This window comes from Zingiber officinale, unplaced genomic scaffold (genome assembly GCF_018446385.1).
Source record: "Zingiber officinale cultivar Zhangliang unplaced genomic scaffold, Zo_v1.1 ctg229, whole genome shotgun sequence".
NCBI lineage: Eukaryota > Viridiplantae > Streptophyta > Magnoliopsida > Zingiberales > Zingiberaceae > Zingiber > Zingiber officinale.
The window spans coordinates 133,945-203,863 of NW_024589904.1; the positions used below are offsets into that span (position 1 = coordinate 133,945).

The window sequence follows — 69,919 nt, forward strand, 5'->3', positions numbered from 1 at the left end:
TTTCATTGCACTATTATGATTCATCTCTATGCCTATTAAAGTACTATTGTGATATTATTTTGGTCTATTTACAAAAATACTCATTTGACAACATTAAAAAAAATGTCAAGAAAATCTTTTATATCCACATAAATAATATCTACTAGTGGTATGCATTTTTTTTTTTTTTTTTTTTTTGACTAAATTGAATATCATGGCAATCAAAAGAATAACTTACTACATCTCAATCGAAAGTTGAAAATAAACACAAAACTATAATAATATAATGTCTAAGTTCACTTAACTTATCTTGTACATTGTAAATCAACACTTTCATACCCCCAGACACAGATGGGAAAAATATTTTATTTTATTCGAAAACTTATGAGAAATCAAGAACCTTTCCAAATGAAATTCTTACCTCTATCCCTATCAACAATGATCTACTATATATATATAAATCATGTTCATGAGTGTTGTACCTGCAACTACCATAATTCTTGTTATATCTATAACTATATCATAATTGCTATATATCAAGTATATATACTTACTCGATAGCATTAACGTCAACATGACATGTTTTTTGCTACTGTAATATTAACACGTTTGATCCTATTCAAAAGTTAAACGTGTAACATGAACGTGTTTGATCCTATTCAAAAGTTAAAGAGACAGAAAGTTGATGTTCTCATGTGAACTCCGCTCAAATTTATAATACAAACTACGTCAGTATCGAATCAGGAAAGGAGTCCCCGGTGTTGGTCCTTCGACGCTCAAATCATTCACTGGCGATGAAGTGGAAAGCGGAGTAACAAGAAGATTGTAGCGCAAACAGTGAATATCGTTTACCTACGTCGATACTTGGACCGTCCTTTATATATAATGGTAGTGCGCGTGCACGCTTCTCAAGATGAGTATATTTTTCAAAGCTTTCCCTGAAAAGATTTGTCAGTAAAATGTCTCTGATACAATACCTTAACGAGTCGAGCATATCTCTAAAGTGATAGCGGTAGTCCATGCTTGGTGTCGGTGGCACCAACTCCCAAAAGGATGTTGATGGATATCAATGTACTGTATCGCTAGGCCAAGTGGGTTAGCCGTTCGGCCGGAAATCTGCCACTCCGGTGCCTCGTCCGGTTGACACGAACCTCGATACTTTTTTGTTTGCTTGACTGAAGTTCCACTCCGTTGCTGTCGAGACCTTCTGTCAGGCTGAGCGGGATAGTCGCTCGGTCGAAGTTGAGCTTTATCGATGTCAGGCTCTGTTGTCTGGCCGAGCGGGGTAGCTGCTCGGCTCGGCTTCTACACGTCATTCTCCCTTGAGCGTCGGTTGTTTGATTGCTCCCCGTGTCGAAGGTGACAACGGATCAGAGCCTTTTTCCCGATCGGAGCATGTTTCGTCCGACCGACCTATACCATCTATACATTGATCGTCTTGACTTTAACCTCTACCATGATAATAAAATGGGGTCTTTCATCATCACCAGCGTTCAATTCTTTGAACATGTTTATTTGTATAGATTAAAAAAAATAAATGATCCTGTCCGAACCAGGAGTCAACGGACGCTGGGGATGTGGCGCTCTCTGCTGGATCCTCGAATGCTCCGTCGAACCTGCACAGAAGTCGGGCCGGGGAGATCCCGACGACGACCCTCCGACGTTCAAGTCAGGCAAGGGAATAGGCGAAGAAGGTGGCTGCAGGATGAAGACTCGCGTACCTTCAGTTGAAGAAGTGGAGGCCTTATATAGACCTCTCGAAGGAGCCTGGGCACATCAATCGAAGCAATCACCTGCTTTCGACCATGCCCAGGTGTGGGCCTGTCAGAAGGGCATCCATAAGACCATACTGTTGATACAATCACCTGCTCTCGACCATGCCTAGGTGTGGGCCTGTCAGAAGGGCATCCATAAGGTCATACCACTACTGTATCAACCTTTCCGTGACGTGATGGTGGGGCCTTTAATAGTGCAATCTTGCGTACAGTCTAATCATCATGCCTTTGCTGGCATACCATATCCCAAGCCGAGCGAATAGGCCGCTCGGCTAACCACTGTTCCCTTGCCACGATTCCGGCCGAGCGGACACCTCCGTTCGGCCATTCTGTCCTCGGCCGAGTGGACACCTCCGCTCGGCCACTCGGCTCCGGTTCTCCTTTGGCGTCGGAAACCCAAACCTTTGGCTGGGTAATCTCGGGTTCCGCTCGGACGGGACCCCATCTGTGGGTCCCCCATTCTTACCGCAGGATCAATAAAAAAAAATAACATGCTGCCATTAACGCATGAATGCGGATGTTCTGTCCCCTTGGGGTGGTGCGATGGTTAAGACATAGGGTGTTGCCACATGAGGTCTTGGGGTCGAAACTCGACGTGACCGAGCATAACCTCCCCCATGTCTTGGCCATTTGCACTAATGGGTAGTAACCACCCGTGATTTACCTCCTCCGTATTGACCTAGGGACGGATTAATAGGGATATTGGGGTGAACGAATCATCTTTTACCACATGAATGCGGATGTTCTAATACAATCATGAAATTATGCGCCTGAATTCGATGCAAAATTAGCCTTTTCAACGACCAAAAATATTTTCTTAATTTGACCTGTGCTTTGACTTCTAGATGCGGACAAGGGGATGGGGGGATGCACCGATATATAAAAATTCTAACGGCACGTAATTTTTAGGGTTATTGAGCCGGGCGGCCCGGTCCAATTTAAGCTTGACCCGTTGTTGTGGACCCAATCCGGGTCGGGTCGAAGCGAAAGCAAAATAGTAGTTTTGCATGTCACGCCCATGCAGGCACTTACGAGTTGACACGTGTTTTTAGCCGCCTCTGCGGCGGCGCGCGCGCGCGCACGCACGCCAGCCGCCAATTAAACTCCCAAATCTATATAAATGAATCGCGATCCTCCCTTCCTGCCACGACGGCTTCCACGATCGCCTCTCTTTCTTCCTCCATGGGAGACGCCGCCGCGAACAACGAGCGACCGGCGGCGACGCCCCGGTCGACGCCCGTCCGCATCATCCGGCTGCCATTGGAGAAGCCGTGGCGGCGGCCCCAGCCGCCGCCGCCGCGCATTTACCAGGTGGATCCCGACGGCTTCCGCGGGCTGGTCCAAACCCTTACCGGCGCTTCGGGGCCGTCTACGCCGCCGCTCGGGCTGGGGCAATGGGGGCACCTCCACCCTACGACGTCTCAGCCTCTTCCTCCTCGACGACCGGCATTCTTCGGTTCTGCGATGAACTCGCCGTCGCCGGCGTACTCCGATTCGAGCACTTCCGAGCTGTTCCGAATGCAGTACAAAGCGAAATAAGACACGGAGAAAAGTTCATCAGCAGCTTTTTATATATAGGGACGAAATTATATGCAAAAACTTTAAATATCCTTTACCAACTTTTTTCTAAAAAAAGATTTTTAAGATTTAAATAATTAAATAAAAAACAAAGGGAATATTGGTTTTATACTTGTTTGTCTCTCATAGTATTTGCTCGACTAAGAATGCTAATTACAATCACAAAGACTCAATCCATACAGTTCCAAATACCACATAAACATGTAAGAAAGTAAGTAAAATTGTCAAATATCTTCAACATAATGCAGACCAGTAAAATTTAGAGAAGGTTCTGAAATGAATCCATATGAAATTCTTCTCTCGTATTTGATCACACGACAAAACAGATGGTTAAAAGGTTACGGTGATAACATATTTCAACTTTGTATGTCTTTGTGACTTGATCAGTTAGATATATCCCATCGCACGAGCCATCAGGATGGAATCTATACACTCTCCATGATTTAAGCACCTATAGTAAGTATTTGTCTAACCAAGGGCGGAGCCACGCTTTAAGCTTCTCGGGCTGTAGCCCGGGTAGCCGATGACAGTCAAGAAGAAAATTTTTTGAAGTTTACCTTGATAAAAAGAAAAAAAAAACACAAGAGAAGAAGGGAACAACCAGGATGACAGAGTCGACGTAGCCCACAGCCAGGGTAGATCACCCAGGTTGGCTCCGCCAGTGTGACTAACTAAGCTCTAAGCCACTTGTGCAATTAAATATACATCAAACCTATAGTCCCCGGGGCGTAACATAGTTGGGAGCGCATTGTTTCATGGCTGAGAGGTCCAGGGTTCGATCATCGAGGTGTCATTACCTGAGATTAGCATCCCGAACATGTGTTTTCAGTTGTGTACTTGTATTTACCTCCCTCCATATCCATAAGACCGGTTCTATAGAGCCACTGATATGACGATTTCATATTTTATATATCAAACCTATATATACAACATTTTCAAATCTCTTATGTTTAGTTTGTTTGTTTTTGAAATAGACTTACATCATTCTTTGAAACTTAAATATCAAGACATATTTTGTTGAAAGTTATTGTTGATAACTTAAAGTTATATTATTTAATCTTCTTTGATTCAAACAATGAGTGATTTAAAGGAAATGGAGCATGCTCACCATGCCAGTAAATATGAAATATAACTCAGAATATGATTAATTTGGAGGTGTAAGGTTTTATGTATGATTTTGGGTTTAAATTCTTTTCTTTCCCAAAATGAGTATTTCAAAGGTTGAACCAAATAATATTAGATTATGTTTTATTAGTTATTATCTATAATCTTAATTATGCGATTACTTGATAATCACATAACTAAGGTTATACATGATAATTCAGTGTTAACATACTAAGAGCCTTCTAAACAAATAAAAAAGACATCTTCTTGGACAAAAGATAATAATAATAATAATAATAATAATAATATTATTATTATTATTATGTTACTTAACGCTCTTATAATATCGGTCTCATAAATATAGAGGAAGATATATATATATATATATATATATATATATATATATATATATATATATATATATATATATATATATATAGAGGTATATATATATATATAGAGGTATATATATAATGAAGAATTAAATACTTATAAGAATAAGAAGAAAATCAGAGTGTCGAATTCTAAATTTGATGAATATATTAAAAGTTGGGCAAATTAGGTAGAAGACTGAATTATTTAAAAACAACACAATTGAATAAGATTTGGCTGGAGATGAGCTACCAATTTATTCATTGCATATCCAAATCTGACAAGACAAACTGGCACCGACATCTGCTGGTGTTTCTTCATCACGAATCCAAGGAATAATTACCAGTTTGATATCTCCAGGCACATTCTAATTAAAACCCCATGCAATAATCTTGCTTGTCACTCATGTAACCTGTTCAAAACAACTTCTGACAGCTCCTTGGAATTGTACAAAGCCTGGTTTTTTTTAACAAGTCTTCTTCATTACTCTTATAACACATCTATCTTTGTGTGTGTGTGTTTTTAAATTCAAAATATTACCACTTAGCTCATTTATTGTGCTTACCTGCCCAAACCTCATCAGCCATGGCTGCTTAGATGAGCAGAGCTGATGGATCAAAGATAGTACATAAGTTGACTATGTTCCAGGCATCCAATTCCAAGCAAGCTCACTCAGGCTTTAAAAGAGTAAAAGGACAAGAAGGATCGCAAAAGGATCATAAGATTCCACATGTTTCAGATAAAGTTAAGTGTGGTTGTGGCTGACAGTTGGAAAAATGAGTGTAGAAATGGCTGGCACTGTGTCAGTAGAAGATTACTACTCCTGCAAAGCTTGGTGTGGATTGAGGAAGAGAAGTACTCTGCCTTTTGTCAGACAAAAAACATTTAAAATAACAATGGGGGGAACACTTTGAGTCACATAGTGCGTAAATTAGATTAGACAAGGCACTTTTGGAAAAGCATAAATTACTAGAGTAGTTGGCAGTGGTTAACCACCACCCTTCTTTAACCAAAGCCATCACCTCTCCCTTTTAACTCCTCACCTCATGGCTTCTGGCTTACCTGAAACTATTTCATGTTCATCTCCATAATCCCTTATTAATGCATCCTTTGTAGCTTGAACTGACAGTGAGAGAGGAACTGGTGGTTGGGAGAGTTTTTACTGATACTCAAAACAGGTAATTTTCTCTTGTGACCTTTCACAGACCTGCTTAATTAGCTATTCAGATCTGCTCTTGCTCCTTTCTGCCATGTTGGGTGCTTCAGTGTTCTTCAATTGCTCCAAAAGAGAAGTGATCTTCAATAATCTTCAATTGCATTCCTCCAACTGTTTGCCCAAAGAAAAAGTTAAACTGTGTTTCCCACAAATGACTGCCTTCTTATTAAGCTTGCGCACTTCAATTGCAAGGCCTTCTTTGTTTGGCAGTTGCTGATGCGAATTGCCATTGTTCACAGATGCATTCCACTCTACAATCCAAGGGAGTTGTTGGCACATCACTTTCGGCTGGGATAGTCACTGAGGACTGCTTGGGGAACACTTGGGATCCCCTCACTGTGGTTGAAAGTATGAACTTTACTGAGGCAAATAGAGTCTCTTCCTACAGCGACCATGAACTTCAGAATGTGAAGATTGAAGAGCAGCATGATGCTACACAGAAGAATGAGCTGAGCCCAGGAAGCAGCAACCATAGCCCAAGCAACAAAAATAGCAAAGGCTCTGATGCTTCAAAAGATGACTACCTTCATGTACGGGCCAGGAGAGGCCAGGCCACCAACAGTCACAGCCTTGCAGAAAGAGTAGGTTTTTCTACACTTCACTCTTATGCATCATGCTCAGAGTTTCTAACGTGCAGGTTAGAAGGGGAAAGATTAGTGAAAGAATGAAACTCCTTCAAGATCTTGTTCCAGGATGCAACAAGGTAGTAGCTTCTGGTATAGAATCCTCTACTGCTTCACACAATCGTGTCTTTCGATATGTTCTTTTCGGCTTTGCAGATCAATGGCAAGGCTATGATGCTTGATGAGATAATCAACTATGTACAGTCGTTGCAGTGCCAAGTTGAGGTAGTTGGTCGAGCTTCTTAACTAGAACATGATTCAACATTGTCTTTTGGAGCTAAGAAATCAAACTGCTATTACTGAAATGTGCAGTTCCTTTCGATGAAGCTTGTGGCTGCCGATCCGGAAATGAGCTTTGATCCTCAGAGAATTGTTCCTAAAGATGTGAGATCATATCCTTTGTGTTTCAGAGAATGATATGAAGACTTTTGGTATCTGATGTTTTTGGAACTTCATCCATTTAGGTACTCCAACCGTTCTACGGAGGAACGGCATGGAATGCCTACAACTTTCAAAGAATCACTCAGCATGGAATGCCTTGCATTCCTCCTACCTCAAGGGACTTGCAACAAGCTTCCTTGTTACATGTCCCACAATTAGATCAGGTAAATCTTAATCCACATCTCTCCACATCTTGCTTCTTCATCTGAACTCATCCTCTCTTGTAACTTGATGCTTGACAGCATTTGAGTCCATGGCAGAATGAACTCCTCAGCATGAATCCGGCTGCTAGTGAAGTTGCAACAGATCATACTGGAGGCTTTTTACTGGCACAGACTCCATGAAGGTCCTGCATCACTTGTTTCCCTAACTAATCCACATGAGAATGTAATGAATCTGAGTTCTGGACCATTAAAAAATTGTGTGCATATAATCACACTTCTGACCAATTTTTTGGTTGCATATGTCAAATGATACACGGAGGATGGTGTGTTGTTCATCTTTTTTGTTTCTGCTTCATTAGTTCATAATATTTTTCTGGGTTTGTGTTGGTGATTTGTGAGAATTGACATGGAATTATTTGATTATGTTAAAGGATGAGTTGAATGTTGAATGATGCTCAGTAAATATTGATCTCAAAGAGCATAATCACTGTCTTCAAGACTTAAATATGGTGCCTGATGAACTTCCTCTAAAGTATGACAAGATTGATATCTTTCTGCAGTTAAGAAAGTTTTGTGGAGATTGTTGCAACATTAGATGCGCGAGACAATACTAACTGTCCATAGACATGAGAGAGCTGAGAACTAGATAATGCTACTGGTACAAAAACATGAGTGCTTACAAGTGCTAGTGTGTCTAGCAACTCCATGGAGATTAGCTCAAATTTTACGTTTCCTCTTGGTGCTTCTCTTGACACCAGCCTCAGCCTCTGATTTATCATCTGATGGAGAATGGAGTAACTTGGCGCGAACTGCTGAGCTCCACAAAGCTCTCTCAACATCCACGGGAGTAAAACAATTCCCTTCAACGCTCAACTCCTGCCAAGTTTTTTTCCCGGCAAATGTAGAGAAGTTAAAACAACGAATTTAAGGCAAAACAAAGTAATTTCTTAATTCAAGCAGAAATTTTCATCATATTGCTTTTTCACTTTTGTATAAGCTTTAACAAGCTTTATGAACAAGTTGAAAATTTAAGAATCCTTACCTTTGCTCTCTACAAAAGTGCACCATTAACTGTGATATTATATAAACACCAGTATAGCTTAATCTATAGTGTTAAATAATAATAGGTACAAATTACTAGTAGTATACAGTTAAACTTCAGATTCAAACTATTGCAAACAGCATTGTTATAGTAAAGACAAGCTTCAAAAATTAAAGACGCTACTGAAGTAGAGTTGAGATATTTTGGGAAGGGATAGATGATGGATTTTGTGTGACTCCCACAAAAGATGACATTGTACCTTGAAGATTAGCTGGCAAAACCATTTACAGGGAACATAATCTAAACTAAATGAAGCACCACAATTAGGAGCAAATGAAAACAACTTTTAAAGGATAATCACTAGTAAGTAGTTAATAGGCCAATGTAAATTCATTTGTGGTCTATCTCCTAGTCTTTGCCAGAATTAATGGTAGGATTTGAGACAGAAATATATTGATGAAAATTGATACTACAATTTTAATGTCAAGATATAGGAAGAATGCTTGACATGGGCAAAAAGTTCCATAGAAGAGTCAAACAAATGAAAAATCTTAAAGAGAAAATATTGTGATTTAATGCTTCAGTTACAATCAGGGGGAAATGTCAAATGAACAACAACAAATATATATATATATATATATATATATATATATATATATATATATATATATGATCAAATCATTGAGAAGGCATGAACAAGGGCACAAGAATGAAAAAGGATTAAGAAAGTTAGAATTATAGGAATAATTGCCTCGTTTATCACATATAATAGCAAAACAGGAGAAATGAATGTATTGACACTGTTAGAGATGTGCTTGTAGAGCAGAACCACATGATATTTACACAACTCTGAGTTCCTGGAAAAGACAGAATTAAGTATTATGAAGATGACAGCTTAGCAAGTTGGTAAGGCATTGGAAGTTACTCTAAAGGTCCTAGGTTCAAAATTTGCCTTCAATGAAATAGGACAACTTGCTTCCATATACATTGTGAAAAAATGACCTCAGTAATATTCAGCTCACCTGTAAAATCCATTAGTATTTCATTAAAATACATTTCAATATTATAGCACAAATCCTTAAATGCCCATGCCAAGGTTACCAAGAATCCTATTTGTGTGCCTCTAAATTTCTATGAACGAGCTTAAAAGTAGCTAAGATGATTCACAATCATATAGATGAGTTTTCTGATACAATCTTATAAACTTTTCACAAACATATGATAAGCTAAACCCAAGTTTTACTCTTGAACTGTTATAGCATTATTTGCTTGTGATTGAGACTAAAAGTGATAGTGAAAATTCATTCATCAAAGAATAGATCCAAGCTTGAAAAAGCCATTATTGAGAACTCCAGCCGCTCTCCAGAATTCAAACTTGTATGCAGACATACACATTTGAGAAATGAGGTGAGGCGATGGTCCTATTTTGCAGTGCCAACCAGTTTATAGACTCATTCCTAGATCTATGAGATTTCAACTACTGATCCATGCATATCAACCTAAAAGGTCAATCAACTAGATGTTTTTATCTCTTCATAAATATTTAACAAATTAGTTCCCTCTCGTCCCAATTTGGTCAGCAACTAAAAAATAACTGTAAATGGTCACGCCACATCAGTAGCAGGAAAAACATGATAAAATACTTCATGTATGTTGAATACTATATTACACAACTTGTGTCTCTAAGTTGATTGACATATGATAGGCATGCTGCTGCATGTCATGTAGATGTAGCATGTACCATACAATACTCATTCAACTATCAAGACAACGAATCAAGCAATGTGTTAGAGCAAGAAGATAGTAGCATGTGGATGGCTTTAGAGCATGTTCTAGCCCAAGAATACTGGGGAAGTATTTCGAGTAACTTTGAATGTGGATCCCATATGCAAAGATAATGGATCCTGGTCATCCATCTTAGACAACAAACATAAATTGCCACACTCCAGTATACTAGGAGAAATATCAAACTGAAGTCTACTACTCTCCTTTCCCAAAGGATGCTACACAAGTAACACAATGTTTGTTTCATTGAGTTGCAGTTAGATAGCTAACTCAATCCCTTGTTTGCCAACCTATTGAATAGGACAGCGAATTAAAATGACCACAGCATTTCGTTTCCAATACCTCACAGGCAATGATGTGTTGCATACCTTTGCCTTCATCTGCAACTTCTCAGCAAACGCGAGATATTGCTTCAATGTATAGTCTTTCACGTTCCCCATAGACGCAATCATAGCCTGCGCAAAACCATTATCAGTAGTAACAAAGAAAATAAACTTTTTTTTTAAAAAAAAAAACAACGAAAATGTCAAGTATCACCTCATCGGACATGAACGGCGCGACATCCGGCGCATAGGCTGCTAAAACAGCGGAAGCAGTCGCCGGTCCGACTCCCTTCAGAACCGTTAGCTCGGATACGGCTTGGGAGAGGTCCGGAAGTGCCGTGAATGCCTTTCGAGAAGCGGATTCCACCAAGTGCTCCTCCAGCGAGGAAATGAAATTCAGTAGCCGAGGCCTAAACCCCAAAAGCCTCTGATGATTCTAGATCTAGATCGATAAGAGAAAAGGAAAAGAATGGTAAGGACCTCCATTTGCCTCGGGTGAGCTTCCATTGCATGAGGCGGTGGAGCTCGGGCTTGGTGAGGAAAGGGCGGGGGTCCCGTCGGAGGAGGAGGAGGGGGAGCTCAGTCCGGTAGAAGGCGTCGAGCGGGAGCAGATCGGGCTTCCGGAGGAGGGAGAGGCCGACGTCGTAGGCTAAGAGCGCCTCCCTCCACGCTCCCACGTCGCAGCTAGCGAACTCCATCGAAAGAGGGGTTTGCTGACACGATCCATGTATGACGGACGAGTGTGACGTCATAATGCCACGATCCACCGATTCGTCCATAAACGAATAATTAATGGGAAATAAAATCTGAAAGGATTAAAATCTTAAAGATAATGGTTAATTTTAACTTTTTTATTAAAAAAATACCAAATTAATGGCCAAGTGTCTACTATTATCATTATTTTCCATCTAAATTCTCAAATTGATGTGCATTTAAAAATAATAAAAAATAATAAACTCAGTTGGTATCATTGACTATCTTTAAAGTAATCGATTCGATCCTATAAATTTTTTTTATTGAATCATTAGGATAAATCAAGAAGTACGTGTCACGATTAGCCCAGAAGCCTAGCGTCCTTTGATTGTGCTCCATATTTAGAGATTTTTTTTTTTTTTTATAAATACATCATTGTTGAGGATCAAATCATGGATATCTAGATATCCCATTGTGATACCATAACCCTGGGGACTACTTGATGCGCATTATAATAACTACGAACTCATAATAGTTATGGCTCGTAGTTGTTATAAAATTGTAACAGCTACGAGCAACTGAGTTACGACACATTTATAATAGTTACAATTTTCATAGTTGTTATAATATTAATATTAAATAATTTTAAAAGATTATAACTTTTGATTTGAATTAAATTATAAGATATATAATATATTAAATCGAAACTCATTTATAAATTTATATTTGATACGGTAGCGTAGTCAAGATTTTCAATCAAGAGGAAGATTTTTAAAATTTTTAAATATTAGTGCAGGTCAATTTCCGACAATGAACAATGATGAATAAGTTGACGAAAGTGGTGGAGAGGGCTTTCTAAACATATAGTATTAGTTTTTTTAAAAAAAAATTAAGGGGAGGTTGTACCCTTCATCCCCACACGACTATGTCATTATTTATTATTTATTATTGAGTGTAATTCGTAATCGTCCCGTCTTAATTTTAAAAAATATTATTTATTAAGATTTTTTTAGTGGCTAGAACTATAAACTATAATTTTTATAGAGGTCAGATCTTCTGATCTAGAATTTTCTGGACCAGAAGAGGCCCTATTCATTCATTAGATGGGTAGACTGAACCCTATCTATTAAACATGTGAGATCCAGCTCATCCAACTAGTGAATGAGCAAGGGACCAGGACTGATCCATGGATTCAGGACCAAAGGATCCCTGTCCATTTTTATAGTTATAGTAGTTAAAAAAATGAAACGACTATAACAACAATAACAACAACAACCAAGCCTTTTCCTACTAGGTGGGGTCGAGTGTATGAATCCTTTTACTCCATTAAGCTCTATATCCTATTATATCATCATCTATATTTAAATAAATTTTATCTTATTTTATTGTTGCTAACCAAGTCTTTTTTGGTCTTCCTCTTCCTCATTTTATATGCATGTTTATCATAGTTTCACATCGTCTAACTGGAGCATTTATTGGTCGTCTAAGTACATGTCCATACCATCTTAAACGTGTCTCTCTGAGTTTTTCCTCAATAGATGCAACTCCTACTTTCTCTCTAATACTCTCATTTCTTATTTTGTCCATCCTCGTATGTCCACACATCCACCTTAACATCCTCATCTCTGCAACTCTCATCTTCTGCTCATGTGCTCGAGTTATAGCCCAACATTCAGCTCCATATAACATAGCAGGTCTAACTACGATTTTATAGAACTTACCTTTAAGTATAAATATAAATATAATTATTATAGTTGTAGTCGTTATAAAATTATAATTATTATAGTATAAGTGACAATTACGATTTTATAGATAGACACATAAATTCATGATTCATTATTTTATTTGGTTGGATCTTATATTTTTATGTATCTATTCTTAAATTATTTTATGAATTTTTTTGAGCATATCATTTTTTTTTTTTTAAAAAACACGTGCGCTCCTGCTTTAGCATTTGTTCTGAGAAAGTGCCTTATTCTACGCCGACTGCCACGTTGGACGTCACTAACTCTGGCAAAGTTCGCCGAACCTATCCATTATTTACTCGTCTAATCTCCATTAAAACTTAATTAATCTCCTAAATCCTACAGCCGTCAATTGTTGGATCTCTCGCTCTCAGGCCCACCCACGTGTCCCTTGTCTTCTTTTCGCACGCATCTTGACTGATCCCCGCCGCGGCCTCGCCTCCAGATTGGTGCTCCTCGTCGATGGACGGCTCGATCCCTCCCACGGAGCTGCCGTCCCAATCTCGAATCCAGCTCACGGGAAGACCGAAATCTCCAGCTCGTATGGCGTCGAGTGGGCCTGCGGAACACACAGTTCCGTCTTTCGTAATGAAACCAAAAAGAGCTATGGTTTAGGTTTAGGTCTGATTATCGGTTCGGTTCGGATGAAGCGGACGGTGAAACGACCACCGCGGAGGACGGGAACCTTCACGTCATTCATCGCTATTTAGAGCAGGCCGGAGCGTGGAGATCGCGAGAAAGAGGCGGAGGTCGAGAGGGCTTTCTCCGGCGGGGGAGATGACGGGGCATTCTCTCTTGGCGGTCATCGGAAGCTCGATTTTGGCTTTGCTTTTTATCGCCGGAATCCGGGTACGGAAGACCCGGAGGAGGGAGAAGGTCGACGCCGGAGATCCATTTGTCACCAGAAAGGTGCAAAACGGCTGGGAGAGCGACGGGGGTGGAGGCCCAGACGTCATCGTCGTCGGGGCTGGGGTCGCTGGGTCTGCCCTAGCCTACACGCTCGGGAAGGTGATGATGCTTTTCCCTGTTGATCGTCCGATAACTTGGTTGGTTCGTTGATGTTGATTCGGGGATTTTGGATTTCTTGCTTTTGATTATTGGTTGTAGTGGTTGATTGAGAGGTATCGGGACATTTCTCTCGGTTTTCTTGCAGTGGTGATATAATTTTTTTCATGGCTAGCATGTGGGTGATATTGCCCACGGCGCATCTTAATTCGTACATTTAAGTAATTTTTTTTTTCAAATATGAAATCATGGTTGAGAATCAAATTACAAGATAGTGCCAGATGCTTTCTATTTCTTTTTGGGTGGAGAATTCTCTCCTTTGGCCCTTGCTGACCCGTGATCGGTCGTGATGTTATGAACTGAGTGGTAAAAAGGTGATTTCTTACGGGAATCACTTTCAGAGTATATTTGTTGAGCCTGGATGGGGAGCCCAGTGCCGCATGCAAACAGGTATACACTTGTGTGGGGGGAGGGGACCGCTGTACCATGGGCGTGGGCGTGGCCCAAAAGCTAATGCCACTATCAGAACCTTTTTTTGAAAGCGTTTTGGAATTTATTGTGGTGGTGACGGCTATTGTCATGATTTCATCTCTAGAAGTGTGCTATAATAGTAATAGTTGCAGCATGCAAAGGTTTTGGGAGATTATTGAGCTTCAAAGAGGAGAATTTTCTTCTTGAAAGAAATTTTTAGTCTCAAGATAGCACAGTACTTGTTCCGTTGATGTTAAAGAAATGTTCATCAATGATTAAGAGGATGATGTTAATGATTTGGGAAACAATTTGCCCAAATTTATTTTTTTCCCCTTTCATATCATACAAATTTGCATTCTCCATGGAGTAAGAGAGTTTGTCATATTGTGTTTGAGGAGGTTTTTTTTTTTTTTTTACTACACTCAATCTTCTATGTATTTCCTCTACTAAGGGAGATAAAAAAAATGACAATTAAATTGCATGCCTTTGTGGCGTAGGCACAGGTGATTGAGGTAGCTAAGTTGGGCACTTGCCTTGTTTAGGTCAATTCTACCAGCAGTGCTTTGGTAGCTTGAATACCCAAAATTGAGGCTAGAGTGTCGTTAACCCAATAGGCGAAGTCACAAATTGAAGGAATGATGCATCTAGAGAGCTTCACAGTAAGCGAAGTTATTAACCATCAAACGTCAAAAAGGGTTTTGTGTTTTGACTCTCTCTCTCTCCACACACGTTCATCTGGAATGCACCAATCCAATAGAGAAAAATAACAAAGAAGGTACAGGAAGGATAAGTGCATTTCCCATGCAGTCAATCATCTTTTCAATAGATGTAGTTTTTTTTTTGAATCCAGAAACAAAGAGTACATAGGAAACTAAGGGAAGCATGGATCAATTCCATTTTTTGATTAGCCATCAAGGTAAGGCTAAATTGACTGCAAGAGGGGTTGTTGTGGTGGCATAGCTTACTGCAGGTGCATTGGTGATGTATGTCATATTCTAACAAAGTGCACAACTATCTCTTTTATGCTTGCTGATGGTGTAATTACTCCTCTTTTATTACTAAATTTTGCCCTTAATCAATAGTTTGATTATTTTGATAACTTCTGTTGGATGCTTGTGTTTGGCAGTAACTAAGCCTCATGAATGACATTTCTTCTAATTTATATTGATTGTAGGATGGAAGACGTGTACACATCGTAGAGAGAGATTTAACAGAACCTGACAGAATTGTCGGCGAACTTTTGCAACCCGGAGGCTACCTGAAGTTGGTTGAGTTGGGCCTTGAGGGTAACTAATAAAAAACAACTGTCTTTGCTCTGTATTTTATATGATTCAGATAAGGGGCAGATGGGTGCATGAAGCTCCCGCCAATGTGGGGTCCTAGGAAAGGGTTGGATCACATTGGGTCTTATTTTATATGATTCAGATATCAGGAAGAAATTTGTCTGTCTTATGTTCATGTTGCAATTTCAACTTGGAGCAAACTTTTAATTTATTCTTTCCTGATTATATATATTCTGATTGTTATTTAGGAGATCTTCATCTGATAAGCTTTTTTTGTCACTTCACCAGATTGTGTTGAAGAAATTGATGCTCAACGGGTGCTTGGTTATGCTCTTTTTAAAGATGGGAGAAATACTAAACTGGCTTATCCTTTGGAAAAGTTTCATTCTGATGTTGCAGGGAGGAGCTTTCATCATGGGAGGTTCATACAAAGGATGCGTGAGAAGGCTGCATCTTTGCCCAAGTAATCATTTTTCTACTACCATGTCACAACATTAATATGAAAAATAGATCATGCGAGTTGTTCCAACCACCAAAGAATACTATCCTGCTTCATCATATAGATTTAAAATACTACAGGCCACAAGTTTCTCCTTGTGTCAGACTTCTCAAACTTATGAAACAAAATTCTTTGTAACTGATTTTTTTCTAACTTCTTAATGTAATCTAAATTGAGTAAATTAATTTGGATCTATTGGTGCAGAAGCTTGGCATGTAGCATTGATAATAATACATTTGAGTTGATGACATGTTTAGTTCTCTACAATATTGCTATGCTTAGTTAGGCAACAAATAAATTGCTTACTCTTTTTTGATGCTTAATTTTGTCTTATTTCATCACTGTGGGTTATCAAGAGAAAATTCATCAGATCCAAAAAAATTTTCAGTGTGCAGTTGGAACAGGGCACTGTGACATCATTACTTGAAGAGAATGGAACAGTGAAGGGGGTAGTCTACAAGAATAAAGCTGGTGACGAATTTAAAGCTTTTGCACCTCTTACAATTGTATGTGATGGCTGCTTTTCAAATTTGCGGAAGTCCCTTTGCTCTCCTAAGGTAAAATAAGATAATTATACTACAACCTTTGTGATGTCTGCAACTAGCAGCACAACTTTGGTTATCTATAACTTATGTCTAAAGGCTATGATTTTGTAAGTTTTCTGAATTTGTCAATTGCCATATTGATATTGGTGCTATATCGTGAGTTACACTACCAACAAATATCTTATATCTCGATACCATCTGTTGCAAGCAGAAACCTTTGAGATGCACATAAAGATGCATTGACATTTTCTTTTTGCAAATACCGTGTATGCTTAAGTTTGAAGAACAGAAGAACTATCAGGCAATAACTTCAACTTGGGAGGTATTACAACTTGTGTACCTTAAATTGCCCAAGTGAGCCTCCTCTAGTGTGGGAAAAGTTACAATGTGTTTCTGGTCCAAAAGAACACTCAAGCAATTATAAATAAATGATTCTGGTCAATATAGATGGCATGAGTGGCTCCTTATATGAGAGTTTGAGTTAGACTGCTCAGGTCCAAAGAGATAAGACAATAGGGTGTGGGAAAAGTTACAATGTGTTACTGGTCCAAAAGAACACTAGCAATTATGAATAAATGATACTGGTCAATATAGATGGCATGGGTGGTTCCTTAAATGAAAGTCTGAGTTAGACTGTTCAGGTCCAAAGAGAATAGGACAATAGGTTGACTGCTTATTGGTCCCTTCTTCCTGAGTTTCATAATCAAGGATTCTGTAGGTTTCTCGGGTTATGCTCTCAGAAAAGTTCTCCATGCCTTTGTGGTTGCGATGCTTGGCTCATAAGATAACAGTGCAAACACTTGGTCTCTCTGCTTCAGTAGTCGCGTTTGCCTTTTATCTGTCTCTTCTTTGTAAGATTTACTGAACAAAGTTTCCAAGAACTTACTGAACAAAGTTTACAAGAACTTACTGCAGTGATTTGATAGCATCTTTTTGCAGGTCGATATACCCTCTTCTTTCGTTGGTTTAATTCTAGAGAATTGCCAACTTCCATTCCCGAACCATGGGCATGTTATCTTGGCTGATCCTTCACCCATTTTGTTCTATCCAATCAGTAGCTCAGAGGTCCGCTGTTTGGTCGACGTGCCAGGTCAGAAGGTACCTTCTTTAGCAAATGGTGAAATGGCCAGCTATTTGAAGACGCTAGTTGCACCTCAGGTAGTTTCAAAAAACCTTGTTTAATGCTTCCGTTGCTTTTAGTCATGGAGTGTGTTCTGTGTGGATGGTATGCACCCTCTTAATACGAATATATAGACTGAGGCTAACGCAATGTGCATTGAATAGCTTCCCGAGCAACTGCAAGATGCTTTTTTAAAGGCTATTGACAAAGGAAATATCAGAACTATGGCAAATAGGAGCATGCCAGCAGTCCCACACCCCACACCCGGAGCACTGTTAATGGGAGATGCTTTCAATATGCGCCATCCTCTAACTGGTGGAGGAATGACTGTGGCCTTGTCTGATATTGCCGTGTTGAATAATCTTCTTAGGCCTCTTCGTGATCTCCATGATGCACCATCTCTCTGTAAATATTTGGAATCTTTTTACACCTTACGGAAGGTAGGTAAACACAACATCTTTTAGTAGTCAGTTTGAATCCAATATGTTGTATGTGAAACCATATTCTTTGTTTACTTTCACACTAGTATTCTTGGGATGGTGATTACCTCTTTATTCCTGCAGCCAGTTGCTTCTACAATCAATACTTTGGCTGGTGCGCTCTATAAGGTTTTTAGTGCGTCACCTGATCAAGCCAGGAATGAAATGCGCCAAGCATGTTTCGACTATCTAAGTCTAGGTGGTGTTTTCTCAAATGGGCCTGTTTCGTTACTCTCAGGCCTTAATCCCAGGCCATTGAGTTTGGTCGCACACTTCTTTGCTGTTGCTATATATGGCGTTGGGCGTCTATTGTTGCCATTTCCGTCTCTGAAGCGAATGTGGATTGGAGCTAGACTGATTTCTGTAAGTAGTATGCTAACCTTGTGCATCCTTTCTGAACTGAAATCTCTCTCTCCTAAATTCAAAATAGATTATCCTCATTGCTGAGCCATAGTCTACTACTAAAACCATTCACATAGGTAGTCTTCTGCCTTTGCAGGGTGCATCAGCTATCATTCTCCCCATCATCAAGGCTGAAGGGGTTCGGCAAATGTTCTTCCCGGTGACTGTTCCCGCATATTATAGGACTCCTCCCCTCAATTGATGCCTGTGTGGACGAGAGGTGGGGGCATTGAATCTCAAGTGCCATTTTTTGTTTGTCAAAATTTATGTTGTAAACATGTCTCTTGAACTTGTTCTGATTGAATGAAGCTTGTGGCATTGAGCTTGGACTCCACAAACATTATTCACTCTAATATTGTGAAATGAGATTTTGACAACCTTGATTTATCTTTTCTTGGGGAATTTGGGGATGAAATCGTAGCAGTAATTGTATATATTGATGGGAATGGCTTCCTATCTATTTACTGATCTAGTTAGATTCCTGTCTTTTTATTTCCTCGTGAGTGCAAGAATTAAGTGTTTTGTTCTGACCTAGCCATCCATGGGTGTTATAAACATGATTTTATTAAGACAACACAAACTTAATACGAACACCTATTCATCTAAACCATCATCCCATGATTCGTTCTAAAATTTTTGCTGCTCAGTGGCATTTTAAGTCACTGCATGAGTTTTTCGATATCTTCAAACAGCATTAGACATTTCACAAAGTGATTTTCCTAGTGGAAACAACTTGAAGTAGCCACATAATTGCTAGTACAATTGCAAATCAACAGCAGGAAGCTAGAAATGCTGACAAATTCAACTAAAATGAACTCAAGAATGGTAGAGGAAGGTATTATGATTATCCTAAGAACTTATGCAATAAATAAAAATGAAAACAACCATTATTCAAATGATAATTTTCCCATAAAAATTGTACTGTCAGATGGGCATCAGTTATACGTAACAGCTCACTTTACAGTAAATGATACTCATACAGTATCAACTAGAACATGAATTTTAGCAGAAATAGCAGAATATAACAGTTTGCAGCCACTATAAATATTTAGGGAAAGCAAGTTTCCAGAGGGAAGAAAAAACAATTGCTGACGCTCAACACTTCCAAGGAAATGAACTTGAGTTGCTATTTTCACTGTGAAGAACACCATGGAAGGTCAATGCTCCTGTGCTCAAACCGTTTCAGCGTTCCCCAGCTTGCTTTGTTTTTTTTTTTTTTTTTCTGTTTGCGAAGCAAATGCATTCCTGAATATATTTATTTATTCTGAAATGACCAATATCTACACACATGAGTGTATATATATATCAGCACTTTTGATTTTCCCTCTCCAATTTTATAGCTTCATAGGAAATCATAATTTCTTTAAATTTTGCTTCCGCCGCCACTGCAACAAGAGGAATGATATGCTTTCCATCATCAAATATATTGTAACCAACAAATTCCAGACACGATATAGATATATTGTGCTTTACAAAGAAGATGAGAAACAGGTTCTACCTCTATTCTCTTGGTTTTGATCAGGATGGTGCTCCATTGCTTTTGTGCGGAAAGCAGACTGCAATGCATAGATGAACATCAAGTCAGCAGACAATATGGAAAGAAAACAAGAAATTTATAAAGCTGATGCCTGTGAGCCTAAACATTCAGGTGAAGTCAGGCAATAATAACACAGGATTGTTCCTCATCCAATCTACTGCATCAATTTTAATTTATTTGTTTAAGATACTTTGGAAGACATAACCTAGTCTAGTTGATGAGCTCAAATTAGAAGGAAAAAAACTATCTAAACAAGAACAACAGATGTAAACAATTAATAAAATATTGCTTTTAGTGAACTATATTAATATGGCAACAGTTCAAAATTCCTTGTCAATTTTCTAGTTAAACAGCTTCTCCATTTTTGTATGACCACAATTACTACTTCCCAATTTTCAAAAATATATACAAAATCTCTAACAATTTCCTAAACATTTATATATTATCTTAGCTAAAATTGAAACAACATTTAGATAAGAAGAAGAGATCGGATGATGGAAAGGTGTACCTTTACCTCAGCATCAGTATACGGCTCTGCTCTTGTCCTATGGGAAGAAGCATAAAACTGATTAGCTTAGGAGAACATAAATCCTAGAACATACATTATCGTATTATGTTTTTACTCGAGTCCCTCCAATCTAAATAGAGACAAATTATGAGAATACAATGTTAATGCAAATATCAAAAGAATCAAGGGAATACTATTTCCTGCTATATGAGGTTGGTTACATATATCTTATTGCTCCATGAACTCTGTGCAAGCCTAAATTGCTAGTAATATTTTGATCAATTAAACAATGTTCATAGCATTTCGCCTGCCCCTTACATTTCACGAAATTGATTCAACTCATCTAGTCATCATAGAATAATTAATCACCATTGTTCAAATTTATACCATCTTAACCTATTGCCCCTAGTTTTATCTTTTTATTAAAGCTACACCAATTTGTCCAACGCCTGCATATGTATCATAGCATTCTCAAAAACCAAATACCTTGTGAAGTAATTGATTCCACAAAGTATATGATAAAGGGAAAAATCTTATTACAAGGCAATCAAAGGCCACACAATGATTCATGTCAAGGAACAACAAATCTCAATCTATTTATCAGTTATTCGATGGAACATAACCAAATTATCTACCTGCATCCTACAATGCAGGATTCCTTTTTTTTTTATTTTCTTTTTGTTCTTGTTGTTTCCCATGGATCCACTAACGGACAAATGTAATCTAACAATTTAAGTTCTTTCTAATTAATCAGCAAAGGTTTTCTGTTATATAATTTACTGATTGTGTATCCGCTCCCTATACAATATTCAAGCCAAAAAAAAATATACTCTAACTAAGATAAATGCAAGCCAAGAAATATGCAAGTTGTCCACAACATAGAAAATAAGTTTAGCAGTACAAGTGAAAAGTCGTGTTTATTTGCTAGGAAATAAAGAAAGAGTGGTTCAGTTACTACCTGTCAAGCCCTAAGACTGTGTAATGATGGGACATTGTGTAATGTCCCCTGTAATTTGGGGTGGATTTGTAACTACTTTTATGGTCACTGCGAGATGTACTTGTCTCGTAGTACCAATCTTCACGTGGTATATACTGGTACTTGCCAGGGTCATTGTCGGTCCAACTCCTGTAGGTCTTATGCTTATTTCGCCCCCTGTTAAATACACTTTGCATTTGTCTTATACGCTCCTACATAAAAGAAAAATGAAGTCATAATCATCAGTTATTTTCAAAACAATAGGAGTAGCATGGATAATAACACTATAAGAATAATTTTAATTATCTCAAGACACGTTATGAAACTTCTGTTGGCAAAGAATACAAATATGAATGTCCAATAAAGTGTTTTATATACTTCAGCCTAGTACCATCTGCATCTGTCCTCGAGGCAAGCAATTGCATCAAATTCAAAACTATGTAATAATTACACAAGTAAAAAAAACTGACTAGGCCATCTGCACAGCAACTTATACAAATTCCTAGCATCTCTAATCAACACACTCCATTAATCCAATCCTTCTGACATTGGTTGCTTCTTGGCCTAACTGATTCAAATCCCAATATGATTAGGTTAACTAGGCCAACATGCATAGAATAAATAAAGTTGGGACAAGAAGGCAGGAATTATGTGGATTTCAGCATGGTTTTTTAAAAGTGGACTAGGTGGTCACATATAGGGATGCAAACGAATCGAGCCGGAACACGAGCTTTTTGAGCTGGCTCGAAAAATATTCGATTCATATACAAAATTATCGAATTCGAGCCGAACTCAAACATGTTCGAATATTTTTTCGAGCTGAATTCGAACCTATACTATCTGGTTCAATTGTTCACGAGTTGCTCGCGAGGCGAACTCAAATCGAACACAATTTTAACTTAAATATATTCAAATTAAGGTTTGAATAATTTGAATCGAAATCGAATCTAAGTCATTTCGAATTATAATTCGAATATATCCAAATCAAGGTTCGAACAATTCGAATCGAACTCGAGCTCGAATTTTATTTCGAATTGAGTTCGAGCCTAAATTATTTATATTTTCGAGCTTCGAATATCAAATATATTTTTTGAGCTCAAACTCGAATATCAATATTTTCATATTATTCGGATGCACGCCTAGTCACATATGCCATTTACACCTTTGGGCAAGGGACCACATCATATATAGCATATGTGGTGCTTCAATAGGCAGGATCAGGTGCACTACATTGTTGCATATGCCGTCTACACGTGGCCATATATGGAGGACCCACATAGGCATCTGCATCCTACGTATGTGCCATGTAGTGGGCTGATACATGCCACCTACATGCTCTTTTTAATATTTTGGTTTTTGGCATGGATTTGACCACAATAGATCAGTTAAAATCAATTGCTAGGTGGTATATAACAAAGATATGTTTAACCATCAAGCCATGTGAGTCCCACCGACTTGGGATGAACTATATGGATCTTATCCTTCCATTGACCTCACCAGTTTTACTCAAGATATAACCACAAATTTCTGAAAAAGAAAAAAAGTGTAGTGATTTAGTGAAACAAAGAGAATCATTATCTCACCACAGTCATTGGAGGAAAAAAAATTTGTAAAAAAACTGATGGATGTAAGAATGAATAGTGAATAGAATAACTTACAACTCTCTCCCTCTCATCATCGTATTCCTCTTGCATTCTACGGTAATATCTTTTCCAAGCTTCTTGCTTGGAACCTTCATGACTTGAACTACTTGTTGAATTGCTCCAGGTTGAAGTGAACCGTAATCTACTCAACTGACGAAAGAGAGAATAAAGTCATTAGTAAACTGCAAAACAGAAGCAGTAGTTCCTTGCACATTAATTGTTAATTTCTTGTCCTCAACTCTTTCTTATTTTGATATAAAGACGTGTACACATGACTTTGTATAACATAGTGAGAGGATGGCATATCATCAATCACAATTTGTCATAAGTTTTGCCAATCTACATTAGAGAAATGAGTTTGTACTTTTGAAACTGACCAACATGTTCTTTAATAAAGCCTCAACCTTATTTCACATGAAACATAATTATGGTTAATCATCAGAAAGATAGATGGTTAGACACAGTTTCTTTTACAAGAGTTTTCTGATGGAGATCTAGTCAGACAAGAATTGCAAATCAATTGTCACTATCTGATAGAGGGTAATAGATTTCTAGTCTTCATTGACTGATTGGATTTATCAATTTATATTTTTTTCTTGTTACTAGGAATCATGCTTAACTAATAAATGTTGATGTTTTGTTTTCTTTTGGTTACGAAGGTTGTGTTTTCCCACTTTTAATTTATGAAGTTTGTTCTTGACTACTGTAAATAAATCCTTTTTATCACAGTAAACAACATATCTTCCATATAAAAAAAATAGTCATAATGATTTATTATAATAAGTTCCAAAAAATCAAAGATGTATCAAAAACATCCGTTCAAACCTAGCACTAGAACTTACAACAAGAAACACTTGCATTCAACTTGATCCATAGGAATATTAAAATTTATAAGCTTCTCAGATAGTGGATATGTTCAGCTTTTTAACCCTGTCTTGCTATATGCAATTCCATTGATTATGGTATCAGTGATTTGTAACTGAACTTTTTTATCTTCCACTTTCTCAGTAGTTGATTGATAAACCAGCATACTTGACATGGTGCATTAGCATTTGTTACAAGTAGCATTTATTTCAACAGTCTCCATGCAAAACCAAGAATGCCTTATATACTAGTTACAATGCTAAAAGTAACAATCCAGAGACTAACTCTACCTGAGTGTATACCCATTCAGCAGTTTTGCGCAACTCACCAGCCTGCCAAAGACCACATATATTCCAGTTAAGTTGCTACGTGAACAAGATAACACTACTTATCAAAGAGTATATGGACACAATATCACCTACGAATTACAAGCAATGAACTCTATATACATTAACCATTGCCAGGCTGAAATGTTGAAACCCAAAGTTAACCCAGAATAACTCCAAAAATAATAGGAATTTTTTTCAAGAGTCTAGATCTTCAATATAACCAATTTTAGTACAAAGATAGGAAGAAAGATTCTCGATCAGTGAGAACAGGAGTGTAAGACATTAATGTTTACAACTAGCACTATACTGGAACTGGAAAGCAAGGCATGATCACGGCGTGCATATAAACAAACGCCAAAGGCAACCATAAAAACCTGACAGATTAAACATTGTCGCCACTGCTGATACAGGGCAGCAAGCAACTAATCGAAATGCTCTCTCTAATAGAAATAAATAAAGAACAGATTTCAAACAAGAGCAAGGACCACTTCTTCAGTCTCAAAGCAAAGAAGACTGTTAAAATTGTGAATCAGGTGCCTCTTGTTACTCCAAAGAAATTGAAAACTTACCAGATCGATTCATCTCATTAAAGTACATTGGAATCAGCAAAGCATTTTCAAAGTTCATGACTTACTCTGAAACTGATGACACCGTTATAGTGCTAGAGCAAATTCCAACTTCACTTCACATCTCCAACTTGAAAGTCAGCATAAAAAATAGAAGAAAAAAAAAATCAAAGGAAGGTTGATCGTGTAGTTCAACATATGAAAAGAGTGGACTAGGTGGTCACATATGCCATTTACACCTTTGGCCAAGGGACCACATCATATATAGCGTATGTGGTGCTTCAATAGGCAGGATCAGGTGCACCATGCTGTTGCATATGCCGTCAAAACACGGCCATATATGGAGGCCCCACATAAGCACCTGCATCCTATGTATGTGCCATGTAGTGGGTTGATACTTGCCACCTACATGCTCTTTTTAATAATTTGATTTTTGTCATGGATTTGACTACAATAGATCAGTTAAAATCAATTGCTAGGTGATATATAACCAAGATATGTTTAATCATCAAGCCATGTGAGTCCCACCTGCTTGGGATCAACTATATGGTTCTTATCCCTCCATTGACCTCACCAGTTTTACTCAAGATATAATGATCAACTACTTATCCCTCCATTGACCTCACCAGTTTTACTCAAGATATAACCACAACTTTCTGAAAAAAAAAAATGTGTGCAGTGATTTAGTGAAACAAAGAGACAACCATTATCTCACCAGTCATTGGAGGAAAAAAAATTTGTAGAAAAAGTGATGGATGTAACGATGAATAGTGAATAGAATAACTTACAACTCTCTCCCTCTCATCCTCATATTCCTCTTGCATTCTAATACGGTAATATCTTTTCCAAGCTTCTTGTCTGGACCCTTCATGCCTTGAACTACTTGTTGAATTGCTCCAGGTTGAAGTGGACCGTAATCTGCTCAACTGACGAAAGAGACAATATGTCATTAGTAAACTGCAAAACAGAAGCAATAGTTCCTTGCACATTAATTGTTAATTTCTTGTCCCCAACTCTTTCTTATTTTGATATAAAGACGTGTACACATGACTTTGTATAACATAGTGAGAGGATGACATATCATCAATCACAATTTGTCATAAGTTTTGCCAATCTACATTAGAGAAGTGAGTTTGTACTTTTGAAACTGACCAACATGTTCTTTAACAAAGCCTCAACCTTATTTCACATGAAACATAATTATGGTTAATCATCAGAAAGATAGATTAGACACAGTTTCTTTTACAAACGTTTTCTGATGGAGATCTAGTCAGACAAGAATTGAAAATCAATTGTCACTATCAGACTGAAGGTAGCAGATTTCTAGTCTTCATTGGCTGATTGGATTTATGATTTATATTTTTTCCTTGTTACTAGGAATCATGCTTCACTGATCAATGCTGATGTTTTGTTTTCTTTTGGCTACGAAGGTTGTGTTTTCTCACTTTTAATTTATGAAGTTTGTTCTTGACTACTGTAAATAAATCCTTTTTATCACAGTAACCAACTTATCTTCCATAATTAAAAAATAGTCATAATGATTTATTATTATAAGGTCCAAAAAATGAAAGATGTATCAAAAACATTCATTCAAACCTAGCACTATTGAAAGAACTTACAATAAGAAACACCTGCATCCAACTTGATCCAAAGGAATATTAAAATTTATAAGCTTCTCAGATAGTGGATATGTTCAACTTTTTAACCCTGTCTTGCTATATGCAATTCCATTGATTATGGTATCAGTGATTTGTAATTGAACTTTTTTATCTTCCACTTTCTCAGTAGTTGATTGATAAACCAGCATACTTGACATGGTGCATTAGCATTTGTTACAAGTACAATTTATTTTAACAGACTCCATGCAAAACTAAGAATGCCTTATATACTAGTTGCAATGCTAAAAGTAAAAGTGCAGAGACAAACTCTACCTGAGTGTATACCCATTCAGTAGTTTTGCGCAACTGACCAGCCTGCCAAAGACCACGTATATTCCAGTTAAGTTGCTACGTGAGCAAAATAACACTACTTATCAAGGAGTATATGGACACAATATCACCTAAGAATTACAAGCAATGAACTCTGTATACATTAACCATTGCCATGCTGAGATGTTGAAACCCAAAGTTAACCCAGAATAACTCCAAAAATAATAGGAAATTTTTTCAAGAGTCTAGATCTTCAATATAACCAATTTTATACAAGGAGAGGGAGAAAGATTCTCGATCAGTGAGAACGGGAGTGTAAGACATTAATGTTTACAACTAGCACTATACTGGAACTGGAAAGCAAGGCATGATCATGGCGTGCATATAAACAAACGTCAAAGGCAACCATAAAAACCTGACAGATTAAACATTGTCGCCATCGCTGATACAGGGCAGCAAGCAACTAATCAAAATTCTCTCTCTAATAGAAATAAATAAAGAACAGATTTCAAACAAGAGCAAGGACCACTTCTTCAGTCTCAAAGCAAAGAAGACTGTTAAAATTGTGAATCAGGTGCCTCTTGTTACTCCAAAGAAATTGAAAACTTACCAGATCGATTCATCTCATTAAAGTACATTGGAATCAGCAAAGCATTTTCAAAGTTCATGAATTACTCTGAAACTGATGACACCGGTATAGTACTAGAGCAAATTCCAGCTTCACTTCACATCTCCAACTTGAAAATCAGCATAAAAAAATATAAGGAAAAAAAAAATAAAAATAAGGTTGATCGTCTAGTTCAACATATGAAAAAAGATCTTTGTTTAGACTCCATTCAAACTAAAAGACTGCTAAGCTCGCTGATCAAACAAAGGCAGAGGTAAAATCGATAATGACACATTGCGTTATCCATGGAAGATGAAAAAAACGCAATCTTTCTAGCAAAACGATCATGTTCTTTTTATATCGAATTCATTATCTCCTCTCCACTACAATACAAAATCAAGTTAACCAAAGAAAAGAAAATTATAAACAAACTCCAAGAATAAGGAACAGGGAGTTCAGTAGGACGCGAGGGGAGATCATACCAGGAGGCCAGTGGCGGTGACGCCGACCAATCCGAAGAGAGCGACGTGCCAAGCCCTCGTCGCGCGCTCCCTCTCCTTCCACGGCTCGTCGTTGCCCTTCTCATTCCTAGAACCCATCTCGCCTCTAATCGCTTATCCAGAACCCGAACCGAGACCAGAAAACCCAGATCGAGCGCATGCTTCGATCGAAGAAGAAGAGGAAGAGAAAAAACAAAAAGCAAACAATTACTGAAATACAATTGATTCAATCGATCGAACAGCTGAACGAAAGGGGAAGAAGAAATAAAGCGGCACGAGGGTTCCTCTCGGCATATATGGACTCCCTTAAAATATGGGCGACGACCGAGGGCCTTTACGCAAATACAATTAAAAAAAATACAGGAAACGGATCGGGTCGGAGAATCGAGATCCGCATTTGATTCTATTTACTTTAAAAATGATGGCGCATATCTGGTTCGGGTTGAACCCGAACGGATCCATTAGTTCGTTAGGTGGAATTTAATTGTATATTTGTATTAGATTAAATTTAAAACGTGATTGAAAATTCATCCCATTAAATAAATTTGACTAATTCATTTCGCGTATATCAGATTTCTCCTCACTTTATTTTGGATTAGGTATTGTTATCTATAAATCTAGAATCCTCTTGTCCCTTTATTCGCTCCTGAATCGGGACAAAGAAATTAGTGGGAGATAATAATTCACACCTGTTAACAGGTGAGGGGCCATTACCCTTACCAATCTAAAAGTTGGACCTAGGGATGTAAATGAGCCAAGTCGCTCATGAGCTATTCGAAACTCGATTCGATAAAAGTTCGTTTGAGCTCGTTTAATGAGGTTCATTAAGATAAACAAACCAAGCTCAAGTTTCACAATATTCGACTCGTTAGCTCGTGAACATGTTCATTAAGTTCATAAATCAACTTTTAAATAAAAAAATAATAGTTTTGATATTGAATTTATAAATTTTACATTTTATTTATGAAAAACATATACAAATATATTAAATTTATTTATTAGAATAAAATTATAAATTTTAACCAGAATATTATAATTTTTCTTAAAATATATAATTTAATTTTTAATGAATATTTAAATTTATAATTTATATTTATTAAACTCGTTTAAGCTAAAAAAACTCGAATAAGTTCGTGAGTCATGAATATATTCATTAAATAAAGCTCGGCTCGATTATAAACGAGTCAAACTCAAATATCCAAGAGTTCGGCTCGGCTTGGCTCGGCTCGATTATACCCCTAGCTGGACCATGATCCACCCCTATAAATCTAAGTTTCATTTTTAGAATTATTTTATTTGAAAATTTAAATTGTTTTGAGGAAAAAGCATTTATTCGGCTTGCACATATTATTTTTAAAAAAGCACCTTAAGTGAGTATTAATGGACCTCGAGCCCTATCGAGCAGCCCAAAGTGCTATGCGAGGGCCTCATATTTAAAAGTTTTTTTTTTAATATAACGCCACATTATGATTTTTTTTATGCTAAATGCCTTTAACCCTGCTTTTTCTATCAAGTAGTTTTTTATCCCTTATATTTTAAAAATAATATTTAACTTTCTTTAACTAGAAGTCAACGTGAGAAAACTTATATAAGATAATTGTGCATTGTGGTCATTATATTTTTTAAAAATTCTCTTTAAAATTTATACATACATTAATATAAACAATAGAAAAATAATAATTTTTTTAAAAAATATTCAGTTAAAAATTCATTTCACCATCCTTATCAAATAAAAAAAGTTAAAATTTTAAATTAATAAACTAAAATCAAATGAAGATAAAATAAAGTTTATCATTAAAAATTTCCGTCTTACCATCATCAAATATAACATATAATGAAATAGGAATGAAGTGTTGATATGATAAAATTATACTAATACGTGCATCAAAGACATTACAAAGTCTAAGAAGAAAGTTTATAAGCTATTATGATTATAAGATTAGTACTCAATCATCAAAATATACTATATAATAATGAACTTTATTTATTTTTATTTGATTTTGGTTCATCAATTTAGAATTTTGGTTCTTTTATAGTTTGGTGAGGGTGGTGGTATGAGTTTTTGGTTGGTTATCTCTTTCAGAGTTATTATTTTTCTATTATTTATATTGGTATGTTTATGAATTTTATGAAAATTTTTATCAAGGATATAATAATCAATTCAATATATTTTTTTCTCTCTTAAAATTATTATCGAAATAAGATAAAAAAAAGACATGGATAAAATTATCTTTTAAAAATTTCCTCACATCTTACTTATGATCAAAGAAAATTAAATGTTATTTTTTAAATATAAGGGGCAAAATATTACTTGATAGAAAATAAGGGGAGTAAAAGTATTTAGCCTTTTTTTTTAAATAAAAAACATCCCATCCCATATACAAGTACCTAATTATCTTCCACTGCACAATAACAATTTACTCATATTATTATATCTTCCTCATTTGTTACCATTTAAATCGGGGCATTTGTAGCTACTACTAAAATTGTTCGGACTATTCAATAAGAATGTAAACGTTTTGTAACTGTTAAGTATTCTATCCAGAAATTTATTGTAGATTTTTGAATGGATTTTGATTTAATATATTATATATCGTTCAATCGAATTAAAAATTATGATATCTTAAAATTTAAAATTTAACATTCACATTATAATAATTATAAAATTACAACGATTACAATTAAATTATCACATAATTATAATAATTATGAAATTATAATTATTAAAATATGAATATTAAGATATCATAATTTTTAACATAAAATATATTAAATCGAAGTCACGATCTATAACTACTAGTTAAAAAAAAATTGTAATAGTCTGAATTTAGAATAAAAATTATTATTTAAATGTTTTCGTTCAAATAATTTTTGTCTTGTTTTTTTTATATATTATATAGTAGGTACGGAACTGTAATTATGTAGCTATTATAATGCATCAATTTATATTAAAAAGAATATAAGAGAAAAAAATAATGTGAAAAATTATACACAGTTTGGCCGTTAGTTAAAAGGGCGCCAGTGACTTTTGCGCATAATCGTTTCATTAAAATTTAATTAAGTTATTAAATAATTCGCGATCATTATCTTATCCACTTGGCCGCCAAAGCCGGATCCCACGAAGATCTTGTCGGGATCGGGCGACCATATGGTATTTGGCGGGCCCAGCCTTACCCATCTGATCACACGCGTCGGTTTCGTTTCTGACGGTTGCAATTCATCCGTCGCTTGCGAAGGAACCACCGGACAAAAAAGCCTTTGCGATTCGTGCTTGGACGCTTGGCATGAGAAACGGACTAGAGACGAATCTCAAAGCATGAGTCAGATTAATCGCGAGGAGGAAAATATCTATTGTCGGACTTTTGAGCTGATCGTATTCTGAGATAACAGATCTTCTGAATTGTTTTTTTTTTTTTTTTTTTTCAGAGAACGTGTCATTCGTATTTACGATCAGATCGGAATCGTGATTCAATCGTAATTAATTACAATCTTTTTCTAGATTCATCGTCCCCATCATATTATAGTTTGATTCAGAACGGACGGCCGAAAATCATCCGAAGACTTCCGGTGGTGGATAAGTGATCAAATTACTGGACGCCGAGTGAGGGTGTCCTTCGGACGGCCTCCGACCGCTCGCTCCGAACCAAATTATAATCTAATGGGGACGATGAACCTAGGAAAAGATCGCAACTAATTACGACCGGATTATGATCACGATCCGACCGTAAATACGAGTGACACATCGCCTGGACTACAAAAAGTGATCCAAGAGATCCTGCCTCGTATTCTGATGGATGATGAAAAATTTTCAGATTTATCCTGATGACAAATGAAAACTTCCCAATTTATCCCGACTAACTGAAATTATCATTTTATTTTTTTTAGAACAGTTTAAGCTAAGTCGTGGCTACAGGACAACATAATTAATCATCTCTACTTCTGTTTTCCGGCCTCAACCCCATCGCCGACGCCGTTATGAGCGTTAAAGACACGATGTCACTGCGGAAACGCCAGCGACTAGGGTTTGCCGGCCAAATTCCCCTCGGCGACGGAACCCTAACGGATTCCGGCTTCGACGACCCCGCCACCGCCGACGTCGTTCTTCGCCTCGAGCTCGACGACTCCCTTGTCGACGACCTCGACCCCGTCTCGCTAGACCTTCACCTCCGCTCCGCCGCACTCCGCCGCTCCCGTTACTTCGACGCCCTCCTCTCCGAGCGATGGAATCACCCCTCTGTCATTGGGAGCGGGATCCGGCATCGCCTCTACCTCAAGGTCCTCGCCTCTGCTGGAGGCGACCGCTCCCGCGGCCCCTTCGACGTTCACGTCGCTGTCATTCGACTTCTCCACAGTCTCGATTTCTCCGCTGCGATCGGTTCCGTCTCCGACGCTCTGGAGATGCTCCCCGTGGCGATGGAGCTCCTCTTCGATGATTGCGTCCGAGCTTGCGTACGATTCCTCGAGGCGGTGCCGTGGACGGAGGAGGAAGAGGAGGGGGTGTTAAATTTGGTACCTTTGCTTCAATTAGAGGAATGTGAAGATCTCCTAGCGAGGATTTCCCCAATTGTCTCAGAGGAGGGGGATGGGAATTGCACATCGGAGGAAATGCTCCATAAATTGATAGATTCAGCTATCCGCAGCCATCCAAATGTTGCCACTGTCAACGTGAAGGCCTTCGTTGCAAAGCTACTCAGTGATTACTCTTCCAGGGATTGCGTAAGGAGAGCTCTTGATCAGGCCTTCTTGAAGAGTATGGAGATGGTGAAGGATCACTTGGGGAAGTACGCAAGCCTGGATTTTAGACTTTCATGGGGGAATGACGAAAGGGAGGCAATGCAGAGGTTGAATCTTCACTCATCCATGATGAATGCGAAGCACCTGCACTGGTTGGTTGAGAGGATGATCGAGTTGAGGGTGGCTGATACAGCAGTGACAGGGTGGAGTGAGCAGGCTTCCTTGGCTGCAGATTTGCAGAAGACTTTTAGGGATGACGCCTGGAAGAATATAGCTCCTGGGCTGCCATCACTGATCATAAGGTCCACATTCCGGCTGGCTAATGCTGTTGCTTCTGGAAATACACTGGCTCCTCGACAGGTTTGAAGTTAGAACTAAATGCATACAGCTTCTTTCTTGTTGGAAATAATTAAAATAGGGAAATATTAATAACCTTTTGCCAAGTTGAAGCACACTATATAGATTAAACATCATATAGAAAGTGAATCAGATGGGATAAAGCCAATATACAGTAGTTCTTTGTATAGTCATGCCGTATTTTTGAAGTCAATTGAGGTCTTATAGAATGAACATTGAATCTAGTAGATCCTATTAATTTTTTCCTATGAAAGTTAATGCGTCAACAAAGTGAAGAGCAACTGCAAGGGTTGTTTTAGAAACAAGGCTTGAGACCATGGTGACTCCATACAGGATAGTATAATTGTAGGCATCAGATATTTTAGGAACTTCACTACTCAAATGCACAAGGATTGGGAATGCCCAAAACTTTCGGGTTTTGATTGAGGCTCAAGGGAAGCAATAACTGGAACTTCCCCATTTGGGGAAGCCTTTATGCTCCAAACATGTTTAACACTTTGTTCCTTAATGTGGATAGCAAGGGGGAGATAAACCAAATGAGCGAAAGGGCAGGTGGAACACAGCCTAGGGGATGGATATATGCAAGTATGTAGGAACTTTCTTTAGAACTGATGTGATGCAAGTAAATTAATCCTCTTTAAAATAATTAGAGTTACTAAGAGTAAATTGTTATACAAATTATAGGGTTTAGTCCCACATGTGGTATTTAGTTATAAGGTTTTATGTTTGAGTTCTATAGTTGTGATGTAATAGTTCTCTCTTTTTATGATCACAACATTACAATATTTTATTTTCTTTTATATGGTACTAGAAGGACATTCCTTTGTTGCAACCTAACATTTGCTAAACATGTCTTGTTCGTCTTTGGGTAAGTGTTAGCCTTGAGTATGGTTTTCATTTAGATTTCTCTAGTTGTTCCCCTCTAGTGCCTATGTGCATGTGGGCACAGTGCTCAGGGTTGATGATACTGCCAAATGCACAAGAGGAGAGAGATATTTTCATAGATTTAAAGTTGATATATGGTTTTGATTGAGCTAACCATTGACTAAAGCTTCCTAGTACATTTTAAAGTTGATATATATCAATCTGAAATACCTACAAATTGTGATTAGCATTTCGCAACATGTCTTCAAGACAGATAAATTTAGTTCTGATAGAAAAATTTCATTGCATATGTGATACAGTGATGCCCCTTCATTGCTAGGTAACCTGAACAAACCCAAAGAGTGGATAAGTAGAAATTATGACCATGCAAGTATGGTTTTATTGTTCTAGTTTATGATTAATTTGACTGATCCAAGAAATATCTGTTTTTTTAGTGTCCCATCTTGGACAAAGACTTCTTTAGCTGCAATCAAAGAAGACCCCACTAGACAGCACAACCTCCCATGATGACTGCAGAGTGATCAATCCCTTGATCACAGTTGCAAACTATATGTGATGAAACTATACTTAAGTGCCCCTTAATGATTCTGAGAACCGGAAGATTATTAAATAATAAATAGCGCACCATTAGGCTACTATGACATTTAGATCAAAGGACCAACAGACTATCTTAGTGAATTCATTCTCTAATCTAGCAAGTATAAATACTAGTGTCCCTACACTAATGTACATAAAATGAGATATCCTCTTAGTGGATATGTTATGCATGTAAGTCTATCAGATTTACAGGTGTCCAGTCTGAATGAGAGCATGGCCAAAAATATTTTGGATTTGGGCATAACATTCACAAATTTCATGGTTATCATTCTATGCGCATGACCTTTTTAACAGAGTTATGTTAATCCATGGACTATTTAAACAATCTATAAACAAATATAAAAATACCATAAATAATATTATTTTAAAAATTATTTAATGCTAGAAAACAAGCTACAATATTATATCAGAATATGACTTATAGGGCATCAACGTATTTCCCATATGTAGCATACAAGAAGATTTTCTTGTACAAATATTGCTAGCAGTGGATGAGTTTTAAATTTATTTTTTAAGCATTTTTCTTTTTCTTTCTCTTTCAAACGACATTGTGCTAAAAGGGGATTACCAATAACAAAATATGATCAGGACAACAATGAGGAGGTTGGAGTTGTATATGATGTTTCGCTTACAAATGTTGAGATTAGAAAGGTTAATTAGTTGCGGGGAATAGGCATCGCCATCAATCGAAATAAAGTCGATGTGAATATAATGGGATGCATGTTGGGCCTAGTAGAGGTCTTCTGTTAACATTGCTTCACAAAGTGTCAACTGCATATGGAACTACTTTGCTTGGAAAGACAGCCTCTCTTTTTTCAATGTGAATGACTCTCATTTTGGTATAACTTAGATGGTTTCAAATTCTTAATGCTTTCCTGATTTTGATATTTCACGAGTAGAAGGGTGTTCATTTGGTAGATAATTTCCAATAGTTTGATTGATTTAGCACTTGCATATATTTGTGAGCAATGCTGGTGCAAGAAAATTGCAAGCTTCCAAGTTTGAATCAGTGAGATGCATATGCTTTCAATTTGATGCCGTAGGAGTTTGTAGATTTAAAGCTCTTAATTTTAGTAGTTATTTTTCTCAGGTGAGGATGAATCTTGTCAGTTGTTGGCTCCCGGTACTAAACGTCTGTCGGGACATTGTTTTCCCGATGCCAACTGGTCAAAAATCAATCATCCAGGACCTTGAAGAAGCATTTCTGAGAATAATATCTACCCTTCCATTATCGGATTCTCAAGATTTGCTGAAGCAGTGCTTACGCTTTTCCACTCGGAACATCGATGATTGCCCACACTTGATCTTAGCATTCAAAACTTGGTTCCGACGTGCAAACAGGGCAGGACGGCTACCAAAGAATAAGGATGATGACATTGCAGGTTGACACAAAATGAAGACAGTAAATAATCACGTTCGATGTTCGTGGCTTTGAGAATGTGGATGTTGATATTCTGAATCCTTGAAATGCCTCTTTGTTTGAAATTTCTGTATGCCTGTATATGATCCTTCCTCAAGAAACTAAAGAGTTGTAAATAAATACTAGTGTTGTAACTGTCTTATGCATATGGGAATAAATGAGTAGAAGTTAGAACATGAAATGTGAATGAAACTCTAATTGACAAAAATCTACAAATTATGTCACTGTCTTATATTTTCTAAATTTGGAAATTTGATACTTTATTTTCTTTTGTCACAAATTATGTTCCATATCCACTGTAAATATAATCGTATTATGAATAATGTTGAACTCTAATTGATAAAAATCCAAGTAATTTGTGCTTTCAAGAAACTCTAATGATTAGTGAGTGTACAGATTAGTTGGGACATAGATTTCCACCTTACGCACCTGACTTTGATGTGAATATGAAAACAATGTAACAAATAAAATACAACGAGCTAATTATTCACTGGGCAACAACAAACTAACTGTTCTGATTTAGCAAAGTTAGTGAGCTGAAGGCAATCTATCAGCAGCACGACGCCCACCATGAGCACCACCATGAGGACCACCTCTTCCTTGCCGTTGCCCTGAGCCAAAGCACCTTTGTCCCGGCCGAACACCACCTCGAGGGCGACGACCACCTCTTCTTTGCTGCTGCCTTGAGCCAAAGGGCCTTTGTACCAACTGCATGCTGCCTCCAGGATTAATCTTTTCGATCACAAAATCCATCCTCATGGCATTCATATTTGCAAAGATTGCATCCAAGGCTTGAAGCTGCTGCTTGGCAAACACATAAACTTGATATTAGGAAACAATACTGTCGGCCCAAATATAATGGATACAACAATACAATTATCTGCCCTTAAGTGATCCTAAAAGAAAGGCCAAGAGAAGTCATCAAATCAAACATAAGGATTAACAGTTTGTGCTCATAAGAAGTTACCTTGATATCGGAGTCAGCATCAGCACTCCTTTGAAGGGGTGTCAATACACTGCATCAGTAAGCTCAATCTTAAAATTAGAGGATAAAACTATTAATTATAAGCAAAACATAATTTGAGTCAGAATATTTTCTTCCTGTTAGGTCAAATACCAACAATAAAGGCACTTGAAAACTTATCATTCGTTTAAAAGAAAAGAATGAGTTTAATTAACTAGTCACAGAAATATGGTAATGACAGGAAACTAGAAACAGATTGGACAGCTCTACCACATTCTTAAGAGGCAAATGTAGATGCTTTGAGAAAGATTCCATGTCTATTAAACCAGCAGGATTTGGCTAAACCAACAATGAGATCAACGTATATAATCTCTAGACATGGCGGTCTGCAAAACTTTTCATTAAAGATCCCTGATACAGGCAGCAAGCAGCCAGCTTTCTTCTCAACTTCCTCCTCTGAGCTTAAACATTAGCATCCTCCTCATCCACACCCCAAAACAACAGATCCCTCCTTCGTGCCAAAAGAAAACAATTATGGCAGACTAATCTATACCATGAAACTGATTACATCCGAAGGGCAAATTATTGTTGTATGATGGAACTGATCTAAAAATCTTAGTTAGGAAGGTGCAATGGAAAGCTTCACTGATTTAGAAGAAAACTCCAGGAACTTGTGTAAATAAACACGTGTTTCCGAGTTAACTATATGCCAAACATAATACCTTCAACCCAAATCTAACCAAAAAATGTATATAATTTATTCCATTTGTTTACAATTGTTGGATAGATATAAGCCAATCTTGTCATAATCCAATAATAAAGAATATTCTTGATGCACAGTAAACCTTTATAAACCATGTTTATCCATCCTAACCCAAAATGTAGATTACTTTGAGACATCCAAGTGGTCAAAAACCAACATTGGGTGGAATATGGCAATCCTAAAACACCACAAAAATAGGGCCAGAGCAGATTTTGTTAAGAAAGGAATGAAGGTGCAGTTCAAAGTGCTTAACAGCTGAAGGGTCCAGAAAAACAACAGTGGATGGATAACTACACCAATATGACAGCACAGATGTGAAGTCTGTGTGTTTTAAATAAGAACCACATTTTGTAATCTGTGCTACACTGCAAAACAATAATGTAAGATAAAAGATGGAAAAGGGCAAAAGGACTAACCATCCGCCATTCGGATTTCTCATCCTGTTCTGGACAGAACTGGCAGCAGCCTTCCTAGCCATCTCTGTGATTACAGTGAATTGATTCCCATGAACATTTGACCTTCTCTTTGCAAGCACACCCTGAACATCGATGGCCAAAACAGATTAATAAATGTACAGCATATATATCCTCTAGAAAAACACAGCATACTAGTTATTACCTGTCTAATTGAAGATCTGGAATCCATGAATCCCTGTAGCAGGGCATTACCATGGGAAGGATTCCTATTCTGAAAGCCTTGGTTTTTAATCTAAAAACAAAGGATTTTGTGATCAACTATTTAATAATTTGAAACAGAAAAAAAAAAAAAAACTTTGCTGGAAAGAATATATTCACTCACAGGAGGCCTCGGAGGTCTTTTCCCTTTGGCAGCATTTTTCTTCGACATTTTAATAATATCATCTACAATAAAATAAATATGTGAAGTCGTATTAGGACTAGGTTATTGAGATAGAATAACTTCAGATTCAACAGAAAAAGTTCCTGGCATACCTAAGCTCATGTTCATCTTCTTCTCAGTCATTGAGATCGCCTCTTCTGTTAACGCCTTTGTTTCCATCTGCATCGCAATAGAATCGAAAGAAGCAGAAGAATTTAGGGTTTTACTAGAATCTCGAAGCACGGGAAAATCTTCTAGGTTTTGATCGCTTCCGCAGAGCGATACCGGCTTTTATAGGAAGATATGGTTGCGAGTTAGTTGCTATAAATGGGCTTATTTAAAATCGGGTTACCGTTAACGGAATTAAAATAAGTCGTTCCTTTTTTTAATTATTCCTAAAAATTCTGGTTATTTTAGGAAAAAAATATTATTTCTTTCCTAATTAAACCGAATAACTCGATCTGGAAAAGATTTCTAAATATGAGACCGCGACATAGAAAGAAAATTGATTTTTTTTTCCTTAATTAAAAAATTAATTTAGATTACAATAGGATATGTAAAATTCAATAAATAAAAAAAATTGAAATGTCAATATTTGTTATGAAATTCTAAATTTAGAGTAGTATATATAACAAAACTGGAGAACAAATTAAGTTTATGAGGAGAGTAGATCTTCTGGATCATTTTTTTTTTGTGGTTCAGAAGATGGATCACTTATATTTACGGTCGGATCGTGGTTGCAATCCGATCGTAATTGATTACGATCTCTTCCTGAGTTTACTTTCCCCACCAGGTTATAGTTTGGTTCGGAGCGGACGGTCGTAGGCCGTCCAGAGGAGACCCTCGCTCGGTGCCCAGTAACCTGGCTACTTATCCACCACAGGTGTCTTTCGAGCGGCCTCCGGTCGCCCGCTCCGAATCAAACTATAATCTGGTGGGGACGATGAACCCAGTAAAAGATCACAACCAATTGCGACCGATCGTGGTCACGATTTGACCGCAAATATGAATGATCCATCCCCTGAATCATAAAAAGTGGTCCAAAAAATCTGGACTCGTTTATGAGTGCTAAATGGACATTAGGTGGAGCCACCTGGCGCTAGGGTGGGCTCTAGCCCCACCAATTTTAAGAAAATAAAATTAAAAAAAAAATCAGCACCGTAATTTTCTTTTAATTGTTTTCTTATTCTCGCCGAATGTGTTTTTTATTAAACCAAAATTTAGATTTGGTTTAATTAAAATTCTAAAATACACATCACTTTATTAAGAATTTTAATTAAATTAAAAATTGTTCCTGATCATTTACCACCAAACCCCACGCACATTACCCTTTTTCTTTGTTCTTCCTTAAAGCCATGGAGCTATATGTAATTTTGATCATCTTTTTCACTAAGATTCGAATAGATTTGTTCAACTTTGGAATGGATTTCCTTCGATCTCCTTTCTCAGGAACATAATCTCCCAATTTCTTAAAGATCTTTACATTATTATTCACATTATATTTTATATTCATATCATGTACAGGCGTTCGGCAGTGACTCGACGAATACAATCGTGACATCCCTTCTCTTGAATAGCATATGAGATCGGTGCGATCATCGCCATAAGTTTATATCTGGACGATCAGCCCCATATAAATTTAAATTTTGGCTACATCCCTGTAAATGGAGGTTTTTGAACTTAGAAACGACCTCTTTAGTAAAGATCAACTGAATCAGAATTGAGCAACTGGGTTGAATGAAACGTATAAGACAGTTTGCTTACACTGCAATGTAAAAGTATGACTACTAAATTCAGTTTGAGAAGCAAAATAAAATTAAATGAAACATAACAAGCTAGCACAAATGTAACTAATGTACTTGTCTTTTAGAATATGTATCAATCAATTATCTCGAGACAGAATTGACCACATTTAGTTGAAAAATGCTAATAGTTTCTAGTACAAAACTCTGATACTGAAGAATTGAGTAGTTCCTCACTTGGAATTCAACTAACTACTTGACAAGCTAATGAATGAAATCACGTGTAAAGAAAATCAGAAGGAAGGAATTCCGATAGCACAGCTATAAATAAATTATTGGTGTGGTTGGTACTAACGATCTAACTCAAGTTTTGATGTAACTCAAGTTTTGATGTAACTCAGGTTTTGATGAATGATAAAGTAAGTTAAGTTAGTTTTGTTGTGATCTAACACTTTGACTGAGTGTGCAGGAGAAATCCAGGTAGGTCGACCGGATAACTGGTGCGAAGCTCAGCTAGGTCAACAGGTCGACCGGATAGTTGGGACGAAGTCCAGATAGGTCAATGGGCTGATCGGATATCTGGCACGAAGCCTAGCTAGGTCGACGGGCCGACCGGATAGCTGGCACGAAATCCAATTAGGTCAACGGACCGACCGGATAGCTGGCATGAAGTCTAGACTGGTCAACGGACTGACCGGATGTCTGACAAAAGGTAACTAAAGATAAGTTACTGGAGGAGAGTGATTATATGAGGACGCGTCCCAATTGAAGGACAGTAGGTCTCGTTCCAGTTTAGGTCGATTTGAGATCCCTATACTGAGACTTGACTAGTTCCTGGTCCTAGGAGGACATGAACTAATTACTCTATTTTTTTATATTGTGTTAACACTTGTCTTGCAGGGTATTTTGGACTAACACATTTGTTGCAGGCAAGAAAGCAAGCAAAGAAGCAAAGCTACCTTTGGGTGAACAATACCTGAAGACACCTTCCATGGCTATGGAAGGCGCCTTCCGCTAGATGAAATTTGACCGAAGTCTTGGATAAGCATCGATCACTTCGGGATTGATTTTGTCTCATTGGAGGCACCTTCCATGCTTATGGAAGGCGCCTTTCATGCCTTTTATAAGGCAGTTTCGAGGAGGCATTGGAACAACGACGACATACGAGTTATTGCGAGTTCATTCAAGCTTTCGACTGCTCCCGATTGTTGTTACGACTCTACTACGAAACTGCTGAGCCCAACGACTTATCAGAGGAGTTCCGATCGCGCCCGATGGACAGACGTCAACACAAGAAGTGCTTTCATTTCGATCCATAAAAGTGTTGATAACCTTTTGTACTTAATTACTATAAAAAGGCAAGTGCATTATGTTGCACTTGATCTAACCTTTTGTATTCGATTCTCTCTTCCGAGGGTACTGTAAGAGCTTTTCAGTGGATTGTCTATCGATAGGTCCACGAGATTTAAAATCTTGGAGTAAGAGTCATTGAAAGCTCCAAACAAAATAAAAAACCGCTCGTGTTTTTCTAGTGCATTCTTTCTTACTTTCCGTTGCATACTCTACTTTTAATTTTTTTTAAAAAAATAAATTTTAAAAATCATATGATTCACCCCCTCCCCTTCTTTCTCTCTCTAACATCCCCCCTCCCCTTCTTTCTCTCTCTAACATACGTCACCCCTCCCCTTCTTTCTCTCTCTAACATACGTCACGATCCAACACAAATGAGAGATTCATCACCTGATGGTCATTCAAGGTGCACCAGTGTGCAGCACCAAACACATTTTCTTTCTCTTTCTTTCAGATAACACACTTTCAATGTAGCATAATAATAGAGGACCAAAGGAATCATATTCCCCAAAGTGAGAATGATGAGCATAATAATAGATATGGATGGAAGTACTTCTTGGTTCTTCTTCACATGTAAGAGCTGCAATCCGACAAAGAAACATGACAGTGTGAGAGAAATCATAACCATGATAATTTCTACATCCATTCTCCATATTGACTGAATTGCCTGCTCAGTATAGATAGCTGATGATGTAATGCCAAACGGTTCAAAGAATAATGGGTCCATCTTGTCTCGTGTGCTCCCAATTGTGCCAGTGATTTTATCCCCTGCGCTGTGCTTCAGAGGAGCAAATTGGATGCTAATAATAATTTCACTGTCCATTATCTCACCTCTTTCCATTTGCTGCTTAGCAACCAAAGAAGCAACGTAGCCACAACCAACCATGCAAAGCAGGCCAGTTTGAGCATTGTATATTCCTTCTGCTGAGATTTTTTACAGCTTCATTCATACTGAAAGATGATAACATTAACTGTATCAAGTTGATGTTGTGGTTAGATTTGAGCCAGAAAGGTTTAGAAAAAATCTTCAGAATAATTAGAAGAATACAAGTGCTAAAAACTCTAGAAAGAAATAAGAGTATACAAGTCCAAAATTGCCAAACCATTGTGACTATATCCGAATAAAATAACAAACTAGAACTTATAGATTCAGTGTAGAATCTATGAGTTGGAACCAACCAATCATGTGCTTATTAATTTCACAAAGGATAATGGGTGCTCTCTTCACCTCCCACATAATCAGACACATGCACATGGAAAGACTGTAGCTTAACTATTTAAACAATCAGAACTCCAAGACAAGGAAGTATCCACTACCACACAGTCCCACATACATGGCAAAGCTTTACCAACCTTGCTATGGCTTGTGCGCCACGTTGGAGAAATTTAGGGCACCACCTTATTGAAGACAGAAGGATTAAATATGCCCCACCTATCTGCGGTCAGCTAGGTGGACCTTTGACTTCGCCATTGAACTTTATATAAGACTTCGGACAAGGACTCTATTGATGGAAATGAATGGCATATCTTCATCGTATGTACTTAATTAACATAAACCAAAATTTCACAATTATGACTTCAGAGCTACAAAGTAGAGCTCACATTTTAATTCTAAAGAAAACTTGTTAAATTTACAAGAGGAAGAGATGACACAAGGATAAAAATTTAATAGTGTATAGCAAGGATTAAAATTTCGACCCGTGCCGAGGTTTCGGTCTCAGACCGGAACGATACGGTTTCGGTATCGTATCGTGCCGTGCCGATTCAGTTTCGGTATTTTTTATTTATCTATAGTAATTATAAGATAAATATGTTTATGGTATATATAAAAATAAGTTGTATATTGATTTATTATAAGTTCTCAATTATTGAATAATTTAATATTATTAGAAAAAATAATTAAAAATAAATTTATTTAAATAGAATTGATATAACAATAATTCAAATTAAAATGAAAGTATCTATAATAATAATAACAATAATAATAATAATATTATTATTATTAAATAAATAAAATAACTATTTATTCATTTAATTAATTAATAATTAAATAATATATATTTTAAATAATAAAAAATTTTAAAAAATAAAAAAAAATCAGAATATAAATATAATTTATTAGAATTTTAAAAAAATTTAGAATTTTTTAAATTTTTTTAGAATTTTTTTTAAAAATTAAATGAAATTTAAAATAATAAAAAATATATTAGAATATAAATAAGAATTATTATATTTTTTTAATTTTTAAATAAAATTTAAAACATTATTTTTTCAGAATATTAATTAATAAAATTTATTTAATTTATTTTAATTTTAAATATATTTTATTAGGATAATTTAATTAGATTTGTAAAAGCCTCTTCAGAATATCACAACTCCTCTTAGGAATTGTTTAAATTAATTAAATAAAATAAATAATTATTAAAAAAAAAAAAAAAAAAGACGATCTTCGCTCCGAGAGCGTCGCGGCGATCCCGGACGACGCGGCGCGGGGTTGGGCGGCCCTGAAGAAGGCAATCATCTGGCCGGATGACCGGACCGTCTCGACCTTGAGTCTCGGCGGCAGTCTGTGCCGAAGGCGTCGCGTGCGGTGCCGAAGTCGTCGCGGGACGCCGCTGATGGCGTCCCGCGTCTCCTCCGGCGGCGCCGAGACGGGAGGTGCTCCCGTGCCGGTTTCGGCCGCCCCGCGGAACGGTAAAAACCGTCCGTGCCGGGCGGCACGGAACGGTATTCTCAACCTTGGTGTATAGACTGTGAACCACTGCTCACATTTTAATGGATTATCTTTTTTACTACAACTCTCCTGATTGATAAAAGTGGTATTAGCAGGTAAAAACAATCAATTCAGTTTGAACTAATCCAAACAACCAAATTGGCTATTTCAATATGATTTAACTTGGTTTAAATTATAGATCAGGTTGGTTGGTTGAAACAAACAACAAAGATCATGTACATTTCAGTTCGGTTCAATTTAACCCAATTAGACACTGTAATTTACTAGCCAAGTCACTCAACCTTAGGTGCAAGTAACTATCACAAATGTGTATCCAACATACTTATTTCTACAAGTGTTAACACATGATCAATAGAAAAATTGAGTGTCCCCTTTGAGTGTCAGGTGTCCAAGTATTAGCATCCAACACAAACACAGAGGGATAGATGAACTCAAGTATCAGAGATTACTAGTGCATAAGCAAGTCACACTCATAGCCACCTTCTCTTGAATTTATCAAGTGGAATATTCAGATAATAGACACGATAACTACAAGAATCAATCAATAAATCCCAAGTAATTGGGGACAATTAAGTTGGAAAATAATAAGGCTCTTCAAGAAAGTGCCGCTTAAAATATTCAGATGAATTTTAATTTAGTGTTCAGCTACTCCAAGAACTTGTTAATTTTCTTGCAGATAATTGGCAATACTTTATACAAATCACTGAGTACTTTTCACATTGCCTCCCACGGTAGTTTTTGTTATTCCAGCATGAATTGACATTGCAATGAATTATCGGTCATCAACTTTAAATTCTTCACAAGTGCATACAATAGCTCTAATAACTTTTAATTTTCCAAGTGGCATAATCAGCATGGCTTTTTTGAATACAGGAAAAACACAAAATTCACAGTCAGAAAGTCTATACTTGTGATTACTCTGTGTATACACGTTTGATCTAGTCACATGGAGATCCAGAAATTCGCACAAAACAGGAAAGAAAATTATTAGTAGGGGAAAAAACCCCTTTCAAGATGCTCAGAGAACAGTTCTATATATCTAGAACTAGTTAGGGAATAACTGTCATTTCCCCATTACTCGATAGCTCATTTCACAGATATGATATGATTTCCAACTATTTATGCATTTAATTCATTGCAGAGTAGGCAATTCAGAAAATGACTTAATGCATATACGCGTTTTGCCCCTGCTTTAGCACAAACAGAGACAAAATTCCTGTTCCTGCACCCACATCGAGGACAACCTTGTTCTTGAATAGAAATGTATTCTGATAAATAACATTCTGATATGTTTTTGTCCTAACAACATCCTTTAACATTTCCTGCCGGACAAAGAAAGTTAAGGGAATCCAATGCATCAAAAAAAAAAAAAGATAAATGATTTCAAAAGAGAATAAAAGAAAGCAAAAGTAAATAACAACAGAAAATCAAAAGAGATGAAAATCCTACTATCAACAATGATGCCTAGAAATTTAAGCTTATAACAATGGACTTCTATGATGCAGACCAGGAAGCTCAGGTCAAACAGATGCATCACTTACAACATTTAGTTTAGACTAATAAATATCCCAAAGAAATAACAGAACTTTTTTTTTGTCAACAATAACGCTTAAATTTGCATAAACAATAAAAAAAACCATTTGAGTGCTTCTGAGTAACCTACTTAGAATAGGAGACAAGTTATACAAAATAGAAGTTCACTAAAATATTTGGCAAATCTTAGAAAACACACAGGTAGATCAAAGCTTATTGAGGCTCTATCCTATACATTTAATCTTATGTTTCTCAAATGTGTCACATCCCTTGACTGTTTGTCATGTCTAATAAGGTCTATTATTAGCTTGTAATAACCCTTCTACGCATGATAAGATCGTTATGATCTCCAAACCAATCAAATAATATTCAGCCACTAGCAAATCACAAAAACTGGAGGTTGATGTCTATTGTTAGAAAAAAAAAATGAGGAAAAAAGATGCAGAGAATCATAACAAGAGAAAGAAGATACTATTGACGAGTATTATTGTCTCTCTTTTATTTTATCTCCAAGTGATTACTAAACACAAAGGATCAGAAGCAAACAAAGAAGCTGTTTGCCTGCGTAAATATAAGTTAAATTTCAAAAAATCAATAATATTAAGAATTTCACTAAATAGAAACATTACAACATCACATACACAAGATGGCAACCAGTAGTAGCTCATGAATCAGAAATGAATAACTTACTTCATGGGTACCTGCAAATAGAAAGACAAAATAAGGAGTCAGCTCCTGTAGTTAACTTGTTAGACAAAAAAAAAAACACCTAGAATGTATTTGTTCTGGCTTCCCCAATAATAATTCAAATGATCTTTTGATACAATGTCGAGGTTATACAGTAGGTTTAGTTATTTTTAAAAATATGTGATAGATTCGTAAAAGTTATAAAGTATATAAAAAACATAGCAATTAACCCATAATAAAAAAAATAAGGGAAAAAACTCTTTTTTTCAGCATTGAGTCGTAGTCCGGCGCTGGTGTTGTCCGCGCCGATCAACGGCGAGTCGTCGAGGTTGGAGCTCTCGGCATTCTCCTCCATCTCCTCGCCGTCCACCCCCATTCTGTCTCCCACGACGCAGGCGATGCCCAGGGCGAGCCCATGGCTCTTCTGGCTGTCAGCTTCAGCTTTGGTGCCGCCGCTTTTTCGCCGTCCCATGGAAGTGAAGAGAGAGAGAGAGAGACTCCTCGGCGGCCGGGTTCAATTTGGAAAGCAAGTGGGAGAGCTTCGCCCCCACCTCCTGGTCTTCGACCGGCGTCGCCTTCTCGCAGCGGCCGAACTGATCCTCCGCCGCGATCTCGAGTTTGCTTATAGGGTTTGGTCCTTCGACCGGGTCAACGGATACTTAACCCGGCCCGGCCCGGCCCGGGTCCGGACCCGAACCATATTTATTACACTGAAAGCGGCACTCCGACCAGACGAGTCGACGACGACACAACGATCGGAAATTCGGAATGGCGAGGACGACGGGCGGAACGGCGACGGCGATTCCCATCGGCTATCGCTTTCTTCCGACAGATAAAGAGCTCATTGTCGACTATCTGGCTAATAGAGTTGCTGGAAAGCTAGTGCCGTCAACGGCGGTCGTCGAAGCCGACGTCTACGGCACCGAACCCTGGAATCTTTTGAGGAATGGCGACCAAGAAGGCTACTTTTTCGCCATGAGAAAGCGCAAGAACGCTGTCGGAAGCAGGGTGGATCGAAGGGCCGGAACAGGGACTTGGACCCTGTACAGCAAGAAAGAAGAATTTGTGACCACGCTAGATGCCGAAGGACGGGAGATCGCCGTGGGTTGCAAGAGCAGTTTGTCTTTCAACGACGGCAAGAGCAAAAATTCAGGTTGGATCATGCACGAATACGAACTTCTCTCCGTCGCCGGCGTCTTCCAGACCCAAGTACTCTGCCATATCAAGAACCGGGCGGGCAAGATCAAAAAGCGATCGGCTGCCAACTTTCCGACGACGCGACCGCATGAGTCCGCTCTGTCTCCTGAATGCACTGCTGAGACGCCGCCCAAGAGATCGTACGAGGCCGCCAACTTACCGTCGGCTCTGTTTCCTGAATGCACCGCACAGCCGCCGCCCAAGAGATCGCAGCCGCATGAGGCCGCTCTGTTTTCTGAATGCACCGCACAGCCACCGGCGAAGAGGGTGTGTAACTGGCAGCTGCCAATGTTTCTTGAACAGTCTCCTGAACCGTCTCCTTCTTCTTGCGATGATGACCAGGCGTTCTGCACCCAGCTTCTTGCCTCGTTGGTTCAGATTGAGGAAGAAAATGAACGTAGTACTTTCCTCTCTCCTTGGGTGCAGTTGCCTCCTTCTTGTGATGAGGATCAGGCCTTCTGCACACAGCATTTTCTTGCCCCGTTGGTTCAGCTTGATGAAGAAAATGAATGCAGTTACTTCCTCTCTCCTTGGCCGCAGCTTGGACAAGCAAGTGATGCTTTGGGTAGCGAGGACCTGGATCAAATCTGGTTGGGCGATGAATTTGATCTCTGATGATGCATCTGATATGCATTAGCTAAAAAAAATCTCATTTTTTTATTATTTTCTTATGATTGTGTATCGGGATTCAGGGATTGATGTGCATCTGATGTGTATTACGGTCTTAGCTTAAAAAAAACTCTTTTTTATTATTTTTTTTAATGATTGTGTATTGGGATTCAGACATCAGTATTCAGCTGATCGTATTAAATTTTCATATTTTGTATTTAAAATTACAAAATACATAATTCTGAAAACTAGTTGCAATGCTAAAAGTAGCAATTCAGAGACTAACTCTACCTGAGTGTATACCCATTCAGCAGTTTTGCGCAACCAAAGACTACATATATTCCAGTTAAGTTGGTACGTGAGCAAGATAACACTTCTTATCAAGGAGTGTATGGACACAATAGCACCTAAGAATTACAAGCAATGAACTCTATATACATTAACCATTGCCATGCTGAAATGTTGAAACCCAAAGTTAACCCAGAATAACTCCAAAAATATTAGGAAATTTTTGCAAGAGTCTAGATCTTCAATACAACCAATTTTAGTACAGAACGATTCTTGATCAGTGAGGAGTGTAAGACATTAATGTTTACAACTAGCACTATACTGGAACTAGGAAAGCAAGGCATGATCATGGCATGCATATAATAAACAAACGTCAAAGGCAACCATTAAAACCTGACAGATGAAGCAAAGAACACAGTTAAATTCTCTCTCTAATAGAAATAAATAAAGAACAGATTTCAAACATGAGCAAGGGCCACTTCTTCAGTCTCAAACCAAATAACACAGTTAAAATTGTGAATCAGGTGCCTCCTGTGACTCCAAAGAAATTGAAAACTTGCCAGATCGATTCATCACATTAAACTACATTGGAATTGGCAAAGCATTTACAAAGTCCATGAATTACTCTGAAACTGATGACACCGTTATAGTACTAGACCAAATTCCAACTTCACTTCACATCTCCAACTTGAAATTCAGCATAAACAATAGAAAAAAAAAAATCAAAAGCAGGTTGATCGTGTAGTTCAACATATTAAAAAAGATCTTTGTTTAGACTCCATTCAAACTCAAAAGACTGCTAAGCTCGTTGATCAAACAAAGTGTAGAGTTGTCTAGTGAAACAAAGGCAGAGGTAAAATCGACAATGACTCATTGCGTTATCGTGCAAGATGAAAAAGACGCAATCTTTCTAGCAAAACGATCGTGTTCTTTTTATATCGAATTCATCCCCCTCCACTACAATACAAAATCAAGTTAACCAAAGAAAAGAAAATTATAAACAAACTCCAAGAATAAGGAACAGGAAGTTCTGTAGGACGCGAGGAGAGATCATACCACGAGGCCAGCGGCGGCGACCCCGACAAATCCGAAGAGAGCGACGCGCCAAGCCCTAGTCGCGCGCTCCCTCTCCTTCCACTGCTCGCCGTTGCCCTTCTCATCCCGAGAACCCATCTCGCCTCTAATCGCTTATCCAGAATCCGAACCAAGATCAGAAAACCCAGATCGAGCGCATTCTCCGATCGAAGAAGAAGAAGAAGAAGAAGAACGAAAAAGGGAGGAAGAATAAAAGCGGCCCGAGGGTTCCTCTGCAAATGTGGACTCCGTTAAAATTATGGTGAAGAGCAAGGGCTTTTACGCAAATACAGGAAACGGATCGGGTCGGCGAATCGAGATCCGTATTTTGATTCTATTTTCTTTAAAAATGACGAATCGTATCTGATTCGGATCGAACCCGAACGGATCCATTAGTTCGTTAGGTGGAATTTAATTGTATTAGATTAAATTTAAAACGTGATTGAAAATTCATCCCATTAAATAAATTTGAATAATTCATTTCGCGTATATCAGATTTCTCCCCGATTTATTTTGGTTTAGGTATTATTATCTCAATAAATCTTAAGTTTAAGTTTAAATAAGCATTTTGATTTGAGAAATTAAATTATTTCGAGGAAAACGCATTTATTTACCTTGCGCCTAAAAATATTATTTTTAAAAAAGCCCTAACAAGCAGCCCAATTTGAGTCTGCGGCTCAAGGTTCTGAGCTTTTTTTATATATATTAAAGTTTTAAATTATTTATAAAAATTAATTAAAAAAAAATCAAAAGCTATAACATTTTAAATATTATTTCATTAAGATCATTATCTTATCTACTTGGCCACGCCCGCTTAGATCTTGTCGGATCCGGCGACCATATGGTATTTGGTGGGCCTAACATTATTCATCTGACCACACGTGTGCAACTACAAAGGTTTTAGAATAAATTAAATTATCAATAATTATTATTAAAATGATTTTAATTATTAAGTTGATAATATATATAATAAATAAATATCCGTGTGCAACTACAAATCAATGGACAATTCACAAACATATTAGCAATTTCGTTGTTCAACACTTCATAAAGCAAATTGTTGAATCTGAATTCCATCCTTGCAAACAACACAAACAACATCGATCTCGGTGATATCTTCTTTCCTTAGCACCATCGAAGGGAGGTTCTCAACCACTGACTTAGCCATCGGCGGACTGCCCTTGGAGTTGCTATTTTGCTCGAACAGTTGCCCGAATAGTACCTTATAGGGCTCGTAATCGGAGGCATAGGCGAGACCATCCTGGTCCTCAAAGTAGGCTCCGACTTCATCAGGATCGAGTGGACTCCTTCCCAGGTCGTTCATGGCCAAGAGAATTTGCCTATCAACGTTTCTGACCACTGCTTCATCTTCAACCTCAGTAACCGTCAACATTCTACTCTCATCTGACCTCGCGTCATGCCCAAGAACCATTACATCAATAGAATCTCTTTCTTCGTCCTGACTGTTGATCTCCTCCCACTCAAATCCCTCGTTGACGTCCCTCCGGTCGTTTCCCAGTTGGATGCTGTGCCAACGGAGAGGAGCATCGAACTCATCATAGAGCTCGTACTGCCCTATGCCATCATCGAAGTCCATGCCCATTTCAGCCACCATTTGCTCGCCGAACATGGTGACGATCTGTTCATCGGAATCTGAATCGGAGTCGATTCCGGTAACCCTAAGGCCACCTTCATCCATATGTCGGGTCTTGGAGAACTTGGCCGAGTCAGAAGGGCAGCGTCTCTGCCCAATGAAGAAGTTGTCGGAGGCCCAATCCGAGACGATCATTCCCCGATCCGCAACATCCACCGTTTCGCTCTCGTCCTCTTCCCCGTCGAACACGGAATCGAGGCCAAGGCACCCAGGGCGCTCAAGCTCTTCGAGGTCGTTGTCGGACCAAAACACCGGAGGGATGAAGGGGCGAGGGCGGGAAGGGGATCTTGGGCGGCGTCGGAAGAGGTCGAGGGAGAGAGATGCGTGGTTGTCATCGGAGTAGTCGGAGGGAAATTTTGGAAGAAAAAGATTGATAACCCCGGAATCGTGAAAAACCTATGCTTTCCAAGGTTTTCTGATTCCGAGTTATATTCCCTGATTGCTGACGTGGCGGGAATGTTGTATTACCGGGAATCACGGATTACTTAAACCAAACAAGGTTGTCGTTGATAACCTACCAAGGTTATCATTGATAATCCCCAACCAAACACGCCCCTAGGGTTTGGTCTTTCCATCCTTCCGTGTGACCGGATTAACGGATAATTGGTTACGGTTCGATCCGGATCCAGAATCCGAGCCATATTTATATGTAAAAATTTACACTGAAAGCGGCATTGACTCCGTCCCGATGATAACACAATGATCAGAATACTGACGATGACGCGAGGTGGTAGAATGGTCACTGTGGTGCCGATAGGCTACCGCTTCCTCCCACGGATGAAGAGCTCATTCTCGACTTTCTAGCCAATAAAGTGGTAGGAAAGCCGGTGTCATCCATGGCGGTCGTCGAAGCCGACGTCTACGACACCGAACTATGGAATCTTTTGAGGAACAACAACGCCGCGTAGCACAGACGGTGGGTGCATGACATCTCTGACGTAATGGTTAGAGGTCGATTCTCAGGAACTGATGACCTAGAGTTTACTTCATCACATATCTATGGTATGTGGACATGCATATATCTCTTTTTATATGGGCCGATATTAGGGAGGTCGCTAAGGTAATAAATTTTTTTTTTAAAGAAACGACAACCAAGAAGCCTACTTTTAAAGAATTATGAGAAGATTGGCTTCTATCTATCCAACAATTGAAAACAAATGGAATAAATGATATACATTTCTTGATTAGATTTGGGTTGAAGGTATTATGTTTGACGTATAGTTAACATGGAAACACATGTTAATTTACACAAGTTCCTGGAGTTTTCTTCTAAATCGGTGAAGCTTTCCATTGTGCCTTCCTAACTAAGATTTTTATATCAGTTCCATCATAGAACAATAATTTGACCTTCGGATGTAATCAGTTCACTGACTTTGCTAAATAAGAAGGTGAAGGATTATTTTATGGAGACTGACCTACTGTTGTGAGTACAAGGATCTCAAATTGTTTCATCCAATTTCAGTGGTCTATTTTTGCTTCATAAAAGATAAATTTGCTATCTTAACGGTCTCCTAGTGCCGGCTCTACGGATATGAAAGGAGATAGATATATATAGATATATAGACTATAAATACATGGTAGGATAAACTCTAGGTCGTCAATTCCTAAGAAACGTTGCACTTGTTTGGCAACAACATCCTTTCTACCTCTTTCTCAAAACATCTACATTGGCCTCTTAAGGATGTTGTAGATCTGGAGCACGGTGATGGAGGCAAAGCTGTCTAATCTGTTTATAGTTTCCTGTCATTACCATAGTTATGTGACTAGTTAATTAAACTCATTCTTTTCTTTTAAACGAATGGTAAGTTCTAAGTGCCTTTATTGTTGGTATTTGACCTATCAGAAGAAAATATTCTGACTCAAATTATGTTTTTCTTATAATAGTTTGTTGGATAGAATAATATGTTGTCGGAGATTTTGAGACTTTAACCAAATTTAAATATACAAACTTAAATTTAACTTATTTGTTGAAATGACTTAAGTTAATAATCTCAGGCTACCGACAGAGACTGGTGTCTGCCAAGTGCCGAACGTAAGTTTCACAGTGGGCGAGTGAACTACGGTCAGCCGGGCAAAGAGGTTGAGCAGGCGAGTCGGGCGACTGAGTGAACGTGCGATCATACAAGTGAAGCAGCCAAGTGATCGGTCGAGTGGAGCAATGGTACGATCGAACAAGTGTGCGGCCGGCCGGACTTGAGGTCGGGCACGAGGCCGACCAGGCCAAGAATACATGTAAAAAAATATCATTCAATTAATTTCTTAGGGATTTAGTGTCTTTGAAAATGTTTATGTTCACGATAAAATTGTTATCGAGTGAAGAAGTAACTTTAGAAGGCAACTTACATGCGGATGGCCATATACAGTAGGAGCGATATACACAATTGGGTGGCCATAGAAGTTGATTTCATCAACTGCACCAACTGTTGATACAGTCTGACCTGGATGTTGTTTTGCTGTTAACACTGATTTAAGTTTGTATCAGATATTTAACTTAGATTAATTACTAATCTAGGTTGACTAGGTTGACCTGATTGAGAAAGTCCTAATTGGGATGTTAGGCAGTTGGAAAGTCCTGGTGAGTGAAGCCAGGCAGATTGGAAATCCTGGTGAGTGAAGCCAGGTGAAAACCCTAGTGAGTGAAGCTAGGTGCAAGTCCTGGTGAGTGAAGCCAGGCAAGGGAAAATCCAGATGGATCAAGGGTGATCGGACATCTGGTGTTGAAAAGTCCAAGAAGGAAGCTTGACATGCGAAGTCAGAGAGGGCTCGGTAGCTCGTTCTCTAGGACCAGATGAAGTCGGAGAGAGCTAGGGAGCTCGTTTCTCCGGACTAGGTCAGAGAGGGCTCGACCCGGACTGAGTCAAGAAGCTGGATCGGTCGGCAGACCGATCCAGTGAAACCTTGGACACCTGATCGGTCTGCGGACCGATCCAGTGAAACCTTTATACCTGATCGGTCTGCCGACCGATCAGGAATTGATCAGTGGCTACTGAACGTTTACTGATCGGTCTGCAGACCGATCAGAAATCCATCAGTAGCCTACTGTGATGTTACTGATCGGTCAGGAGACCGATCAGGAAGCTGTAAGCGTTTGGGAAGAACGCTATCTGATCGGTCTCGGGACCGATCAGATTAGTGCCTGATCGGTCCGCAGACCGATCAGGAGCTGTGCGTATTTTCAAACAGCGTTATCTGATCGGTCTGGGGACCGATCGGTCCGAAGACCGATCAGAGATGATCCAGAAAGCGTGGATCGGTCTGCAGACTGATCCACAATATTGTTTGTTTTGCATGTACTTTTTCTGATTGCCGTATTTGTCTTCACCATCTGTTTTTAACCATCTGCTGTGAGTCTTTCTAGCTTGCAGGTTGCAGGTCACATTCTCATGTTTGGATTCAAATTAAGCTTCATTAAGAGAAGGAGACAAGTACCATTTTCACTGTAATTTGCTGCAACAGATACATTTGGGGCATCAACGTTCACTGGCGAAATCTGATTGCGATTGGGCTGCTCAGTTTGACCTCTACCCATTGGTTGGTATCCAGAGACGCCAGTGATTTCCATTGGCATGGGTTCAGAGAATCAGAAGAGGAGGAGAGGTGATTGGCTACGCCTTGCTGGCAGCAGCGATTCTGCAGACGGCGGTGATTCGAGCCAGTAAAGCAGAGAGACATAAGAAGGAAGAAGAGGAGTTCAGAAAGGGAATTCTGAATTCTCTGTCTTTTGTGATCAAGCCTTCGAGAGAGCAAGTTGGTGAAGCGGTGAGCTCCTTGCTAAGAAGGTTGATTGTGCACTCTCTGCTCTGTTCTCTTCTCCGCGTGGCTGTAAGCTCATCTTAATATTTTTCTCAGCCACTGTAAGTCTTGTGCTTAAATCTATAATCAACTGAGACTTTGTTGAGAGGTTGCTCCACCGAGAAGGAGACATCTTTAGCCGGATCTTGTCCGGGGTGTGATCTACCGAAAGATCAAGGAGTTGTCCTCCTTACGGACACGCCGAGGAGTAGGGGCAAGTTATCCCCGAACCTCGTATATCCTTGTGTCTGCTGTGTGTTTGTTTTTCCTTCGTTTTAGTTTTCTATTTTCGCTGTGCTGTGCTAACAAAGTTCTTGAAGAAATTTGCGTTTAGTGTTTTTCAAAGAGGCTATTCACCCCCCCTCTAGCCATCTAAGATCCCAACAAGTGGTATCAGAGCCTGGTGCTCTTCATCTGGACTAACATTCCAAAGAGCAACAAGATGGCCATGAAGGAAGGATTCAACACCAACAGACCACCGTTCTTCGATGGAGCAGATTTCCAGTATTGGAAGAGCCGCATGGAGTATTACCTCAAGACTGATATCTCCATGTGGTTCTCGGTCAAGGAAGGCTTCACACCACCGAAGGACGAAGAAGGTAAGGAACTCGATTCATCAAGGTGGTCTACTGAACAAACTCGTAAAGGGCAAGCCGATGCCAAGGCGGTTGTCACCTTACAATGTGGGATTGCCAAGGACCAACTCGTCAAGGTAGGTCCATTCTCGAGTGCAAAAGATTTATGGAACAAGCTTATCGAGCTCCAAGAAGGAACTCGAGATTCTCGGATAGCCAAGAGGGACCTATTCTTGAATCAACTACAAAATCTCACCATGAAGGAAAATGAAACGGTAAGTGAACTACATGGGAGGTTCAAGGGAATCATCAATGGTTTACATTCCGTGGATGAACGCGTGGAGAATCGTGACCTAGTAAGGTACGCTCTTAAATCCTTTCCAAGGAATGCCTTGTGGTCATCTATGGTAGATGCCTACAAGGTTTCCAAGGATCTTTCCATTGTTAAATTAGACGAATTCTTTTGTGAAATGGAACTTCATGAACTTGCTAACAAAGGTCAAAAGGAGAAAGGTATAGCTTTGGTTGCAGGAGAAAAGAGCAAGGATGGGAGAAGAAGGAGAGAAAAGAAGAAGGAGAAAGAGATTCCTTCATCTTCATCCTCCTCCGAGTCCGATGATGAAGGTGGATCATCATCAAGCGAGATGGCAAATTTTGTGAGGAGGATCATGAGAAGAAGCAGGAGATATAAAGGAAAAGGTAAATCTAATGATCAAAATATTGATAAGACTAATGTTACATGTTATGAGTGTAGCAAGAAAGGCCACTACCGGAGTGAGTGTCCAAAACTCAAGAAGGAGGAACGGGCCAAAAAGAAGGAGGAAAGAGCCAAGAAGAAGAAAGCTCTCAAGGCCACTTGGGATGAATCCTCCTCAAGCTCATCGGAGGAGGAAGAGAAGAAGGAGAAGAGTACTCGGCAATTGGCACTCATGGCAAGGGAGGAGTCCGAATCCGAGAGTGATGACTCAAGCACATCAGCCGCGGCTTCATCATCTTCGGATGATGAAGAGGTAACCTCTTCTCACTTAGAAAAATGCTATAAGACTATTACACATTTGTCTACCTTGCTTAAAAAATCAAAAACAGAAAATAAATCATTAAAAGAAGAAGTAGAGAACTTGAGAGCTCTTAGGGAAGATGAGGTTGATGACCTACATCTAGAGCTCCTTGAAGATGAAAACAAAGCCTTGAAGGGTGAGGTTGAGAAACTCAAGAAAATGCTTGAGAAATTCTCAACTAACTCCAAGACATTAGACATGATTCTAAATGCCCAAAGGGCGGTCTACAACAAGGCTGGATTAGGATACCAACCTAAGGAGTCTAGCTTTATTTCTTTAGTGTCAAGAACCCAATTTCATAGATCGCATGTTTCTAGGGTTCATGAGACTAGGAAGAAGGTAACAAAGGCATGGGTGCCTAAGTCTTTCATTGTAGATGCATTAGGTCCCAAGACTTGGGTACCTAAAACATCTATCTTTCGTGTCTTGTAGGCATTGGTAAAGGGGGAGCGTCTATCAACTTGGTTTGTTGATAGTGGATGCTCCAAGCACATGACCGGGGACAAGTCACTATTTTCTACCATTCAAAACAAAAATAGAGGTAATGTGTCATTTGGTAACAATGGTAGTCTTAAGGTTGTAGGAGTTGGAGACATTCATATATCCGAATGTCTCCATATCAAGAATGTCCTTCTAGTCAAGGGGATGACTTTTAATCTCCTAAGTGTCAGTCAATTGTGTGATACGGGTTACACAATTGAATTTCATTCAAGTCAATGTTTGGTTAAACACATTGACACACTTGACACGGTACTAGTAGGCACAAGGGTTGATAATATTTATCAAGTATCGTTTAAAAGTGCTACTAATGCTTTGATTAAGTGTTTTATGTCAAAAGAAGAAGAGTCTTGGCTATGGCATAGAAGGTTGACACATGTAAACATGAAGAACATCCGGAAGTTGGCCAACCAAGGATTAGTGCGAGACTTACCCAGCATCAAGTACCACAAGACCAAACTATGTGATGCGTGTCAAAAGGGTAAGCAAACAAAAGGTGTTCATAAAGGTAAAAGCATTGTAAGTACATCTACTGCTTTAGATTTATTGCACATGGACCTATTTGATTGCAGTAGTGTAATATCATTGAATGGAAGTAGATATTGCTTGGTAATCGTTGATGATTTTACTAGATACACATGGACTTTCTTTTTGAAACATAAGGACCAAACTATAGATATTTTTATTTCCTTTTGTAGAAGAACTGAAAATGAAAAATCGACAACAATTAAAACCATTAGAAGTGATCATGGTGAGGAATTTCAAAATCATAGGTTTTTAGAGTTTTGTCAAGAGAAGGGATATAGGCATGAGTTCTCTACTCCAAGGACCCCACAGCAAAATGGGGTTGTGGAGAGAAAGAACCGAGTCTTACAAGAGGCTGCACGAAGCATGCTCAATGAGTACTCACTACCGAGCTACTTATGGGCTGAAGCTGTGAATACAGCTTGCTATGTGCAAAATCGAGTTTTAATACATAGGTTTTTAGGAAAAACTCCCCATGAACTTTGGTTTGGGAAACCACCTACAATTAAACATCTTAGGGTGTTTGGTTGTAAGGTGTTTATTTTGAACACCAAGGACCATCTTGGGAAGTTCACGGTTAAGGCTGATCAAGGGATACTGGTCGGGTATTCTCTTACCAGCAAAACCTATCGAGTCTACAACAATAGGACCAAATTGATTGAAGAGTCCTCTGATGTAGCCTTTGAAGAAATCCCTAACTTAAATGATCAACCAAGGGATGTAGGAGAAATTCAATTTGAACTTAGAAATCTAAGTTTGAATGATCAAAATGAAGAACGAGTCGAAGTTGACTCTGATGTTGATGAGCAAAGGCAACAAAGAACTCAATTTGATCTTTTGCCTGATATTGAGTCCTCGCCTGTGCCGAGTGAGACCATTCATGAGGCACCACCAACACCAAGACAATCTAGGATAGCCACTAGTCATCCCCAAGACCAAATTGTGGGAGATATCCAACAAGGGGTTAGGACTAGATCATTCTTTAGAAATGAGTCTAGTGAAGTCGCATTGATTTCAGAGATTGAACCAAAATTAGTTGATGAGGCATTGCGCGATCCTGATTGGATCATAGCTATGCAAGACGAATTAGGTCAATTTGAAAGGAGCCAAGTGTGGGACTTGGTTCCTAGACCGAAAAAGACCACCATTATTGGAACTAAATGGGTCTTCAAAAATAAGTTAAATCAAAAGGGAGAAGTTGTAAGAAACAAGGCAAGACTTGTAGCCAAGGGCTATAGTCAAGTCGAAGGTCTCGATTATGATGAGACTTATGCTCCCGTGGCACGATTAGAGTCCATTCGGTTGATGCTAGCTTTTTTTGCACATAGAGGTTTCAAACTCTATCAAATGGATGTTAAATCTGCCTTCCTAAATGGTTTTATTAAAGAAGAAGTCTATGTTGAACAACCACCGGGGTTTGTGAATACCGAAGCTCCAAACCACGTGTACAAGCTCAAGAAAGCACTTTATGGGCTTAAACAAGCACCACGAGCTTGGTACGAAAGGTTGTCAACATATTTACTAGAAAAGGGTTTTGTGAGAGGCCAAATAGACCCAACACTATTTCTGCGTAGAGATGGTGAAAATATTTTTGTAGCCCAAGTATATGTCGATGACATAATTTGTGGCTCAAATAACAAGGGCTATTTGAATGAATTTATCTCTCACATGGAAAGTGAGTTTGAGATGAGTCTAGTAGGAGAATTGACATTCTTCCTTGGACTTGAAATCAAACACACTCGAGATGGCATTTATGTCCATCAGACGAAATACACTCAAGAGATGCTTAGAAAATTCAATATGAGTGACTCTAAGGAAGTGTCTGTTGGGGTTGCAAGGTTGCAAACATAGTCCCATATTGAAAACACATGGAAAAGATCATGGGTTTATAAGAGAAAGATATCTCCATTGGCATGAGGCCTTTTGGGGAGAGCCCAAGAGCAAAGCCATGAGGGTCTAGGCCCAAAGTGGACAATATCATGCTATTGTGGAGATATCTAAATTCTTTTCGATCCTACAATTGGTATCAGAGCCCGGACTGCCAGAAGGTTTAACCGCCGACTGTGCACAAGAGCTATGGTCTGATTGAACCATGTGAGTACAATATTGACCTCGAACAAAGAAAGTGGAGGCTCCTATGTTCGGATCAAGAGGACCAGACACCAGGCAGGAAGTCCTAGTAGGTCGGGTGGACCGAGGGGCAGGAAGTCCTAGTTGCGGCTAGGCAAGGAAGTCCTAGTAGGTCGGGTGGACCGAGGGGCAGGAAGTCCTAGTAGGTCGGGTAGACCGAGGAGCAGGAAGACCTGGTGGGTCAAGGATCGGACGTGGGAAGCCCATGGTCCTTTGTTTGAGGGGGGGATTGTTGGGGTTGCAAGGTTGCAAACATAGTCCCATATTGAAAACACATGGAAAAGATCATGGGTTTATAAGAGAAAGATATCTCCATTGGCATGAAGCCTTTTGGGGAGAGCCCAAGAGCAAAGCCATGAGGGTCTAGGCCCAAAGTGGACAATATCATGCTATTGTGGAGATATCTAAATTCTTTTCGATCATACAGTGTCCACTCCAATGGCGACAAACACTCGCCTTAACAATGATGAGAGTGGAAAACCAATTGATCTAACGCAATATAGAAGCATGATTGGTAGTCTTCTATATCTCACAGCTAGTCGACCGGACATACTTTTCGCTGTGGGCATGTGCGCTAGATATCAAGTCTGTGCCAAGGAATCTCATTTAATTGCAGTTAAGAGAATATTGAGATACCTTAAGGGCACAATTCGAGTAGGTCTATGGTACCCTCGTACAGAGTCTTTTGACTTGATAGGCTATACCGATTCCGATTATGCTGGGTGCAAATTGGATCGGAAAAGCACTAGTGGGGGTTGCCAATTTTTAGGTTCATCTTTAGTTAGTTGGTCAAGTCGGAAGCAACATTGTGTTGCTCTCTCCACGACCGAGGTTGAATACATTGCCATGGGAGAGAGTGTATCACAATTGTTGTGGATGATACACACCCTAGAGGATTATGGACTTTCTTATAAGGGTGTACAAGTGCTATGTGACAACATTAGCACGATCAACCTAACTAAAAATCCAGTCCATCATTCGAGGACCAAACACATTGAAGTGCGTCATCACTTCATAAGAGATCACGTAGCTAGGGGAGACATTGCACTCACATATGTTGAGTCAAAGTCAAACCTAGCTGATATTTTTACCAAACCCCTTCCGGAGAATGAATTTAGTCATTTAAGGAGGGAGTTGGGAATGTGTTTGGCTCCTTAGGTCATTAGAACTTCACCATGATCAATAAGGACTATTAAAATGACAAGAGTAATTGGGACAATATTTTGGGCAACTTGGGAACATCTCACACAAACTATAAGGTTTAACAAAATATTTTTGTTTGCTAGAAATGGGGTGAGATGCTAGGAACAACCAAATTATTCAAAATGTATCATGCATCCCTTGAATAATTAGGTTGAAGAGACATTAATTGAGTATTGGGAAAACTATTACATAATTCATGTGTATTTGGTTCCTAGATCTTACTCATATATTCCAACCAAGGAAACTTGGTTGGACTTTTCCCTATAAATCATGTAACCTTGATTGTTGGAATGTTTGATACCTTTGATCGATACCTTTCGTGATTTTGATTGAAACTAGGATAAGTCATTGAAATAATGATAGAAATTTGGACATATTTTGCCAAATTTGGGATTGAACATAGCAAGGTTGAAGATTTCAGTCTTTAACCTTGAGTTGTCTATTTTGACAAACTTGAAACTTGTCTGAAATCTCAGTGTTTGTGGTCGAATTTGAAAGTCTCAAGTTATAAACAAATTCACACCATAAGAGCCCATCGTTAGGACATAGTTATGCTTGTAGATTCTCAGGGTTCTAGATATTGATTTTGAAAGTTTTACTGGAGAAACTTCTACGAACTATCAAACATATCTAAGGATTTCGGTTACTGAAATCACTGAAAATTTCAGTATCAGACACTGATCGGGCTACAGCCCGATCAGGAGAAGATGGATCGGTCGACAGACCGATCCAAAAACCTCCCAACCTTTCTGTCTGTAATCTGATCGGTCCAAGGACCGATCAGGTTATTTTTGTGCGCCTCACTGATCGGTCCAGGGACCGATCAGGATAATCTGATACGCATAGGGCTCTTCTGATCGGTCCATAGACCGATCAGTGGTTCCATTGGTTAAGTCTGTGACTTAGGGGCTTACTGATCGATCTCTGATCGGTCTACGGACCGATCAAGAAGTTCACTGGGCTACTGATCGATCTCTGATCGGTCTACGGACCGATCAGGAAGTTCCCTGATCGGTCCGGGGACCGATCAGCTTCGCAGAATGCTACTGATCACTTTCTGATCGGTCTACAGACCGATCAGGAGGTTCCCTGATCGGTCTGGTGACCGATCAGGGGCTTCGGATACTTCTGATCGGACAACCGTCCGATCATTTCTTCACTGTACACCCATCTAAACCCTTAAAACCTCCCGATCCCTCCTTTTCCTCATTCACGCGAAACCCTAGCCGACTCTTCCCACAGACCACCCTTTCTCTTCTCTTTGCACGCCAAACCTAGCCGAAGCTCTAGCCCTCGGAAGCCCTAGTCTAAAGTTCAAATGGCACCAAGGTAACTTCTTACCTCTCTAAGAACTTGGCATTGTGTTTTCATTTCTCACTGAATCTTCTGTTGTTTTGTTGTCTCGGTTCTTAATTGTTGATGGCTCCGGTGCTCACTCATTGCCCCATTTTACCCCATTGTGTCCCCTTAGGAAGAAATCAGTAGGTGAGGGTACTTCCAAGTCCAAAGATAAATCCAAAGCTCCTGCTGCTCCTTCCCGACCTCAACCATCCAATTCGGGAAGATTTCCCAACCAACAGTTTGAACAATCCTTCAAGGAAAGGACTTTCAAATTGCTCCCATGTAGATCAGTCGATAGAAAATACATGAATGAGTTTTGTCCAGCCATTACGGAGACCATAGCCTACTATAAACTTGATTCCTTGGTCTATTTAGAGAGAGATATCAATTTTGACCTAGTCTCTGAATTCTATAACAACCTTCATCAGACTATTGATGGTAGTTATAGATCAAGAGTGGCTAAGCAAAACATTGATTTCAGCTTAATTGCCTTCTTTGGTTATTTAGGCTGTCATATGTGTTCGGGGACGGTGTTCTCATTCTATCCTTCTTTGCCTGAACCCGTGCCTCATCCTCTTGATGTCTCATCTGACTCGATTTATGAGTGTTGGGATCTTAGATGGCTAGAGGGGGGTGAATAGCCTCTTTGAAAAACACTAAACAGAAATTTCTTCAAGAACTTTGTTAGCACAGCACAGCGGAAGTAGAAAAACTAAAAAGAAAGAAAACAAACACACAGCAAACACAAGGATATACGAGGTTCGGGGATAACTTGCCCCTACTCCTCGGCGTGTCCGTAAGGAGGACGACTCCTTGATCTTTCGGTAGATCACACCCCGGACAAGATCCGGCTAAAGATGTCTCCTTCTCGGTGGAGCAACCTCTCAACAAAGTCTCAGATGATTATAGATTTAAGCACAAGACTTACAGTGGCTGAGAAAGATATTAAGATGAGCTTACAGCCACGCGGAGAAGAGAACAGAGCAGAGAGCGCACAATCAACCTTCTCAGCAAGGAGCTCACAGCTTCACCAACTTGCTCTCTCGAAGACTTGATCACTAAAGACAGAGAATTCAGAATTAACTTTCTGAACTCCTCTTCTTCCTACTTATGTCTCTCTGCTCGTATCACCGCCGTCTGCAGAATCGCTGCTGCCAGCAAGGCGTAGCCAATCACCTCTCCTCCTCTTCTGATTCTCTGAACACATGCCAATGAAAATCACTGGCGTCTCTGGATACCAACCAATGGGTAGAAGTCAAACCGAGCAGCCCAATCGTAATCGGATTTCGCCAGTGAACCCCAAACGTATCGCTGCAGGCAATTACGGTGAAAAGAGTACTTGTCTCCTTCTATTAATGAAGCTTAATTTGAATCAAACATGAGAATGTGACCTACAACCTGCAAGCTAGAAAGACTCACGCAGATGGTTAAAAGCAGATGGTGAAGACAAATACGCAATCGGAAAAAGTACATGCAAAACAAACAATCGTGGATCGGTGCGCCGATCCATGCTGGATCATCTCGATCGGTGCGGACCGATCAGAATATCTGATCGGTCCCGGACCGATCAGCGCCGCTTTGAAGGTGCGCGCTTCGATCGATGCGGACCGATCAAGCACTAATCGATCGGTCCCGGACCGATCGGATGTCGCCGTCCCATTCTTAAAACCTCGATCGGTCTCCGGGCCGATCAATGAACTCCTGATCAGCCTTGATCGATCGGTCCGCGACCGATCGGTAAAATCACGATGGGCTCGATCGATTCGATCGGTGCCCGATCGATGGCGTTCGATAGCCATCGAATTCTGATCGGTCGGCGACCGATCGGTATAAAGTTTCGGATCGGATGCGATCCGGTGTCAAGTTTCCTGGATCGGTGCACCGATCCGACTTCTGACTCGATCGGGTCGAGCCCTCTCGACCTAGTCCGGAGGAGAGCTCCCTAGCTCTCTCCGACTTCATCTGGTCCTAGAGAACGAGCTACCGAGCCCTCTCTGACTTCGCATGCCAAGCTTCCTTCTTGGACTTTTCAACACCAGATGTCCGATCACCCTTGATCCATCTGGATTTTCCCTTGCCTGGCTTCACTCACCAGGACTTGCACCTAGCTTCACTCACTAGGGTTTTCACCTGGCTTCACTCACCAGGATTTCCAATCTGCCTGGCTTCACTCACCAGGACTTTCCAACTGCCTAACATCCCAGTTAGGACTTTCTCAATCAGGTCAACCTAGTCAACCTAGATTAGTAATTAATCTGAGTTAAATATCTGATACAAACTTAAATCAGTGTCAACAGCAAAACACCATCCAGGTCAGACTGTATCAACAATGAGTACTTCTTTGGACATCCGAGACCAGATGGATTAGATGAGTTAGATGTCGACTTTCCTACATTTGCAGCCCTTGGCCTTTCTGCTCCTGATTACATTCTTTTCAAAATTGTTACAAACTGTCTTCTCCCTATTACTTCTAAACCATTGGCAGAGATTCGACCGTATCATTGTCTGATGCTTTACGGGTTGCGTAGGCGTCTTGACTTTGATGTCATGTCGAGTGTCTATACTTCTATCATATCCCATAGCGAGCCAAGCGGTTACACCATCTATATGCCTTTTGGGCATGTAATTACTGACGGGCTTGAGACCCTGGGTATTGATGTCTCTAAGGGGAGGATAGTAAAGATGGTTAAGCAGGATTGTCGACTTGGGAAACGTGTGTTTTCCAAGTCTGGAATCTTAGGACAGGATGGGACAGTTAGGTGGAAGGATGGGAGGGCACTTGGTGAGTTACCTCGACGACAGGTTGCTCCTGTTGCTGCTCCTCCTCCTGCTGACGAGGGGGAGGCCGATCCTGATCTGCGCTGGCAGATCGCCGAGCTGGAGAGTCGCTTTGATCGACACGAGGAGATGGTGGCTGCTGAGTTCGATGGACTACGTATTCGGATAGACCAGCGCTACGATGACCTGCGCGGGCATATTGACCAGCGCTTCGATGATATGCGCAGTCATCAGGTGGTGACACAGCAGTTGCTACTCGGATGGATGGCACGCTACCCGCCTCCGCAGTCTTACCCAGGCTATTCATCCTCCAGCGTGCCGCCTCAGGATTTCACCCCTCCTGCCGATGATGGCGGTGTTCCTCAGTGTGAGGATGTTGATTGATACAGTTTGTTTGTTAGCTGTCTGTATTTTGGATGTTATTTGTTAGTCTTTATGTCGGACCTGGATGTTTGTACTTCTGATGCTACTCATATATTTATGCTACTCGGTTTTATATTTGCTTGCTCCTTATTATGCTTCATTTTCTATGTTTTTATGCTGTTCCTATGCCATGATTTGATTGTATCTTTTGTCTTTCTTACTGTCGTATTGTGACCTTAGAGGGAACTCTAGGTCAGTTAAGAGAAGGCAGTATGGATTAAGGGGGAGCCTTTTGAGTTTTTGTCACCTCATTTGCACCTTTTCGGTGTTTGACAAAGGGGGAGAGGATACCTAAGTTTAGAAATGTATGAAAGCTTGATTTTAGGGGAGAGGATAACGGGAAGGATCTTGATTCCCGTCATTGACTTGGTGGTGTATCCGTCTTAGGGAGGATCCCGATTTCCCTAAAATTATGGGTATATGAGCATTTCGATCTAAACTTAAATCGTGTTGTCAAACAACAAAAGGGGAGATTGTTGATCTCCACGGATGTTGTTTTGTTGTTGACACCGATTTAAGTTTGTATCAGATATTTAACTCAGGTTAATTACTAATCTAGGTTGACTAGGTTGACTGATTGAGAAAGTCCTAACTGGGATGTTAGGCGGTTGGAAAGTCCCGTGAGTGAAGCCGGTTGGGAAATCCGTGAGTGAAGCCGGTGAAAACCCTAGTGAGTGAAGCTAGGTGCAAGTCCCGGTGAGTGAAGCTGAAGGAAAATCCAGATGGATCAAGGGTGATCGGACATCCGGTGTTGAAAAGTCCAAGAAGGAAGCTTGGCATGCGAAGTCGAGAGGGCTCGGTAGGCTCGTTCTCTAGGACCAGATGAAGTCGGAGAGAGCTAGGGAGCTCGTTTCTCGGACTAGGTCGAGAGGGCTCGGAGCGTCAAGAAGCTGGATCGGTCGGACCGATCCATGGAAACTGGACACCGATCGGTGCGGACCGATCGGTGGCTTTTATACCGATCGGTGCCGACCGATCAGAATGTCGATGGCTCGACGTTTGCGATCGATGCGGGCCGATCGAAATCCATCGCAGCCTCATGATATTCCGATCGGTCCGAGACCGATCGAAGTCGTAAGCGCTTTGGGAAGAACGCTATCCGATCGGTCTCGGGACCGATCAGATTAGCTGATCGGTCCGCATCGAGCCGCGCGTATTTTCAAGGCGTTATCGATCGGTCCGGGACCGATCAGATTAGTTCTGATCGGTCCAAGACCGATCGAGAGATTCACGTGGAGTCTGCAGACCGATCCACAGTATTGTTTGTTTTGCATGTACTTTTTCTGATTGCCGTATTTGTCTTCACCATCTGTTTTTAACCATCTGCTGTGAGTCTTTCTAGCTTGCAGGTTGCAGGTCACATTCTCATGTTTGGATTCAAATTAAGCTTCATTAAGAGAAGGAGACAAGTACCCTTTTCACTGTAATTTGCTGCAACAGATACATTTGGGGCATCAACGTTCACTGGCGAAATCTGATTGCGATTGGGCTGCTCAGTTTGACCTCTACCCATTGGTTGGTATCCAGAGACGCCAGTGATTTCCATTGGCATGGGTTCAGAGAATCAGAAGAGGAGGAGAGGTGATTGGCTACGCCTTGCTGGCAGCAGCGATTCTGCAGATGGCAGTGATTCGAGCCAGTAAAGCAGAGAGACATAAGAAGGAAGAAGAGGAGTTCAGAAAGGGAATTCTGAATTCTCTGTCTTTTGTGATCAAGCCTTCGAGAGAGCAAGTTGGTGAAGCGGTGAGCTCCTTGCTGAGAAGGTTGATTGTGCGCTCTCTGCTCTGTTCTCTTCTCCGCGTGGCTGTAAGCTCATCTTAATATTTTTCTCAGCCACTGTAAGTCTTGTGCTTAAATCTATAATCAACTGAGACTTTGTTGAGAGGTTGCTCCACCGAGAAGGAGACATCTTTAGCCGGATCTTGTCCGGGGTGTGATCTACCGAAAGATCAAGGAGTTGTCCTCCTTACGGACACGCCGAGGAGTAGGGGCAAGTTATCCCCGAACCTCGTATATCCTTGTGTCTGCTGTGTGTTTGTTTTTCCTTCGTTTTAGTTTTCTATTTTCGCTGTGCTGTGCTAACAAAGTTCTTGAAGAAATTTACGTTTAGTGTTTTTCAAAGAGGCTATTCACCCCCCCTCTAGCCATCTAAGATCCCAACACCAACAATGTTGGAGAACGATAGCAGCGTTGTGTTACAATCAAGTCGTAGAATGTAGAAGATTAGTAGCTGATGTGCATCATACATAACTTAGCTGAAGGCTTTGAGTATGAACTTGATAAGACTATTATTCACAACAAATCAAAACTTATAGGCCTTCCTTCATGAATTTTTTCAAACACATTCTTCCATACTCTATCGAAAAGAACAAGTAAACAAGATGCATAGATACGTTGAGAAGATGAGTGGCTACTAAAGTTTTACAATTTTGATCCACTAGAGTTGAGCTAAAGATCTAAGCCTTTGGCTGAATGCATGATTATGTATTCTGGTTCATATTGAATTAATCATTATCTTTAATAAATTGCCATTGAATAGGTTTCTACCTAAAATGTAATTTCAATCTTACTGTAATGCCAAATTTTCTAACACATAAATGGGCAGTGGGATATGTCAAAATGGCTTGTAAAGAGTTCTTCTTTCGATTTGCAATTGACTTTCCTACACTACGTAGTCCAATGGATCATTGTACATTATGACCGAAAACGGTAGGATAATGTAGCTAAATTTATGTAAGGACTGACTATGTTGTAGCCCAGCTCAAACATATGATTAATCATAAAATAACACATGTAGATCTCATCAAGGGTCATGTATGAAGACTTTGAAGTCCCGAGGCAAGGTTGAGTTGGTTAGTGCGGAGCAAAATTATTATCATAGGGTAAGGATTCGAATCTCGGCAAAGTCAAGGAAAAAAAAAGTCCTCCTTCACATTGGCCAACTACAGTTTTCCGATTTACCTCTTCACATATGGTCGTGGAGTCGATCATGTGGAATCGCTAGGATAACAGATTTCACCTTTTACTACCATGGACTTTTAAACAACCATTCATTTTCTTACATGTTTGTTATTCTGATTAAATAACATACACAAGTGTAAATCAAAGAATAAATTATGCAGAAAAATCATAAAAATCATGTTTTTCCCTTCTCCGAATCAATAAACACATTCTAATTATTTTTTTACACTAAATATCATTTTAAATCCTTCCTTAAAAAAAATAATTATATACTAATTTTATTTCATGAATAGAAAAAATGCAAATGGGATGTACTAAGAATATTGACTTTCCTAATTACTAATTATGTTCGTCGTCTTCCGCCCGTCCTCCCCAATGATGCCGCTTCCCTTTTCCAACTTACTCATTTCCCTATCAATTCCTTATCGCCACTCACGACTTGGTCACTCCCTCTGTGGCTAGACCCTTGCCCTTGGAGTCGTATTCATAAACAGAGCCACCCTTGACTATGACTGCCATAATCGGATCGGCGTGTCCTTTACACGTGATGTACCCTTACGTCGATGTCAGAGGCGAGCAACTGTGGATTAAGGTCTGCGTGTGACGACTGAGCATGACCTCGTACTGCACCCATGGACTGACCATCTTTATCTCACCATCGGTGACACACTATCTGATGTCGGTGTCAACAGCCAGGCTTCCACCGTGACCCCCAAATTTTCAACATCCAAGAATTATATATCATTACGAGTAAATTAATTACTTGACAATTTCATAAATAATGAAAGAAAAATCCATTCGATAGAAATTTAAAATTCGATAAAATATAGGAAAAAAAATGAGATGATAATGGGCTCATGCGAAATGAACTCGTACCTCTTCTATAGCGTCCTTAGCAGACTCAACTAAATCAGGATCAGCCCAGTCCATCTCTAATTCTTGAATTTGTCCCTATACATATATTTTTTTGATGAAAAGGTAAATATATATCATCAAAATGTATAAACATTCAAAAGTAATCTTGTATCAGATCTAGAAGGGGAACCATGGTCATGTACATGAGCTCACTCGTATACCATCTATCCATGTCTTCTCTACACATGTTGGC

The 69,919-nt window shown here is 39.2% G+C and overlaps 7 protein-coding genes across 16 annotated transcripts; 3 read left to right on the top strand and 4 right to left on the bottom strand.

Moving 5' to 3' along the window:
* Positions 1-5,742: 5,742 nt before the first annotated feature.
* On the top strand, positions 5,743-7,688 carry LOC122036994 (transcription factor bHLH49-like). 3 transcript variants are annotated; one of them, XM_042596443.1, is made up of 7 exons: positions 5,743-5,986; positions 6,075-6,605; positions 6,662-6,727; positions 6,804-6,872; positions 6,960-7,031; positions 7,112-7,252; positions 7,331-7,688. In XM_042596443.1, exons 2-7 carry the CDS (start codon positions 6,264-6,266, stop codon positions 7,430-7,432), a joined length of 792 nt encoding a protein of 263 aa, XP_042452377.1. In that variant the 5' UTR covers positions 5,743-5,986; positions 6,075-6,263; the 3' UTR covers positions 7,433-7,688. The 3 variants fall into 3 exon arrangements, with proteins under 3 accessions (XP_042452377.1, XP_042452375.1, XP_042452374.1); XM_042596441.1 differs by having other exon boundaries at positions 5,745-5,986; positions 6,264-6,605; XM_042596440.1 differs by lacking the exon at positions 5,743-5,986 and having other exon boundaries at positions 6,030-6,154; positions 6,264-6,605.
* A 56-nt stretch (positions 7,689-7,744) lies between these two features.
* Positions 7,745-11,161, bottom strand: LOC122036995. The gene is made up of 4 exons (XM_042596444.1): positions 10,883-11,161; positions 10,617-10,812; positions 10,448-10,534; positions 7,745-8,128 (listed from the first exon to the last, which is right to left on the bottom strand). The coding sequence occupies exons 1-4, from the start codon at positions 11,152-11,154 to the stop codon at positions 7,970-7,972; spliced, it is 714 nt and encodes a 237-aa protein (XP_042452378.1). The 5' UTR covers positions 11,155-11,161; the 3' UTR covers positions 7,745-7,969.
* A 2,312-nt stretch (positions 11,162-13,473) lies between these two features.
* LOC122036991 (squalene monooxygenase SE1-like) lies at positions 13,474-19,031 on the top strand. The gene is made up of 8 exons (XM_042596433.1): positions 13,474-13,848; positions 15,491-15,602; positions 15,888-16,062; positions 16,487-16,655; positions 17,583-17,801; positions 17,928-18,203; positions 18,327-18,605; positions 18,742-19,031. The coding sequence occupies exons 1-8, from the start codon at positions 13,618-13,620 to the stop codon at positions 18,844-18,846; spliced, it is 1,566 nt and encodes a 521-aa protein (XP_042452367.1). The 5' UTR covers positions 13,474-13,617; the 3' UTR covers positions 18,847-19,031.
* Positions 19,032-19,531: 500 nt separating this feature from the next.
* On the bottom strand, positions 19,532-28,412 carry LOC122036992. Of its 4 annotated transcripts, none has more exons than XM_042596435.1 (9): positions 28,085-28,408; positions 26,999-27,040; positions 25,856-25,993; positions 24,463-24,504; positions 23,324-23,458; positions 21,648-21,877; positions 20,696-20,726; positions 20,143-20,200; positions 19,532-20,029 (listed from the first exon to the last, which is right to left on the bottom strand). In XM_042596435.1, exons 1-9 carry the CDS (start codon positions 28,199-28,201, stop codon positions 19,950-19,952), a joined length of 873 nt encoding a protein of 290 aa, XP_042452369.1. In that variant the 5' UTR covers positions 28,202-28,408; the 3' UTR covers positions 19,532-19,949. The 4 variants fall into 4 exon arrangements, with proteins under 4 accessions (XP_042452369.1, XP_042452368.1, XP_042452371.1 ...); XM_042596434.1 differs by having other exon boundaries at positions 20,690-20,726; positions 28,085-28,406; XM_042596437.1 differs by lacking the exons at positions 24,463-24,504; positions 25,856-25,993 and having other exon boundaries at positions 20,690-20,726; positions 28,085-28,412.
* A 3,628-nt stretch (positions 28,413-32,040) lies between these two features.
* LOC122036999 (BTB/POZ domain-containing protein At1g63850-like) lies at positions 32,041-36,276 on the top strand. The gene is made up of 2 exons (XM_042596449.1): positions 32,041-33,196; positions 35,766-36,276. Exons 1-2 carry the CDS (start codon positions 32,078-32,080, stop codon positions 36,060-36,062), a joined length of 1,416 nt encoding a protein of 471 aa, XP_042452383.1. The 5' UTR covers positions 32,041-32,077; the 3' UTR covers positions 36,063-36,276.
* A 241-nt stretch (positions 36,277-36,517) lies between these two features.
* On the bottom strand, positions 36,518-50,109 carry LOC122036981. Of its 5 annotated transcripts, XM_042596413.1 has the most exons (10): positions 49,856-50,109; positions 46,964-48,513; positions 46,660-46,719; positions 42,142-42,702; positions 38,773-38,839; positions 38,621-38,682; positions 38,441-38,530; positions 38,239-38,360; positions 37,063-37,111; positions 36,518-36,896 (listed from the first exon to the last, which is right to left on the bottom strand). In XM_042596413.1, exons 5-10 carry the CDS (start codon positions 38,837-38,839, stop codon positions 36,624-36,626), a joined length of 663 nt encoding a protein of 220 aa, XP_042452347.1. In that variant the 5' UTR covers positions 42,142-42,702; positions 46,660-46,719; positions 46,964-48,513; positions 49,856-50,109; the 3' UTR covers positions 36,518-36,623. The 5 variants fall into 5 exon arrangements, 1 of the variants encoding a protein (XP_042452347.1); XR_006127485.1 differs by lacking the exons at positions 36,518-36,896; positions 37,063-37,111; positions 38,239-38,360; ... (2 more) ...; positions 38,773-38,839; positions 42,142-42,702 and adding exons at positions 45,376-45,807; positions 46,491-46,579 and having other exon boundaries at positions 46,660-48,513; XR_006127482.1 differs by lacking the exons at positions 36,518-36,896; positions 37,063-37,111; positions 38,239-38,360; ... (2 more) ...; positions 38,773-38,839; positions 42,142-42,702 and adding an exon at positions 45,376-45,807 and having other exon boundaries at positions 46,660-48,513.
* An 809-nt stretch (positions 50,110-50,918) lies between these two features.
* LOC122036972 lies at positions 50,919-52,102 on the bottom strand. Its single transcript, XM_042596404.1, has 2 exons — positions 52,046-52,102; positions 50,919-51,923 (listed from the first exon to the last, which is right to left on the bottom strand). The coding sequence occupies exons 1-2, from the start codon at positions 52,100-52,102 to the stop codon at positions 50,919-50,921; spliced, it is 1,062 nt and encodes a 353-aa protein (XP_042452338.1).
* Between the last annotated feature and the right edge of the window lie 17,817 nt (positions 52,103-69,919).

Bases quoted from the DNA above. Each gene is read 5' to 3' on its own strand.
- LOC122036994 (XM_042596440.1), top strand. From the start codon at position 6,059: ATGTTGGGTGCTTCAGTGTTCTTCAATTGCTCCAAAAGAGAAGTGATC. The intron at 6,155-6,263 runs GTTAAACTGTGT...CATTGTTCACAG, and splicing joins ACTGTTTGCCCAAAGAAAAA to ATGCATTCCACTCTACAATC. The intron at 6,873-6,959 runs GTAGTTGGTCGA...TGAAATGTGCAG, and splicing joins CGTTGCAGTGCCAAGTTGAG to TTCCTTTCGATGAAGCTTGT.
- LOC122036995 (XM_042596444.1), bottom strand. From the start codon at position 11,154: ATGACGTCACACTCGTCCGTCATACATGGATCGTGTCAGCAAACCCCT. The intron at 10,813-10,882 runs GTCCTTACCATT...TTTGGGGTTTAG, and splicing joins CTCACCCGAGGCAAATGGAG to GCCTCGGCTACTGAATTTCA. The intron at 8,129-10,447 runs GTATGCAACACA...AAAACTTGGCAG, and splicing joins AGTTGCAGATGAAGGCAAAG to GAGTTGAGCGTTGAAGGGAA.
- LOC122036991 (XM_042596433.1), top strand. From the start codon at position 13,618: ATGACGGGGCATTCTCTCTTGGCGGTCATCGGAAGCTCGATTTTGGCT. The intron at 16,656-17,582 runs GTAAAATAAGAT...ATCTTTTTGCAG, and splicing joins AGTCCCTTTGCTCTCCTAAG to GTCGATATACCCTCTTCTTT. The intron at 18,204-18,326 runs GTAGGTAAACAC...TTATTCCTGCAG, and splicing joins CTTTTTACACCTTACGGAAG to CCAGTTGCTTCTACAATCAA.
- LOC122036992 (XM_042596434.1), bottom strand. From the start codon at position 28,201: ATGGGTTCTAGGAATGAGAAGGGCAACGACGAGCCGTGGAAGGAGAGG. The intron at 24,505-25,855 runs GTAAGTTATTCT...GGTCTTTGGCAG, and splicing joins AGGATGAGAGGGAGAGAGTT to GCTGGTGAGTTGCGCAAAAC. The intron at 20,030-20,142 runs GTAGAACCTGTT...CTCTTGTTGCAG, and splicing joins TCAAAACCAAGAGAATAGAG to TGGCGGCGGAAGCAAAATTT.
- LOC122036999 (XM_042596449.1), top strand. From the start codon at position 32,078: ATGAGCGTTAAAGACACGATGTCACTGCGGAAACGCCAGCGACTAGGG. The intron at 33,197-35,765 runs GTTTGAAGTTAG...TATTTTTCTCAG, and splicing joins ATACACTGGCTCCTCGACAG to GTGAGGATGAATCTTGTCAG.
- LOC122036981 (XM_042596413.1), bottom strand. From the start codon at position 38,839: ATGGAAACAAAGGCGTTAACAGAAGAGGCGATCTCAATGACTGAGAAG. The intron at 38,361-38,440 runs GTAATAACTAGT...ATCGATGTTCAG, and splicing joins CCAGATCTTCAATTAGACAG to GGTGTGCTTGCAAAGAGAAG. The intron at 37,112-38,238 runs GTTAGTCCTTTT...TTACTGATGCAG, and splicing joins AGAAATCCGAATGGCGGATG to TGTATTGACACCCCTTCAAA.
- LOC122036972 (XM_042596404.1), bottom strand. From the start codon at position 52,102: ATGGAAAGACCAAACCCTAGGGGCGTGTTTGGTTGGGGATTATCAATG. The intron at 51,924-52,045 runs GTAGGTTATCAA...TGGAAAGCATAG, and splicing joins GATTATCAATGATAACCTTG to GTTTTTCACGATTCCGGGGT.